This window comes from Silene latifolia, chromosome 1 (assembly GCF_048544455.1).
Source record: "Silene latifolia isolate original U9 population chromosome 1, ASM4854445v1, whole genome shotgun sequence".
NCBI classification, from domain to species: domain Eukaryota; kingdom Viridiplantae; phylum Streptophyta; class Magnoliopsida; order Caryophyllales; family Caryophyllaceae; genus Silene; species Silene latifolia.
Window position 1 is genome coordinate 170,011,620 of NC_133526.1, and position 72,089 is coordinate 170,083,708.

The 72,089-nt window shown below is 39.6% G+C and overlaps 1 protein-coding gene and 1 long non-coding RNA gene across 2 annotated transcripts; both read left to right on the plus strand.

Moving 5' to 3' along the window:
- The first annotated feature begins 8,566 nt into the window (after window positions 1-8,566).
- On the plus strand, window positions 8,567-11,676 carry LOC141610266 (putative disease resistance protein At1g52660). Its single transcript, XM_074428609.1, has 2 exons — window positions 8,567-9,750; window positions 10,918-11,676. The coding sequence occupies exons 1-2, from the start codon at window positions 8,601-8,603 to the stop codon at window positions 11,640-11,642; spliced, it is 1,875 nt and encodes a 624-aa protein (XP_074284710.1). The 5' UTR covers window positions 8,567-8,600; the 3' UTR covers window positions 11,643-11,676.
- Window positions 11,677-19,475: 7,799 nt separating this feature from the next.
- LOC141610423 (uncharacterized) lies at window positions 19,476-50,206 on the plus strand. Its single transcript, XR_012528342.1, has 2 exons — window positions 19,476-19,579; window positions 49,964-50,206. It is a non-coding gene; the product is annotated as an uncharacterized LOC141610423 (long non-coding RNA).
- The last annotated feature ends 21,883 nt before the right edge of the window (window positions 50,207-72,089 follow it).

The following is a 72,089-nucleotide window of genomic DNA, read 5'->3' on the forward strand; positions in this document are numbered from 1 at the left end:
TTAAACAACTCCATTTCAAACTTTGTACCAAAACTTTTCTCCATCGAGTCGTAGCTCTGATACCACTTGTTGGAGTTTTTGGTACAAATGATATAAAATGCAAAGACACACAATATTTTGTTATGGGATTAACCCACAACTCCACCTTGTATTATTATTCTTCAAACACTAACAATAATACAATCTCAAATCTTCTAACACTTAGCAACTAGCTAAGATTTCAATCTATGCTTAACTCGGGATATTAAGCACACACTCTTTTTTTCAACATAACTAGTGATGACCTTTATATACAAGGTCCAAGTCCTAACTCCAATATAGCCACATTAAGAGCCTTAATGTCTTACTAATCTAACTCCTAACATTTACACTTAGTAATATATAGTATTACTTAAGAATAACATTAGTAACCTATCTACAAACTAGTAACCATTAAAGACTCTAAATGCTATATTCAAAACCTTAACTTTAACTTATGCCTTAAATTAATGTTGGAATTACTTTCCCAACATTGTTAGATGTAAGGGTCATATATCTTTGTTAAATTCATCTCTGGCTACAAGACTCAAACTAAAGTGTACGTATTGTTTTAAGGTAGGTCATCGACTCATTGTTTATTCATCTTCTCCCTGAACTAGAGTTTCATCTCGCCACATTGTCCGTTTGTTATTTAGCTTTTACGTATGATTAAGAAATTAGTGAAAAATTAAAATGTTAGATTTTTCTCATTTTACTGATACGAATATCTAGTGATGAAGTTGTGCATATAAGCGTATCGTGTTAATAGTTTTCATTAAATTTACAGCAATTTAATTAATTGGGTTGGTTAATCAGTGCTTGCTAGTTGTATTGTGATAAGTTCCGTTATCGGGCCTAGGCTGCACTTGCATGGAAGAGAGAGAGTCCGACTTATAAGTCCGAGGAAGTTCCATTCCAAAACCAATTGGCGATGGGAGGAGTAACCCTTAGATTAATGGTTATATCACTCTTCTCTATTTCTCCGATGTGGGAGACCTACATGTGATTCTTCACACGCCCCCTCACATGTAAGGTCTCTTTTTAGATCGTTCGAATCACACGCCCCCTCACATGTAAGTCTCCTTTTCGATCGATCGACAAGAACGTCGTCGTTTTTGAGACCCTCTAAATAATGGCCCAGTTTTTCGTCGGACGGGAACGTCGTCGTTTTTCGGACCCGTCTTCGCCTCACAACCCAGGACTAAACCTTGGGCTCCGATACCATAATAAGTTCCGTTATTGGGCCTGGGTCGCACCCGCATTGAGGAGAGAGAGTCTGACTTATAAATCCGAGCAGGTTCCATCCCTAAACCAATTGACGATGGGAGGAGTAGCCCCTTAGATTATAAACTAGATCACTCTTCACTATTTCTCCGATTTGGGAAACCTACATGTAATTCTTCACATATTACTTAGCTTAAAGAGCAACCTACCTGGGAATAATCTCACCTTTAGATCATCTTCCAGGAATAATATCACCTTTCAATAATCCGAAAACAATCCCACCTTTTAACTTCGTCTTCTTTAAACAATCCCTTTTACTTATTAGCTGCTAAAACGGTTTCTATCCTCTTAAGTCATTGTCTTTTCAAGATTTTCAGGTTTATTATTCTATTTTTTTTCCATATATATTTTCATCTTCCAATTTCTTCATCCCTAAAATAGATGGCATAATAACACAAACCCACTTTATAAAATTAAGAATGCATATTCTTGACCAAAAAAAAATTAAGAATGCATATAAATTAATTTATATAAATTTCCAAAAAAACTCAAAAGAGATTTTATTTTTGTTTAAAAATCACAGGCACATAGGCCTTAATCAAAATCACATGCACGAGTTGGGGTTAGATTGCGAATTGGGTTTGAAGTAATTATATATTGGGATATTCTCTCGTGTACCCCTGAACTTTTTCGTTTTCTAAGATGTACCCCTCTTTTCTTGCAAAAAAAATTTGACCGTCAATAACTCTTGGCTACAAGTTCAGAATACGATAAACTTTTTTTTCAAAGTGACCGTCTTTTAGAGGTCTTCAGTTTGGAAAAGAATTCACCGACGTCTCAACTCGTAGTCGGGAATTATGGCCGGTCAAAGTTTATTCGTTAAAAAAGCTTTGACCAACCATAACTACCGGCTACGAGTTCAAAAATCGGTGAATTTTTTTTTCAAATTCAAGGCCTTGACGAGATAATTGGTTTGAAAAAAAAAATTACCGCTTTCTGAACTCGCAACAGAGAATTATTGTCGGTCAAAATTTTTATGTGAAAAACGAGGGTTACACCTTAGAAAACAAAAAAGTTCAAGGGTACACGAGAGAATATCCCTTATATATTTATATGTGAAGGTCAATTACCAAGTCAAACTTCATCATCCATCAACAAGTAGATAAATTGGATGAATAATGTACTTCTTTTACTCTACTATGAAGATGTAAAAATCTACTCGTACAATATTTGTGTTCATTTAAAAAAAAAAAAAAAAGTAGCAAAGTTAGAGAAAGGGGTATAAAAGGAGGCAGAGAGTTTTGAATGCGGGAGAAAAGTTAGTAATAAACTAATAATTCAAATATTTAAGTGAAAAAGTGAATTAAAAGAGAAATTTCAAGTGTAAGGTGTAACTAACATTACCTATTAATGAGTCATTTTTCTGGAGGGTTTGTTTAAAGAAGATAGGGTTAAAAGGTGGGATTACATAAAAATTGGATTATTCTTGGAAGACTGACTAAAGATCAGATTAATCCCGTCAATTTTTCCTTATATTAATGTGTTTACCTATTAATTCTCATTGCAGACGGATGACTAGTTCTTGTCTTGTGTAGTTCTTGTCTTGTGCACCTTGACTAGGATACCGGGGTGGAGGGAGCAAGTAACATGGGGTTGCCCATGTTTACCCCAACTCCAAAAAATTTAAGCATGCGATTTTTTTTTGTTACTCTGTTAATAAGTTTGACGGGTTAAATAAAATTTACTATGGGTAAAAAAAAGACAAGTTATTTATAATTCTTTACATAGTTTGATTTTTGTCTTAGTTGCCCATACAAGTGATATTTTTTTATCCGTCAGAAACAAACAAACTTGTAACGGATATACCGTCGCAAGGAAGACTTAGTGAAAAATATAGGGCTTAACTAAAGAATCAAAACACGAAAAGTAATAATTTTTTTTTTGGGTCTAAACCGGGGTGTCCACCGTCGACAACAGTGTATAATCCCCTCGCCGCGCGTGCTCTCACGAAGAGGTAAACGGCTGGCCAAAGAGCTTGCTCCATTCCCATTGGCAGGGATCGAACCCCTAACCTCATGGTTAAGGGATGAGGTGAGCAACCACCACACCAAACACATTTGGTTACGAAAAGTAATAATTAGTGTTGCAAATTTGACGTTTTCTATTGTTTTCTGCGCGCTTCCTAGAAAAAGTCAAGAATTTGTGATTATTCAATTGTTTTTACCTTCTCAATTCTCAATTATTCGTATGTGAAAATTTAAATTTCCCATTTCATACCTCTTATTCTTGCACATTAGTTACCATCATTCTTCTTTGCTATTTTGGTGCCTACTATATTTTGAGGTAATCATGTATTTATTTTATGCATTACTTATTAGTTTGCTTTTAATTTTTGTGCCAACCCATTAATCATAACTTCTGGTTCTTATGCTTTAATCTTTCATTCAATTTGTACAATTTATGCTTTATGTTTAAGTTAATTAGTAACTAGTATTAATGGTTTAGGATTTAGTCATGACGATTTTTGAAAATTAAGTTGTTTTAATGTGGTTCTTTGTCTATTTAATTATGTTTTCGGAATATTAAATCGAAATCAACTTATCTCCTTCTAATGTACCATTAAATAATTATTTATTTTCGCAGTACATATTTTACTCATCGTAGTATACCATTGACAATTATACCCCTTTCATTTTTCCTCCTATTTTCACTCTCTAACTTCTCTCTAATATATTCTCTCTAATTTCATACTTCCATTGCCTTCTAATTTCAAAAACCCACTACTGAGACGGTTGTCGTTGACTTTGTCGCCGCCATTGGGGATGCAGCGGTGGTGTTGCACTGGTGGGTCATGGTGGTTGTGTGGGATGGTGTCGGTTGCACTGGCCACGGTTCTACGTACTCCATTGAAAAAAAAATATTGACATATTTACTCGTTCTTCGCTCATCTGCAACTTTTCGATATTAATAAAATCATATTGATGCACTACATTGAAAAAGCTTTGATGCATTACGTACTGAATTCATTCTTGGTTGAGAAAGCTTTAGCATACCAATTACTAAATAGAAAACAAAAAAAAAATTAAGAAAAATCCAACCATGTACTACGCTGACAACCAACAAATTAAACCCCGGCCCGTCATATCACACTAATTAGCCCTTAATTAATTTAGACATGAACCCTAATTAAAAAGGAATAAAACTGTAAGAAAAAGCAAATTAATTAATTAATATGAGATTAATGAATTAAATACATGATATTCATTCGAATAATCGTTCGTAATTGGAAATTTTTAAGGAGATTGAAGAAGCTTAAAGTTCAATAATAGAGAGAAGGTAGAGAAAATTAGGCTTGATGTTTTTTTTGTTAAGGGTAGACAAATGGAAAATTTGGTGCAAAGAGTACTATAATGAGTAAAAATCGTACTGCGAAAATAAATTGCGTTAAATTTATTATGATTAAATTAGTGTTGCGTGTCAAGTTTGTAATTTGAAATTCTACGACTTATATTATTATCTTGGAAAATGAAATGGCGCCACCGGGTGACACCCAATTTGGGCGCCACCCTCTCACATGGGGTGAGTGGGGACCCCTTCAATAAACAATTGTTGTGAGAGGGTGGCACCCAATTTGGGCGTCACCCGGTGGCGCCCTATCACTATCCAATGTTATACCGCATTCGGCTACCCCATTTTTGAAATTTTGGCTCCACCCTTGCATGGAAGTAATGTTTTTTTCAACTCTCCGTACCAAACCTTTGAAGAGTGACACACTTTTAAACCCTTAACCTATGGGATTGCACAACAATTTCCTCTCTAATACTCAATATACTATTGTAATATTTTAATATCACAAATTCTTATTTCAAACAAGTTGTTTTTCTTTCTGAAATAAGACCGACAAAATATGATCATTTTTTAAGAGAATGAAATCATTTAATCCACAAAATGTTATCACTAGAGGTGTCAATTTTTACCCAAAAAATGACTATGAAATATAATGGTAACATGTTATCAGAAAATAACAACATTTTATTGTAAAATGACAACATGTTGCCCGTCTTATTTCAGACGAGAAACAGTCATCTGAAATAAGATGCGCTGTTTTAATATAGTTATCTCCTCATTCACTAAAACATAACTTTTATGAAGCGTTCACAATCATTTGATAGTCACAAGATTTTAATATGGACCATTTAAAAAAAAAAGGCTCATTTTTTTTTAAGAAAATTGAGAGAATCTGACCGGTCTATTTGCCTATAGCATAAAGGCAATATTGCCAATATATATTGTTTATTAACACATACTCCGTTGTTATTTATGTGGCCATTTTTTTATTGTAATTTGAATGTTACAATCCTCTGTATATATAAAGGGAAATGATAAATGGGTTGTATTTAAATAACCAAAAAAGGAAATAAATACTTAATATATGCATTAATTGCATTTATTTATGTATAATTTATTCTTTAATTTCTAAATTAATACCAAATTTAGAAGGGTATTAAATGCTTAAATACAACCCATTGGGTTGTATTTATCATTTCCCATATATAAAAGCCGGAGAATTTTATTAATTATAGTGATTGGTTTCTTGAATTCATGAATAAAGAGATTTTTCTAAAGTGTTAGCTCCTTGATTTGAAGAATAAAAAACCGATATCCGCTATGTAGGGTTGTAAACGAGCTAGTCTAGGCTCGACCTCGGGTGGGCTTGGGCTCGGCTCGAAATTTTTAGCTCAAGCTCGGGCTCAGCTCGAAGCTCGTCGAGCCTAAACAAATTGAAGCTAAAACTCGGCTTCGGTTCGAGTGGAGCTCGTTTTGTCTTTATACTATTTTCACTGTCTCGCCTTTTTAATCTAACTAAATATAAATATTTTTAAATAACAAATAAGATTATAAAATACTAAAAAATACCATATTATAATATGCTTATAAATTTCTAAATAGCATATAATTTAAAATAAATTTATATTTAAGTATAAAAATTGTACAAAAAAACTACAAACGAGCCTAAACGAGCTTCCAAGCCAAGTCTTATGATAAGGCTAAAGTCATATCACCTATATCAAAATAAACCTAACTCAATACTAACTAATAGCTAGTGGTAAGACAAGTATCGCCTCCACACGGAGGCGGTAATAATCAATTTGCTAAAGTAATAATTCATCTTAAGGTAACAGTTTCTTGAAGGTTGGTTTGGTTTAGCTAGAACTAATTGCAAATAATAAATAATAAACCTACTCCGGTTGCTATTTGCTTAAACCTACTCCGCAATAAGATTTCTGCTCAAAGTTATTCCGCTTCAAGACTTATGCTTTGGGCTACTCCGTCAAAAGACTCTGATGCTTAAAGCTAATATGCAATAAAACTTTGATTTGCTTAGAATAACTCTATCCTAAAACTTTGATTTGGTTCTATCTCGGTTTGTTACAAGACTCACGAATCTCATATATGTTCACACTTTAAACGAAGGAGATAACGTTTAACTACTAACACGGGATTATCGAACAAGATAAATGTCTTAGCGCAACGAACTAGCTCTTTTCAAAAGACTCGACACAATTTTGCAAAACACGACTTAAAGTATTAAAAGCGATAAACGATTCTGCAAGTTACTCGATTAAATTCTGCTAAAATCTTCTTCTTTTTGTTGTTACACACTTGTCCAAATGAAATAAGTACGATATTTGTTATAAAATACATGTATTATGGATGTCCATAAATATATGATGCATGATTCTAGACTTGTCCCTTTAAATTCCAATGGCATAACTCTCATTAGTAATAATGTATATATACTCCTTTATACGAACAAGAAACCTCTCTACCATCACTCACTCTCATTATCAACATTTTATAAGAGTATTTATAATGGCAAAGTAATGTATATTTCACACATTAAAATATCACACACCATCAAGTCCAAGTGATTAAAGAATTGTAAATATTATTGAAGCTTGAGTAACACTACCAAACTAGTTGATTATTGTCCAAGTCTAAACCGAGATCCTTATGCAATAAATCGGTTTACTTGCATAAGTAATCTAGTTTACTTATTCAAGTAATCTTGTTGGCCATACACTGTAATGCCCCGAAATTTTTTATCATGAATATTTTAATGATTATTCATAATATTTTCTAAAATTGTTTTTGCTACTTAATGATGGGTGGTTAAAGAATCTGTCTTTATCCTCCAATGTGGATTTTATTTGACCCGTCATAAATTTGTGACGGATATCAGCAGTCATAAATAAGAATTTGTGATCGAAACCAGGGGCGGCCGATAGAATTTGAGGGCCCTGTTCCAAACTTTATTTTGAGGCCTCAAGTATCATCGTCGTGATTTTTGAAAAATAAAATAAACTATTTACACTTTGTATTAATTGTACTTATTTCATTCCATCTTTATTCGAAATAATCATACTTACCTTAATATAATGTGAAATGTAACCGTAGTTATTGCATGAGACGGTCTTACACTGAATACTTGATAGAAACGGTCGCATTATGTAAAAGACCACTTATTTATTAGCATTAAATGAATATTTTTTATATATAAAAATGGACTGTCTCACTATAAAACCGTCTTATTTTATAACTTGCGGAAATATGTAATTTAAAGTTTAAGACAAAGTACAAAAGTTAGATAAGTACCAAACTAATTGGAAAAAATAAGAAGTTAGAATAATTGGAAAAAATGTCATAAGTAAAAGTCGAACCTGTGACCTTTTGGAGAGGAAAATAGGAATTTTACCACCATGGCAACTAGTACAACATGAGGTATAGTTACAGACTTTACAGAAGTATTGAGGCCCTTTTCTCTGTTAGGCCCCGGTTCCAAGAACCGAATTGCACGCCCAACGGGCCGCCCCTGATCGAAACTAGGCCAAATCTCAGACACCCATATTAAAAATTTCCGTTCATTAAAATACGCCCACATGTAATCAACCAATGTTACAATCTTGTAATGATTGTTTATGCATTCTTGTTCTTGTGGTTTTCAAAACACAAAGCAAGTTGTCTGCACTCTGCAGAAGTTATGAGAAGTTGGTGACCAACACAACTGAGCCTAAATAATTTCCACAATTAGTCTCATTATAGACGGGTATATCCGTCTAAAGATGTAGACGGGTCAAATAATCTCATTTTTGCATGAATAGTAACCCCACCATTCCACTTTGTTTGTCTTATTAAGTGGTCACATATTTGACTCATCTACAACTTTAGACGGATAGTGTCCGTGAGATTTTGTTTTGAGTATCATCCAAGTTGTCTGTTGCTGTCTACTAATTTGTAGTCATTTATCATTGCAACTATTTTCAATTGTTTGCTTCTTGCTTTTGTGAAGCTTTTATATGGGCAATATCTTCCAAACACAGTTTTCATGCGGCGATGCCGTAATTACTCGCTGCCTGGATTGCATTGGTGGAAAATGGGAGTACGTGAGTGACCTAGAACATAATCTTAAACGCTTGGAGACGTTAGCTCATGAATTAAGAAGTTTAGAGAACGACATGATAACATGCATTAACATTGAAGAGAGACAAGGAAAAAAGTGTTTGGATCAAGTACAACTGTGGCTTTCAAGGGTGGATCTTAAGATAGACAGAATTAAAGGGCTCTTGGAAAATCGTCAACAAGAAACAGCGAAGCTCTGCATTGCATGTTGTTCGACAAATTATGTTTCCAGTTACAAGTTCGGGAAAAAGGTGGTGAGAAGATTGAAGGAAGTAAATGATTTAATACAACAAGGGAAAGAGTTCAAGGTAGTAGCTACTATAGCACTTCCAGAAGCTTTGGTTGAGATCCCTTGTGAACCGACCGTGGGTTTGGAACTGAAATTAGACAGCATTTATAGCTACCTGTTGGATGAGGAGGTTGGTATTGTGGGCTTATTTGGCGAGAGTGGAGTTGGTAAAACTGCTCTCTTGATGCAGATCAACAACAAGATCTGCAATGAAATCAGTTTTGATTTGGTGATTTGGGTCTCTGTTTCAAAACAATTGAAGCTTGAAAACATCCAGAATCATATTGGAAAAAAGATTGGGTTTTCTGGGGACGTCTGGATGAGCAAAAGCCTTTCTGAGAAAGCAGTAGACATTTTGAATGTGCTAAAGACGAAGAAGTTTGTGCTTTTATTAGATGATATTTTTGAGTCAATTAACCTCACGGAAATAGGGGTTCCTCTGAGAAACTCAAACATGTCTAAGGTAGTATTTACGACAAACTTGGAGAAAATATGTACCCAAATGCGTGCTCAAAAAATTATTAAAGTTGAACCTCTGGGGCTTAAGGATTCTTGGAGACTATTCTCTGATATAACTGGCGAAGACACCTTGAATTCAAATCCTAAAATTTACCATCTTGCAAAAGAACTTGTTGCGGAATGTCGTGGTGTACCTTCTGTCCTTATCAAAATGGCTCATGACATGGCTGGCAAAATGACAGCTCTTGACTGGACTAATGCTGTTAAATCTTTGAGGGGGCCTATGTCCAATTCACAAGGTATATATCTGCAGTTTGGAGTTATGTACTTTCAGTATGATCAGTTTGGAATAAAGAAAATGACTCGCTAAATTTGTTTCTGTTTTCTACAATGAAGTATTCCCTCCAATTTCATATTTTCTTCCCCTTGTTTGTGGGCACGGGAATTAAGGAGAGAAATAAAATAAGAGTAAAAAGTTGGGTGGGGTTTAGTTGTTGGAGAGAGGGATGAATAATTATGAGTTAAATAAGGAATTGTGGGGTCAAAACATTAAGGAAAGTAATAAAATATGGGTAAAAGAGTTGAGTGGGGTTTGGTGATAGGAGAGAGGGATGAATAAAATAAGAGTAAAAGTTTCCAGAATAAGAAAGGGGAAGAAAACCTAAATAATCCGTTTTAGGAAATAAGGAAGAAAATATAGAATAGGAGGGAGTAACATTTGTTCCTCGATGCTATTTTCGACACAATTTTCAATGTGGAGAATACAAAAAAAATCTCTCTTTATCAAAACCGGATTAAGGTTGTTTAGAATGAATAATAATTCCGTGTTTTTATTAATATATTATCAAAACTGGATTAAGGTTGTTTAGAATGAATAATAATTCCGTGTTTTTATTAGGGGTAATGATAAATACAGCCCTAAGGGCTGTATTTAAGAATTAAATTACTTTCCAAAATGAATTAAATTAGGGATTTATAACACAATTACGCGTAAATTGATGTCATTAATGCTTAATTTAAGTTTTTCTTTCCTTTTTGGTACCTTAAGAGCAATAGCAATAGAAGAACTCTACATAAAGTTCTTATCTTGGCATGTCACATTTCATTAATTCCAGTTTTTAAGAACTTTTATTTATAATAGATAACATTTTTATAAAGTTCTTAAATGGAAAATAGTAAATATGTAATTGGTATTCACAATTTTCAAAGTCATGTTTATTGGTCCTCAAATTCTCATGTATAAACAACCAAGTTCTTATTTTAGAACTTAATTCTTATAATTAAGAACAACCTTGTAGTTGCAATAGAATAACTTTTTATTTTGGGTTCTTATTGATAACCCCAAGATTAAGAACCACTATTGCTATTGCTCTAAATACAGCCCTTGTATTTATCATTAATATATTGTTTCTTCTGAGGTTATATCTAAAATCTGTGTGCATCTTCATTACTGTTGTTGTGCACAGAAGAAATAATAGAAAACCAGATATCAATGGAAGACGAGGAGGAGGAATGTACAACCACTCTAAGAACTAAATTAGGTGATACAGATCTTGTATTTGGGAGTCCAATCACTGAAAAGACAGTAAGGAGATTGCCACAGTATGTGAGTAGAACACGAATAACAGTCAGAGATTTAGCAGTTGCAGCATTCGATAGAGAAACGGAAGGTGGCAAGGATGTTGAGGCTCGTGAATATGTAAACTGGCTAAAGACGAAACATGGAAATGGAGTTGTCACAATCTGTCTCTTTTACAATGCCACCGGATCAACCCTCCATTTTTCGGGGCAAAAGGATTGGAATGGGCACCTCAGTGAAGAGTTACATCCTAAGACGGTTGAGAATGGGCAGTGGGGTGTGTTTGTTCACGTGCATGACAACTTTAATGTTGGTCGCGGTGGTTCAAGAGGAGCTATCGTTTACACTGGCAAAAATGCTTATGACAATGATTGTGACTGGATGCTTGCTTGGGACAATACATCAAACGACAATCAAGTACACGACAAGGTTTTTACAGAAGTTAGATGGAAAGACCATTTCTTCATACAGATGCCGTATATCTTCCACTTATTATCAGGCTCCGGTGCGCATCGTGAAGACACTCATGGTGGATGTGTCTCAAGTATTACCTTGGAGAATACCAGTGGACCCTTTTTCATAGCAAAACTCTCCTTGGATTTGGCTTATTGATCGCGGCCATGATACGAATTTTGTTTTGCGTGTTTTGTAACAATTGGATATGATTTCTAAATGGTTAATACAAGTTAAATCAAAAAACTGTTTGTCATTTTTAGTGCATCAACTTTGACGAGAAATAGGTCTTGCACAGTTACGCCAGCCATTACGAATTTGTGAGGGAGATCCGATGGAAATAGGAGTTCAGGCTTTAAGCTATCCAACAATGATTCCGTATTTAATTGGTTTGAGGAAGAATGTGAGAAATGCGCATCTGAAATTCAATCGTTAGATTGACATTTGGTGGATTGTACTTTGGTTTTCTATCCATGCTCTGCAAATGCAAAGGGTGATAGGAGTATGTTGGAACGTTTTTATTATTTGTGATGAATGTGTCTACATAATACTAGTATCTAAGAGCAATGTCGTTGTTTCATGTAGCGGCTTTGCTGAGTTTGCAAGAGTCCATCTTTTGTTTGGTCCAGAACTCCAGACCGACCATCCGTATTCGCAACCAATCGGTTGACCTGGTTTAAAACTCGTCTGATTATCAAAAGTATTGAACTCGGGTATTGAAAATATAGAATTATCAAATAACAAGAGTTAGTTCTCCGAGTGAGGATAAAAGTTCTCTCACCCCAGCTGTGAAATTAGGGATTCGATTCTTATCCACAACATAATGCGCTCATTTAAAAAAAAAAAAAAAAAAAATTATCAAACGTCATGAGATTTAATTCCTTAGGCAGCAAAAAGGTGTGATGGGCGTATATTCGTTATGACAACTTGCTGACGGGTCAAGTACTAACCATGTGGGTAAATAAGACAAAACAGATTGGTATTCCCTAGACATTTTGCTTTTGTCTTATCTACCCCATGTGGGTATACCTGATCCGTTGCAAGCTTGCGACGGATATGTCCATCACAAATGAGAATTTGTATTTTCCTTAGATTACTTTCATTTTGGACAAATTGTCATCTCGCTTTCGTGATCATTGAAGTTTCTTGCAAATAGTAAATTCCACCCTACACGTGAGGATGTGGTACTACACGACTATGTGACTACATGAGGCAATGAGTGTACTATGAATTGTTTCAATAATTCTCAAGGCAATGCGGTTGAGGACTCGTATTTGAAGTTCTAGAAACTTAAATAATGTGTATTAGGGAGATGAAATTATAGGCCTATTTAATTCACAATAATATTCATTTTAGGGTAAACGGAAAGCGGCTCTATGAATATTAAGTTAACTTGCACGAGTCACTTACGTTAAGTTGCATTTACGTATACCCACCCCGTCTAATTTACAAGTGTAAAATCACCTATAGTGTTCCATCATTTTGTAATTGAAAACTAAAAGAGAGAAATGAAACTCAAAGTACTCGTACAATGTACAATAATCATACTTTGAATGATATCTAAATTAAGTACCACCGGTACCATCCAACAAGAGTTGACATGATTTCATTTTCCAAATCAATTGGCATCGTTGAGTCTCTCCCTTATGACAAGATTATCCGTTTTAAATCAAATTGGCCAAATGATCAAATATGCTTCAATTTGCATTGCGTGTGTATTTGAAAAACGTTTTTATCAATGCATATCCTCTTTTTATCTCATCTACTACACTTAACCCATTTTAAATTTAAAACAAATATTATCGTCTTAAATAAGAATTCGTACAAGTAATAAGTACTCGTTATAGAGAATATATCTTATTCCTAATTCTAGTTATTGTAATATATTTAGCTAGGTCGTTTATGGTAAATATTTCCTAGTTCTAGCGTCATATATTTTCCGTATCTTGTGTATATTTCGATTTCCATATTCTCTAATTATGTAACCCTAGAATCGTAGCCCTGTACTCTAGTATATAAGTTGTATTCATGAATCGTAAACAATGAAATGCAATTCAATAATATTCAACCGTTCATAATTCTATCACTCGTAAGTCGTTATACATACTCAACTTAACCCTACCTGCTGGAGCTTGTAGAGTATATGAGTTATAAGTGTAACAAACTAACAAACTGTAACCGACATAGAACATGATTAGTTAGGCAGTTAGGTTTGTTACACATGATGTATATATATACCAACTATCCCTGATGTAAAGATTGATTGCTCAAATAATAGAATCATATTACTCTCTTACATGATCTCTCTCTAACTACTTCTTCTTCTTCCTCTATTCTACAACTGTATCATTCATCACCATTAATGAATATCTTGGTGTTTATATGGTATCAGCCTAAATAAAAGATCCTTTTCAATCAATTTTATCAATTGCTTCCGCACAATAAACTCTAATTTCTAATCATGCTTGAAGAAACGTTGTATTCCCCTTTAGACGATCCTCTCTTTCTCTCTCAGACAGATCAACCAAGCTTAACTCTGTCTTCTTTTCTCTTTGATGGCTCAAACTTTGTTCAATGGTAGCGAGAGATAATCTGGGCACTTCTCTCTAAGAACAAGGTCGGGTTTATTAATGGCGAGTGTCCCTGTCCTCCTGCTACCGACAAGAAACACAATTCCTGGGTAAGGTGCGACATTCTCGTCTCTCGTTGGATTAAGAATTCCATTGCAAAGCCTGTAGTTAATAATCTGCAATATGCTGCATCTGCTAAGTATTTGTGGTCTGACATCCTTGAGCGATATGGTCAATTGAATGTATTGGATTTATATGCTCTTAAAAAGGATTTAAGTAATGTTTCACAAGACACATCCTCCATTCTTGATTACTATGGAAAGATCAAGAATTTGTGGGAAAATATCGACACCATGGATCCAATCCCACAGTGTACCTGTGGAGCTATGAATAATTGTACTCGTCAGTTGCTTAAGAGGTTCTTTGGATAGGAGACACAGCAAAGCGTCTGACTCTTAATGGGATTGAACTCTGGTTTTGAGCAGTTGCAGACACACATACTGACCTTAGATCCTTTGCCTCCCATTAACAAAGCTTTGGGGATGTTGCAAAAGGTTGAACGTCAGAAGTTAATTAATGATGTAACTTCTGATGTTGCTGTGGAGTCAGTTGCTTATGCAGCCAAGAAGCGTAATCAGTCTTATTCTTCTAAAGATGAAACTAGCAAGAAACGTCTTAAGGATAGTGATGTTGGTGATCCTGAAGATGAGAAGTCTTGTGAATTCTGTGGAAGGACTGGGCATACAATTGATGAGTGTTGGAGACGCAAGACTTGTACTTTTTGCAATGTCAAAGGACATATCAAGGAAAGGTGCTACAAGTTTAAGGCCTTTAATGCTAAGAAGGGCAAGAACAATGGGGATGCAGGGTCATCTAAAGCTGTTAATAATGCTGAGGTTTTTTATTCAGATCAAGATTCTCAGTATCAAGATATAGCTCCATTCTCTGTGAATCATACCCAAATGTCTGACTCTTCTGCTGGCAATCGTTCCATGGGGTTTTCTGGAAATAACCAGATATCAACTAATGCTCATGTCTCTCCTGATTTTGTTCAGGGCATTGTTAATTCTGTCATGAATAAGGTTTTACAAGCCCTGAATGAAAAGCCTGAGCCATCACATTCCACACTTCAGTCGTCTGTCAATTTTGCTGGTATGTATCAGTCTTCTCAAGCCGGTGCAGTTAATAATTCTAGCTCAAATATAGACTGGATTGTGGACACAGGAGCGTCTGATCATATGACCTCCAATTTGTCTTTGCTTCATAATATAGTATGTTTGCCTAAGCCTGTTTATGTGGGGTTGTCTGATGGGAGTATAAAGGTAGTATATCAGTCAGGGCATGCTAGAATCACTGATAAGATAACATTGCAGAATGTGTTATTTATTCCAGATTTTAAACAGAACTTATTATCTGTAAGAAAACTAATCACCACTGCTGGCTTACTTGTGTTGTTTTTGGATTCTAATTGTGTGTTTCAGGACCCTACAAGTAAGGAAATAGTTGCATTGGCTAAGAGGAATGGGGATTTATACAAGCTAAGAACTAGTAGTACTTGTTTTTCAGCAGCTAGCTGTAATTTGGCTAATAATAGAGCTTTTGTAAGTAGTGCTAATGCATTAAATAAGAATAAGGATGTAAGTTTGTTACATGCTAGATTGGGGCATTCATCATTAGACAAAATGAAGCATGTAAGTCATGACTCTTTTAAAGGAATAAAGAAATTCAATTGTGATACTTGTGTCCTTGCTAAGCATCACACTTTGCCTTTTCCTAAAAGTTTGTCTTATGCTAGTCATTGTTTTCAGTTGGTGCACATGGATGTGTGGGGACCTTACAGGATTCCTACTTTGACTGGTGCTAGGTCATTTTTTACCATCTTAGATGACCACTCTAGGTTAACCTGGACTTTTTTAATGCATAACAAGACTCAGGTACCTGTTTTGGTGAAGGGGTTTGTATCTTATGTTGCTACTCAGTTTGGTAAACAAATTCAGGTCATTAGATCAGACAATGGCACAGAGTTTTTGCAGACTTATTGTAGAGAGTTTTTTAATGAAAAAGGCATAGTACATCAAAAATCTATAGTAGGGAGGCCTCAACAAAATGGCAGAGTGGAGAGAAAACACAGACATTTACTAGACACTGCTAGGGCACTTCAAATACAGTCTAATGTCCCTATTAAATTTTGGAGTGAGTGCTTGCTAACAGCAACCTATCTCATTAATAAAATGCCAACTGCTGTGTTGAAATGGAAAACTCCTTATGAGTTATTATTCAAGACTAAACCAAGCTATGATGAATTGAGAATATTTGGTAGTTTGTGTTTTGCATCAATGCCTCCTACTGCTACAGATAAATTTCAGAAGAGGGCAAGAAAATGTTTATTCATTGGGTATCCTTATAACCAAAAGGGTTATAAATTGTATGACTTGGACAGTCATACAATCTTTTCTAGCAGAGATGTTATCTTCAGAGAAGGGGTTTATCCTTTCAGAAATAAGGTTCAAGAAAGTGTCCTTGACAGTCCAGCTGTTGAGTAAGAATTCTCTGATTTTCTGCAGTCCATTAACACTGGCAGTTCATCACCTATTAACTGTTCTGAACAAGTGCAGAATGGAGTTACTACACCAGCAGATGAGGCCATACATAACATGGACCTCATGACTGGTGCAACTAGTGATACTGTTGTGACTGCTGACATAAGCACTGAGGATGTGCCAAATAATACAGTCACAGTCCAGTAGGGTCAGGTTGTAAGAAGATCAGGTAGACCCAGGATACCATCTGTCTTACTGTCAGATTATCATTGTCCTCCTCAAAAGGCCAAGAAGTCTGCTGCCTTGCATACTCATGTCCTAAATGAGCTGCAAGCTTTTGACAAGGATTATGTGCTTTCCTTATGTAATGTGGTTGAGGCAAATGAGCCAAGTTATTACTCACAAGCATGTACAGATGATAAGTGGGTGACTGCAATGAATCAGGAGCTGCAAGCACTTGAGACAAATCATACATGGCAGTTAACAGCCTTGCCTGCCAATAAGAAGGCCATAGGTTGTAAATGGATATATAAAATCAAATACAAGCCAGATGGCTCCATTGAGAGATACAAGGCATGTCTGGTGGCCAAAGGTTACAATCAAATAAAAGATAGGGATTACAAGCTGACTTTTTCTCCCGCGACAAAATTTTCTACTGTGAGAATTCTTTTAGCAATAGCTGCAGTCAAGCACTGGCCTTTGCATCAGTTGGATATCAACAATGCTTTTCTTCATGGATACTTGGATGAAGAAGTTTACATGAAGCCACCTTTGGGGTATACCCTTGCAAAGAAAGGGCAAGTTTGTAAACTCAAGAGATCCCTCTATGGCCTCAAGCAAGCCTCAAGGCAATGGAATTTTTGAGTTAACAAAGTATCTCTTGGAGTTAGGGTTCATACAGTCTAAGTTGGACTATTCCTTATTTACCAGGGCAGATGGTGCCCGTCAAAAGTTTTTGGTTGTTCTGGTATATGTAGATGATGTTTTGGTAACTGGTGATGATGGTGTGGCAATTCAGAAATTAAAAGATCAGCTGCATGCTAAGTTCACCATCAAAGATCTGGGTTTGATGAGATATTTTTTGGGATTAGAGGTGGCTAGGAATAAAAGTGGCATTCTTCTTAACCAAAGGAAGTACATAATTGACATTGTTAAAGATGCTGGATTTGAGGAGTCAAAGGCAGTGAGCTTTCTCATGCAAAAAGGACTCAAACTGTCAACTGATAAAGGACAGTTGCTAGCAGAGCCAGAAAAATATAGAAGACTTATTGGGAGGATGCTCTATCTCAGTTTGACTAGGCCTGACATCTCTTTTACAGTTCAGCACTTAAGTCAGTTTTTAAGTGCTCCACGAGATGCACACTATGCAGCTGCCCAACATTTGGTCAAATATCTAAAGGGGACTATTAATGCTGGCCTGTTCTATTCAGCCTCTGCATCCTTAGAATTGAGGGCTTATACTGATGCTGACTGGGCAACTTGTGCCTTCAGTAGCAGGTCCTTGAGTGGGTATTGCATATTTTTGGGTAGCTCCCTCATTTCATGGAAGACTAAAAAACAGAAGACCGTGAGTAAGAGCTCTGCTGAAGCAGAATACAGGAGCATGAGTTATACAACCAGTGAACTGGTTTGGACTGCAGGTGCATTACAGGAGCTCAAAGTGCCAGTCAGGTTGCCTATTCCTTTATATTGCGACAACAAGGCTGCACAACATATAGCCCAACACCCTGTATTTCATGAGAGGACCAAACACATAAATGTGGACTGCCACTTTGTTCGAGATAAGCAAATGGAGGGCTTTCTGCAGACACAACATGTGGGTACCAAGTTGCAACTGGCAGATGTTATGACAAAGCCACTGGGTACAGCAGAACATCAGTTTTTGGTTGCCAAGCTTGGACTCCAGCTAAATCCTTGTAGTCCATCTTGAGGGGGGGATGTAGAGTATATGAGTTATAAGTGTAACAAACTAACAAACTGTAACCGACTTAGAACATGATTAGTTAGGCAGTTAGGTTTGTTACACATGATGTATATATATACCAACTATCCCTGATGTAAAGATTGATTGCTCAAATAATAGAATCATATTACTCTCTTACATGATCTCTCTAACTACTTCTTCTTCTTCCTCTATTCTACAACTGTATCATTCATCACCATTAATGAATATCTTGGTGTTTATAGAGCTAAATAGGAGTATATGCCTATATGGCTATATCAATCGTCATTTTAACTAGCTCCTATATCGTGAGAAATAAATGTACCATTTACAAGGAATAACCTGCATTTAGTCTAATTCACTCCCCTTTTCAATTTAGTTTAATTTGTGTCCTAATTATGAGTATAACAAGAAAGCGATATATCATGCAATATTCCTTAGGTAAGAACTTTTAATGGGACTCTTTTGTCTCTAATAATTACTCGTACGTACTACGTATAATGTACATTCATCACTAAGTAAAATCCTATTTTTTTCGACTGAACTAGAATAAGTTAAAATTAAGTCAGAAAGAACATGACTTAAAACTTCCCATATCAATATTATTCTCGCTATAAATACTTCTGTGATCCTCTCCATCATTCAACACACAATTAAATTTTTCACAATAATATAATCTCAAGAAATAATATACAATAATCATGGCTATTAACAACAAAATGACAATTGTTATGTTCCTAGCCATATTAATGGTGGTTGCACCTCATGTGACCCAAGCCTTGACATGTGGTGATGTGGTAAACTCATTGGTTCCATGCCTAGGCTACTTGAAGAATGGAATAGGGCCGTCCGTGGCTTGTTGCAATGGAGGTAGGAGCCTATACAACGCGGCTAACACGACACCAAATCCGTCGTGTGGCGTGTGCGTGCATCAAGCAAAGCGGCTCAAACCTATCGTGTCAACTATGGCTATGCCAATGCTCTCCCTTCTAAGTGTGGTGTCCATGTCAATTATAAACTCAGTCCTAGCTTGGACTGTTCCAAGTATGTTATCTGCTTCTCTATAGAGCTCTTGCACATTTTGGAGGGAAATAAAACTAACTCATGCATAAATGCATTGATAATCTTAAAATGAATATGTCAGTCTCACAGTCTGACTCAATAAAAATCATATGCTAATATTAAAGAAAAAAAATTATTTAATCAATAAATCGAGGATTTGAAGTTTAAGGTTATAAAAATAAATGTTAGATTGGGTGAGCTAATAATATAAAATAGATTCGGGTATAATAGAGTAACTTTGGTTACATATTATCCTAAATTTTGAAAGAAAAAAAAATTCGGAAATTCATATTTGGTGATAAACCTGTTATAGACCACACACTTAAGCACAATTAAACTTGTATTTGTACGTAAAACTCATGGTCGCCCTATGTGACAGAGTAGAACGAGTTTATAGACATCCTTAAATTCCTTACGCGTTGCATACATAGGTACCGAAGAATGTTGTACTAGGAGCATCAAATTAGAGAGACTGTTTGGGCTAAAAATAGCGTAATAAAGAAAGCCCACTTAGTAAAATAAAGATTATAAAGAAGAGGGAAGGAGGAAGGGAGCCCGCGGTCAGGAAAAGGGGAGATGGGCTTGAGAAGGATCAAGAGCCCACCGTGGAAGGTGCCCGCGTTAAAGAAAAGGGTGTCAGGGAGAAGTTAGGGAGAAGTCAGGGAGAAGTTAGGGAGATCGGGGAGAATTGGTAAGGGAATTCGGATTTGGAAAGAAGTCCTTATGGAAGTAATATTCCCTTTCCATATTCAAGGTAGGACATATCTAGGGTTCTCACCCTATAAATAGCAAAGGAAGGAAATCAAGAAGGGTATTCATTCACTCATCCATATATTCATTCAAGATTATATTCAAGACAATCACATCACGACATACCATTCACAAATATACTCCATACGTGATCTTGCAGGCCTGATACCTAACGCCAGCAAGATTAGCATAAACGTTATCATTGTAATCATCCTCCTATTCATATAGTGCAACACTTGGCAGGGTACCGTCCCTCCCGCGGTTGTTCCCACATTGGGTTTTCCGCGTCACCAAAATCTTACGTGTCAATTTACATTGCGCACTTTATTTCCCGTTTACTTATTGACATATAAATCATCATACAATCAACCAACGAATATAGACTACATTGACCCTAAATCGACTTAGGTAAAAAAGACCTAAACAGTTTGGCGCCCACCGTGGGGCATTGTGGTCGTCAATCGTTGATATTCTGAATATACAATGGAATGGAAAAGCAAGTATCGAAGCCATGTCGGAGCAGGCGACCATCGCCACCACCATCGTCTACCCAAAGTCCAACATCGACGGTGGCCACGCAGCTCCGGACATACCCCAAGAATCATACCGACAACAAAAGCCTCTCTACCTCCCAGACCCATGTTGTCTCAAATTTGCACAGATCGACAAAGGAACATCAAGCTCGGGCGTCACTCCGCCGCCTGGGATCCCACGCAGATTCTCGCCGGCGTGGAAAATCTTCAGAAAGCTATGGAAAACATGAGAGAAGATCAAAGGAGAGCAGATGCTGAGGTAAGAAGGAGAGACAGAGAGCTCTGGGCACAAATTGATCTCCTGAAGCAGCAGTCCAGCACTCCAGCAAACAAGACAGGTGAAGGAAGATTTCCTTTGGTAGATCTGACGCAAGGAGTGGCAGGCGGCAGGCAGATACCAGCTGAAATAATTACAAGATTGGATTTGGCTACGACACCATCAGATGGAAGGATAACCCCACGAGGGTTAGGATACCTCACGCCAGATAGCTGGCAGCCAGCCAGCTGCGTAGGGATACAAACAGGTGGCCTCCCCGTTAGCAGTCCTGCAGCAATCGATCAGACACCTGTAGCAGGATCCGAGTCAAACCAGCAAGTGAACTGGCAGCAGGGGACAATCGTTACCGCAACCCCCCTGGCTGCCGGAGCTTATCAGAACCTTCAAGAAACCGGATCAGGAGGAAATATGCAGACAGCTGACAGGAGGACCCCAGATTCAGCCAATATAACTAATCAGCAGTACTTGGAACTAAAGGAGATGCTAAGTAGGGTTCCAGGGCTACCACCCCCACTCGAGAAAGCAGCTCTAGACAGTTATGCCGACTCGCCATTCGTGGACACCATATCCGTCACAGCCATGCCAAAGGGGTTCACAAACCCAAATATGCCTCTCTTCGACGGCACATCAGACCCCTTTGATCATATCAGCCAGTATAAACAGAAAATGATGACGGTAACAGCCATAGGACAAGTTAAGGAAGCCTGCATGTGCAAAGGATTCGGGTCCACCCTAACAGGACCAGCACTTCGATGGTTTGTAAGCCTGCCAAACAGGTCGATATCTACATTTGCTGAATTGGTAAACGCATTTACTCAACAGTTCGCAAGCAGCAGAAAGCCACAGAAGCACGCAGGGGACCTTTACAGAATCGTCCAGGGGGCAGGAGAGAGCATTGGAGAATACAATACCAGATTTAACAATGAGAAGGTAGCAGTACGAGAGTGTGATATCTCAACAGCAGTAGAAGCCTTCAGAAGAGGCCTCCACCATGACTCTGATCTATACAAGCAGCTGACTATGCATCTTTGCCATAGTTTTGAAGCAGTGCAGGAGAAGGCAGCTGCCGCGATCAGACTGGAGGAAGATATCCTAGCCAGCAGCTTACAGAGCACGCCAAGTATTTCTAGTACTTCAGCCGTGGAGAAATCAGGAAGAAAGCAAACCACCAACAAGAAGGACGAGAGATACAGGCCATATGGGAGGGGAGTCAACAGAATCGAGGAAAACCAACTACTCCCCACCTTGGCAGAATATGGGTTCACTACAGGTATCGGAGGAATCTTGAAGGCACTTAGAGAGATGGGAGACGGAGTCAGGTGGCCTAACCCACCAGTAGGAGAGCAAGCCTGGAGAAAACATAGCAAGAAGAAGTGCGAATTTCATCGTGATATTGGGCACAATACTGAAGACTGCTATACATTGAGAAGAGAGATCAAGCACCTATACGAATAAGGAAAAGCCGAGCCACCTGTTACCACGTGGGGCAAGCGGCAGATAAGGTAGGCTCCGCCAAGCCGGCAGACCCACCCACATGCACTAAAATTATAAACGTGATAACAGGCGGCTCAAACTTAAGCGGCCTGACATACTCAGCAGCTAAAAGGCATGCCACCGAGACCAAAGGAGACAGACCAACCAATTCTTGCAGAATATCTCACAGTGATCTGCCAGCAGTCAGCTTCGATGAGGGAGATACATACGATGAAAGAGAACACCATGATGCACTTATTATCACCTTGTCAATGGCCAACTGCACAGTAAGAAAGGTCTTGGTAGATACTGAAGCTCGTCAACTTAATCATGCTGAAAACCATAGAAAACATGGGATTCAGCGAGAAGGATTTCTGAGAAGAAGACTATTCCGCTAGTAGGCTTCGGCGGGGAAACACCGGCTCGCTAGGTGAGATAGTCATCCCAACTTATGTGGGAGGAGTCAACAAGCAAGTCAGGTACCTGGTTATAGATGGCCCCTCTACTTACAACGTCATCCTAGGAAGACCATGGCCGCACCGGATGAAAGCGTCTCTTCAACATATCACCGGTGCATAAAGTTCCCCACCCCATGGGGAGTAGAAACGATAAGAGGAGATCGGGAGGAAGCTAGAGGTCGCTACATGAAGGCACTCAAGGGCACCGCCGGCCCTCCCGCATAACAATTACATGAAACGGACCTATCCAGGATGAATACACCGAGCCCCTGCCAGAGAAGAGCTGGACCAGATTAACCCGGATAAGTTGCACCCAGAGAGAACCGTGCTCATTGGAGCGGGATGTACAGTGGAGCTTACGACGGCCAGCTAGTCAAATTCTTACAAGATAACATGGATTGCTTTGCATGGTCACACGATGATATGGCAGGCATAGATCCATCCATCATAACACACAAGCTCGGCGCCAGAGACCCAAAGTGTAAACCCATCCAGCAGAGAAGGAGAAAGTTTGCAAGCGAGAGAGAAATAAGGTAATTAACCAGGAAGTAGACGGCCTTCTGTCGGGCAAAGAAAGAAGATAAGAGAAGTGAAATACCCAGAATGCTTGTCTAATGTAGTGGTGGTGCCTAAAAAGAATGGGAAGTGGAGAGTATGTGTGGACTTCACAGATCTCAACAAAGCGTGTCCCAAAGATCCATTCCCGCTGCCTCATATTGATGCAATGGTAGACGCAACAGCTGGACACGAGATGCTAACATTTCTGGACGCATGGAGTAGATACAATCAGATCAAGATGGATCCTGCAGATCAGGAGAAGACAACATTTATGTCCGAGAGAGGAATATATTGCTACAACGTCATGCCATTCGGCCTAAAGAACGCAGGCTCCACGTATAAAAGGCTGGTTAACCGCATGTTCAAAGAGCAAATAGGAAGAACCATGGAGGTGTACATTGATGACATGGTGGTGAAGTCAGAAAAAGCCAAAGATCATATGCGGCATCTAGCGTAAACATTCAAAGACCCTCAAGGAATACAAGATGAAACTAAACCAATCTAAATGCACCTTCGGGGTATCTTCTGGCAAGTTCTTGGGCTATATTGTGACTCAAAGAGGAATAGAAGCCAGCATCGAGCAGATCAAAGTTGTCTTACAGCTGGAATCACCCGAGAAGCCTAAAGATGTTCAGAGATTAGCTGGAAAGGTAGCAGCCCTGAACAGGTTCATTTCAAGATCTTCAGACAAATGCAGGCTATTTTACGACGTGCTAAGGAAAAGCCAGAAGTTTGAGTGGACCGCTGAACACGAGCAAGCCTTCAGAGACCTGAAGCACTATCTCAGCAGCCCGCCACTGCTGTCAAAACCAAAGCCAGGAGAACCATTATTCCTATACCTAGCCGTCACAGAAGTAGCAGTGAGTGCTGTCCTGGTCAGAGAGCAAGAAAAGGAACAGAAGCCAGTATACTACGTGAGCAAGTCTCTGCTGCCGGCAGAGACCAGGTACACATCCCTTGAAAAGTTAGTACTAGCATTGGTAGTAGCATCTCACAAACTGCGTCCCTATTTTGAGTCACACATCATACATGTTGTGACAAACTACCCGCTAAAAGCTATCATGAGGAAGCCGAATCGTCGGGAAGAATGTCTAAATGGTCAAGTACACCTCGTGGATACGACATCCAATACGACCCTAGAACAAAGACAATTAAATCACGAGATGGCCGACTTCGTGTCGACTTCATCCGGCCATCCGTAACTGGCGATACCGAGATCCTCACTTTAGAAGAAAGTAAGCAGACAGAGGTCTGGCAGATGCATATAGACGGAGCCTCCAACCAAAGGCGGGCAGGTGTAGGATTAATTCTGCGATCACCACAGGGAGTTCTGATAGCACAAGCTGTAAGATGTGAATTCAAGGCAACCAACAATGAAACGGAATACGAAGCCTTGATATTGGGAATGAAGCTAGCTCTGGAGCTAGGGGTCAGACACCTGCTCATATCCAGTGACTCTTTGTTAATAGTCAACCACGTGAATGATGAGTTTATAGCCAGAGATTCGAAGATGATTGCATACCTGAAAGTAGCAAAGGAATTAAAACAAAATTTCGAAACTTGCAAGCTTAAACAGGTTCCGAGAGACCGAGAACGTGGAAGCGGACGCCCTAGCAACCCCGGGAGCAACATTCAAACCAACGAGAGATATCCAAAGATTCCAATAGCACATATGCTGGAACCTTCTATCCAGAAGGCAGACGAAATAGACAGAGGTGAACTGGAGGATCCACAAAGCAAAAAGGAAATCCAAGCAGTTACAGAGGAAGGTGAGAGCTCTCGGCCAAACAGGCAGGCGCCTGACCAAGTAGCCGACCCAGCAGACGACTGGCGCACACTTTACCTAGACTGGCTGCGCCATAACAAGCTACCAGACGATAAGAAGGAAGTGAGAGCTTTTAAAATAAAGGCTTCCAGGTTCATACTCATTGATGATACACTATACAGAAAATCGCTAGCAGGTCCCTACCTACGGTGCCTGGACAAGGAAGAAGCACAGACTGTGTTGCATGCTCTCCACAGTGGCGAATGTGGAAACCATGCAGGGGGCAGGAGTCTGGCAAATAAAGCCCTCAGACAGGGATACTATTGGCCTACAATGAAGGCAGATGCAGCAGAGTACGCACGAAAATGTGACGCCTGCCAGCGCTCAGCACCAATGATTCACCAGCCAGCAGAACCTCTGCACCCTATTATTTCTCCCTGGCCATTCATGGCATGGGGCATGGACATAGTAGGCCCTCTACCACGGGCCACAGGAAACAGAACCTGGATGCTAACAATGACAGATTATTTCTCCAAGTGGATAGAGGCAGAAGCATTCACGGAAGTAAAGGACAAACAGGTCATCTCATTCATAAAACGAAACATCATCTGCAGATTTGGTATCCCATCAGAAATCATATGTGACAATGGCTCACAATTCATCTCAAACGATACTGAAGGATACTGTGCCAGGTGGAACATCACCTTAAAAAAGTCAGCACCCAGGACTCCAAAGTCCAATGGACAAGTGAATCCAAAGAATAAAATCATTATGGACAATTTGAGAAGGAGGTTACGGGAGTTAGGAGGAAAGTGGGCAGATGAATTGCCACTAGTATTGTGGTCGATTTAACAACACCAAAGATAACAACAGGTCAAACACCCTTCAGCCTGGTGTTTGGCGCGGAAGCGGTCATTCCATCGGAAGTTCTAGTTCCCACCACTGGTATGAAAATATGACGAGGGAACCGAACAACGAGAGATGACCGAAGCCCGGACACACTGATTGACGAGTTGCGAGCAAGCGCAAAAATCCGTCTGGCTGCCTACAAACAGTCAGTGGCCAGGAGTTATAACAAGAACGTAAAAATCAGGCTCCTGGAGGTAGGAGACCTGGTTCTCCGAGAGGTGTTCCGGAACACCAAGAATCGAAAAGGGCAAATTCCGCCTACAAATGGGAAGGACCATACCGAGGTAGAAGGAGTTGTTGGCCATGGTGCATCAGATCGCGACTATGGACGGTCAAATCATTCAACGCCCATGGAACATACTTCACCCGAAGAGATATTACTTTTAATAATAAGTAGACTCTAGTTTTCAGAATAATGTACTATGAGAAACCAAATCATTTTTAAAGATAAAAAAAAAAAAAAAAAAAAAATCGGTAGTAGGCATACCGCGTTTCACTCTTATTTCGGTGTCTTTAGTTTTTTTTTTAAACTTTAAATTACTATTGGATGGTGTGGTCTCGACGGCGTCCTGGGACCACAATTGCTCGGTACCCATGAGATGGCGACAGTACTTCACACCATTCTCGATAGATTTTTTTCTATTTTCGGGCTTCTCTAAGTACATCACTTTGAATTCTCGGTATCTATGGTACTTTGAAAGGATGTCTAACAGATCGTCAATCGCAACGCTGGGTGACAAGGCACATGGCACTCCAACATGCCTAACCTACTTTCTCCACAAGGAGCACCCTCACCAAAGTGATTTGTGGAACATACGAAAGGGAGCCTGGCCGACAAATTGAATACGCTTATCCAGCTACCCCCGATACCACCCCGGACGTAGCTCGCACTAATCGCACTTAATCGGGGCCCCAAAGATACATGCAAAACGAACATGGAACGTAGGGATATCTGCGCTACCAGAATCCTGCAACGTCTCCATTTGGTCCTAGAATGACGATAAACTTGCCTCAATGACGCCACCTGCTGGCATAAAACGAGACGAACTCATCTTGCGTCATGAACAAGGTTAAGTAGTCCACAAACTGCGGCATACGCCTAAATGGCCACCGGCCGACACGGCAATGACTAGCTTGGTCCGGATCGTCTCTTCAGTGGCAGTGGTCTAAATCGCCCCCGGGTTGACACGACCACTCCTCCTTACATTGCGGCATACGCCTAAATCACCCATCATCAGTGACACGGCAACAGCCGAGTCGAATGTTAGCCTTCTCAAGGTGACAAGACTCGCCTAAATCAGTCAAGCAGACTGACACGGCACAGACTTCCTAAAAACAGGGAGAATAAACAAACAAACACACGATATGTAAACTAAAACCTTGCCAAACTATGACAAGGGGCATTTCAAAATATGGCCAAAATACGCCCTAAGTTTAAACCGCCACGGCGGAGCAAGCACAAAAACAAGTTTAAAAACTTACAAAGTCTGCCACCTCCGGGGCGATCGCCAAAAAGTTTATCAAAACATAAAAACTTAATTGTCGGTCACATTAATGACCTCCACCTCGGTACCTCCTCCCTCGCCGACCACTCATTTCAGTGTATCGCACGGCTTGCATATCCTCGGCCGCCATAGCTCCCCTCGAGCTCCGTCGCCGACATCCTGGGACATTCCAAAGATCACCCCCAAGCGAGTCCGCTCGCCCAACGCAGAGAATTCACCTCACCAACCTCAGGCATCAAAGCACGCTTAAATCGGGTTGGGTGGGGTAAAGCATCTCCACTGCTTCTCCTCTTCCTCTATGGCCTCTTTGGGTAGGAGCCTCCTCGAGTGCAAAGACGCATTCCGCCGATCTTTCCCCGCTGTGTGGCATATGCAACAACGTTGGTGGCCGGGGAGATCGGCTCGGTGATCTTCTCCTCGATCGCTTCGCGGAGAGTCGGAAAAGTCTGCACACCGCCTTTGGGTTCGAGCCAGTGATCGCCTCCCTCCTTCAACTTCTTCTTGGTGACAAAGAAGCTCGGTCTTGAGTCCACCACACGCTCCTTCGAATCAACCCGCTCTTTGTGCAGATCTGCAACTGTTTCCTTCAGCTCCTGGTTCTTGGCGCTGGTAGCACGACTGGTGGTCTGCACTATATTGATCATCTTCCTGTTGTAGAGTGCAGAGTGAAGAGTCTGGGGCATAGGTGATCAGAAGTCAGCAAAAGAGTTGGGAGGCAGAATTTAAGCAAGAAACAGGCAGACAAACAGGTAGAAAATGAAGAATATTTACCATGAAGGCGTTGTGCACGTCATTTTCAGCCATCTCCTCTGGGAGAACTCCGAAAACGTTTCCTCAACAGGAGGGAAGAGCAGCTGATCGATCTCCGGCCAGTACGGCACCTTGTCCACATTCCCAAAGCCTTCTGGGAAATGAGCAATGATGCCCCCACTAGTAGAAGCACGGGGACTGGCAGGAGGAGTAGGCGGATGGCGAGATAACGGATCGACCTCCAGGGGCACGCGAGCGAGAACTAGAAAGCTGCAGGAGGAGTCCGAAAAGAGGCGGCAGAGCGCTCCTCTTGGAGGCGAGAGGCCACATCAGGGTGGCGAAGGTCTCTTTCTTTTAGCACTTTGGAGGATGAGTTCCAGTTGATCGACTTTTGAACCTGAAAGCATACACAGTCTCGGACGGCAGAATGCTTAAAACATCGCAAAGACAACGACATGCAAAGCGAAGTGGTTACGAAACCTTACCGAGGAAGACATCTTTGTGGGTGATTGAGGAGGATTGGAGGAAGAAGCAGGTTAAAAACCAGGAAGCAGGTGCGGGAATTTTCTTTCAGACTCAGAAATACTGAATAGCTTGCCGCAAGCAGGGATCTTGGCGCCGATACGGGTGAGGTCGCAGGGGCCTGCACGAAGATGACGAAGTAAGCTAGTAAGCAGCGAGATAAAACAAATCAGGTAGCAGGAAAGCTACTTACTTGAAGTCAGAACCCATTTCTCGAAAATATAATCGGCAGGAGGCTGGATGGAGTCCTTCCACACATAGAAGAAGTCCTCGAACCATTTCTCATCGCGAGATTTTGACACATGTTTGAAGGGAGCCTCTCCACGGCCCCGGAAGGAGAATTGACCCCTGCCCAGGGACCTGATGTTGTACATATAGGCCAGATCACCCAGAGTGACAGCTTTGCCAGTATTCTGACCAGCGGCCAGAGAGTAGAGAAGAACTCTCCAAATGGCGGCAGAGATTTGTGCCATGGCGAAATTGTTGGTAAAAATGAAATCTTGGACGAGTTTAGGGAAAGGAAAACGAAGGCCATATCTAAACGGGTACAAGTAGAAGCAAACCCACCCCGGACGGAGGGCGTCAGCTTTCTGTCCCGGTTCAGGGACAGCGATCTCAACCCCATCGCCAAGACCAAGCAAGTTCTTGATCGTCGGAATGTCGGCCGGAGTTAGGGCAGAGTCACAATCGTGTGGGTGTTTGAAAAATCCCCGAGAAGGGAAAGTAGGGTCGAGATTACGGTCGGAGGGCGTCGAGGTTGACGAAGACTGTCGAGTTTTGCCCATAATGGAGAGAGAAAATGAAGATTAAAAGGAGGGAAGGAGATAGATTACCTGGTGATGAAGACGGGAAAGGGAACAGTGAAGCCGATGAAGATTAAAGGGAAGAAGATTGAGGGTTTGAGAGAAGAGAGTTTTTTGAAATGATTTGGAGTGATTAATGAGAGTGGAAGAGAGACGTTGGGGTTATAAAGAGGAGAGAGGGAGTTGGGTGCGGAGAAAGAGGAGAAAGGCGGCTTGCATGGGAAGGAGTAAAATGGCGGCGTAGGGTTTTAAACATTTAGTTACGTAAATTCTTTGTTCGATACTAGAAAGCGTACTTCACAAGAAATTTGGGGCAAACTGTTTGGGCTAAAAATAGCGTAATAAAGAAAGCCCACTTAGTAAAATAAAGATTATAAAGAAGAGGGAAGGAGGAAGGGAGCCCGCGGTCAGGAAAAGGGGATATGGGCTTGAGAAGGATCAAGAGCCCACCGTGGAAGGTGCCCGCGTTAAAGAAAAGGGTGTCAGGGAGAAGTTAGGGAGAAGTCAGGGAGAAGTTAGGGAGATCGGGGAGAATTGGTAAGGGAATTCGGATTTGGAAAGAAGTCCTTATGGAAGTAATATTCCCTTTCCATATTCAAGGTAGGACATATCTAGGGTTCTCACCCTATAAATAGCAAAGGAAGGAAATCAAGAAGGGTATTCATTCACTCATCCATATATTCATTCAAGATTATATTCAAGACAATCACATCACGACATACCATTCACAAATATACTCCATACGTGATCTTGCAGGCCTGATACCTAACGCCAGCAAGATTAGCATAAACGTTATCATTGTAATCATCCTCCTATTCATATAGTGCAACACTTGGCGAGGGTCCGTCCCTCCATGTTGTTCCCACATTGGGTTTTCGCGTCACCAAAATCTTACGTGTCAATTTACATTGCGCACTTTATTTCCCGTTTACTTATTGACATATAAATCATCATACAATCAACCAACGAATATAGACTACATTGACCCTAAATCGACTTAGGTAAAAAAGACCTAAACAGAGACTGTTTTGGTAAATTTCTACCAATTTAGGGTTAAAGCGGTCTTAGAGTTAGGTCTATGTTATGATTTGAATGATGGTCATGCGTTATCCTGTATGAGCAATATAAACAAAGAACACAAACAATTTTGGTGACGCGGAAAACCCGATGTGGGAAACAACCGCGGGGGGAGACGGAATCCCACCAATATTTTCACTATAATTCGAGAGGAAAATACAGTTCGTATGCTTGCTATGAATGCTAGGGTGTAGTTCTTGTATTTTCTGATGATCTTTCTTCTTTGCATTGAGACTCTTTATATAGGGGAGCTCGTTGGGCTAGGGTTTCTTGCTTTCCCTCCAAGTTATCCCTAATTTGACATTGAGTAGGACTTTTCTTCCTCGGATCTCGCAAGATGTTGGACTCTCTCAAGCTTCTTCCGTGTGGACCAAAGCCCATATCCCGTGCTGCTTGCTGACGCTGGTACCCTGGTTCCCTGATATCCTGCATCCCGTAACGCTTCCAGGCATGCTGCCCCAAGTCAGCCCATATCCAGATTTTGGGCCTAACAGTTTGCCCCCAATTTTCTGCGAAAAGGGCAACCCTAATTATTTGAGCGGGAAATTGCAGTGTATCGTTGAGTGACTTCTCGCATACTCCATTTCAATTTACATTTCTGAAAACCCCAACTACCCTCTCCTATTTATTCTCACCCGTCCACCTTTTTATCTTTCATCATCATTTCGCCTCCTCAAAACCTTCAACTTTCCGTCTCCCCAAATCCCTTCTTCGTCAACGTCCTTTCACTGTCAGCGCCGCCTTCATCCGCCCTCTCAGGTACTTTCACTTCTCTCTCTCCTCGTTTACTATGGCTAAGACTCGATTAACATCATCCTCTTCCACCGCTATCGACCTCGAAAACGATGACTTCCCTTCACAGGGAGTCCTCAAAAGACCACATTCTGGCGACTCCCACCTAACCCAGGAGGATATACCTAGGATCAAAGCTCTGCTGGGGCTGGGTGATGACGTGGTGATCCTCATCCCCAAACCTGGTCAGAAAGCAGATGCCTTCCGCGCTGGGTGGATCTGTCTGTACACTTATCCCTTCGCCCTTGGCCTTAGATTCCCTTTTCCCCCGATGATTCAGGAGTTCATTCACTTGAACTCCCTACCCATGGCCCAAATCGCCCCTTATGCATGGAGGATCCTTTTGTCTACCGTGGCCCTGAACAACAGCCTGGGCACTGAGATAGGGTTATCAGATCTGGCCCATAGGTTTGAGTGTCGGTCACTGGGGCACGGCCAATACACTTTCAGGGCCGTGGAGAAGACCGAAAACTTCCTCCAATCGGCTGCTAAAGGGAAGGACGACGGGTGGTACGAGGACTTTTTCTATGTCAAGCTTGATTCTCTCCCCATTCATGCTGATTATTTGTTCGAGCGCTGGATTTTTGCCAAGAGTAAGTATACTTTGCATATCCATTTTTGATTGCCCTTGTCACTTACTGTTCTTACTCTTTGATCTGATGCAGAACTCACGAACCCCGAGAAATCCGAGGACGAGGATATTTCTGTTGCCAAGCTCTTTTCCATCCCCGAGGACCGCAGGCTGTTTCCCCTTTTTCTCTCTGGCCTAGCCGACTCTGCTACCGAGGAAACTATGTCTTCTGGTAAACACCCTTCAATCTCTTGGAATTTCCTGCCCCCACTGATTCTCTATTCTGACCCCCTGCGTTCTTGTGCCCCTACAGGAAGTGCCAGACCGTCTGCCTCCGAGATCTTAATGCGCCATGCCAGGAAGAGAACTGCTGATTCCTCTCACTCCCCTGCCTCCTCAAGAAGAAGGTCCTCCTCTAGGCCTGCTCCAGAACCCATTGAAGTCACCCCAATATCACGCGCACCTGGGTCCCCCGTTCATACTGACGAGCTGCTTCTACGCCTCCCTGCTGAGTTTGGGGACGCTGACCGTGCCAATTACTGGCCTGCACTGGAAAGGCTTCTGATCCCAGCTTGCTCAAAGGCATTTGACTCGACTGCCCCCCAGGAAATGACCGACCTGGCTGCAGAACACTGCTTCCTGGTGAGCCTCCTTTCACTACTTTTCTTCTTCCTTTGCCCCTGTGCTTTCATGACTAACGTGCTTTTTACTCCAGGCTCTCCAATCTTCCCTCTACCTTCGTAAGATGCTGCAGAGAGCCAAGGTTGAATGTCTGGTCTCCGTGGGGAAGAACAAGGAGCTCACAGCTACATGTGCTAAGTTGAAGGAGCAGCTCCAGGCGGCTCTAAAAGAGAAGGAGGTAGCTAAAGATCAGCTGGCGAGGACCCAGGAGGCCAACTGTGTTCTGACTGCTGGGTTGACTAAGGCAGAGGCCCGTGCTGAAGAGATGGCTGAGCTAGCCAAAAATGTGGGTGCCTACACTGCTTTTGAGAGGCGGATCGACTGCATCTGTGCTTATACTGAGGGGAGGCACACGTCCTGGAACCTGGAGGAGGAGCTGGCAGAGTTTGCTCGTGCATTTCCCAATGGCATGGACCTGAGCGCCCTGTTCCCTCCTGAAGCTGAAGCTGCCAATCCGGAGCCTGATTACACAGCCATGGATATTTCTGGAGCCATATCTGGGACTGTCGAGGAGATCCTGGCTGGGGAGGCTGGTGATGGCGCCTCTGCAACTCCTGAGGCTGTTCAGGCACCTGCAACGGAGAAGCAAACAGAGCATGGGGAGCAGAGCAATGGTCAGGAAGCAGTTATCGAGAGGATTGACCTCTCTTAAATTTTATTTCAAATTATCTGGGGACTTGGCCCTGTGTGGCGCAAGTTTTGTAAAAAACTATTTTCTTTCTTGTTTTGGTCCGTTTTGTGCCTGCCGGTGTGCAGGTTTTGAACTTTTGATGGCGCCTGCTAATGGTAGCAGGTGCCCTAACTTAAAGTAGCTCCGGGCCCTTGTTTCTAGGCCCTACGTTTGTTACACTTGCGTTTTTGCCACTGATTTCTGGAGTTTTGATTCCACATAGACATACCCAGGAAGCTGACCTGGCTCCAGGTGCACAGCTCTTGTTTCTGGCGACAGATTTTTGATAACATATTTTACCCATGACGTAAAATATCTTATCACTAGGGTTGGCTGACTTAGAGCTTACCTCCATTGAATGTTTCTGACTAACAAGGAATGTTGCGTTCCTTGTGGTTCCAGACGTTTGAAATCCGTGCGTGCACCCATTGATCTACGACATAGCTAGCTAAGGAATTACTGAGTTAACGTTAAGGTATGGGTGGTCTTAGTATGCCGAACCCTGCGCGCTACCTCGGCGTATGCTCTCCATGTGGCTTGACTTAAGATAAACGTCTTCGTAGCCTCACATGGCAGGGGCTGGACCCTCAAAGTGTGCCTCATCTGATAAGTAACCAACATTAGTACCAAAGCCTTTCTTCGTAGAAGCGTTATAAAGTCCAAACTAGTGCAAATTACCTGGTGCTGTCTCTGTAGGGTAATATCCGTATAAAACCCTTAAAATTTAGGACTATAACGTAAATTTAACATGCGATATATGGTCATAAACGAAAAACAATAGAGAAACGATAAAGAACAAGAATCAACCTCGGGTCCTTTGAAATGCGGCCTAAGAACAGAAATCAAAGTAGATTTCCTCCTAATCGTTGCACCCAAGACCGTCTGAGACTATGCCCCTTGTGCTAGAAATACTCTCCAATTGACTTGCAATATTGAGAGAGTTGTTGTGAGGTTTTTCGATGTGAGATCTAGAAATTTCAGAGAAAATTGCCCCGAAACCCTAATTGTTTTGCAAATGAGATGATTAGGTCACAAAAGGAGAGTCCCCTTCCTTTTGTTCCATTCGGCCGTGGGTTATAGAAGGAGAGAGTGGGCTTTCCACTTTCTCCTTATTTTTAACTCGTGGTCCGACTCGATTATCGCTAAATGCATATGACGGGATTTTATTATAAATCGTCATCGGTTATCGGTTATTAAAATATCAACTAGTAACATGACTCAGTCGATATATTAATACATGTCCGACAGTGACAATATTGTATAATTAATTAATTCAATATACATTAATTAAATATAATCGTTTATATTTAATTTACGAATTAACCGCTTAATTCGTCTTAGCCATTATTATTTAATCCGTATTAAATAATTATCTCAACATCGCGTTTGACTAATTATTAGTCAATAACTCCGACTAACTGTTTAGTCAAATTAGGCATCAACATGACTGTATTTTCATACCGTCACATCTCTCAAACGTATCCTATAGGTGTGACTTTTAGGGACCAGTTGATCACCGCCATCAGTATGACAATAACGTCAAACTTATCTAGCAAGCCAACCGTTATTGATAAACGTGGACCAACTGATAATAATACAAAAATATACCCTTTGATCCTTTTAGAGATTTAAATGTTATTGCACTAACTGTAGAGGACACCAGCCCCAACAAGCTCCCACTTGTCCGTACAAGTGTATGTGTAATAACGTTATCCGCACTAACCTGGAGGACACGGCTCAACAAACTCCCACTTGTCCGTACAAGTGTATGTGCGATAACCGATTCTCATATTCATTTAAAATTTCTCCCACTCAATGTAAAACAATTTGCAGATCCGGATCCGCAAAGGTCGTATTTTACAATCGATCTGTATCAAGAGTGGTTTCCCCGACTAGAGAGTAACTTAACCGATAAAACGAATTCGTATTCGAGCATGGCCATGCATTTCGATTCTGACTCCTCGAGTGGCCCCGAGAAATATCGAGTACACGATAAAGGCTGAATATTTCCTTCAACTCGACTCCTTCCGATCTAAGCACGGCATGAAATGACCCAGAAAAAATCTACTTGGCCCCTGTTACGGATGACCGTGAGAAAGAAACCAAAGTCACCCAAAATCGCCTTTAGTCTCAAGAGACGGTCGATAGTCAAAAGAATCGACTCTTAGGATCACCATGGAGGTCCTATCCACGACCGGGCACCGAATGTTATAAAACATTTAGGACTCCACGTTGATGTCACAATTGTGTCCTACGAGATATCCGTATAACTCGCCCTCCGTGATTGGTCGATCAACCGTTTGACTTATGGCTCGTTGAACCCACCATCAACCAACGTCACAAAATAATTGCCAGAGTTATCAGCTCATGTGGGCAATTAAGGACCAAAATATAATGTTTGTTCAGTTCACTTTGTGGTGTTCAAAAATTGTCGTACAATTCCACATGAAAAACAAAATATATAAATATCAAAACGATGATGTCGTATAGAGTACAAAAGAGAATGAATCTAATCCATAAAAGAGTACTACAACTCAGGAACACGTTTAATTCCCATGGAATTAACATGCCCTTCATGCTTATCTTGTCGTAATGGTTTAGTGAGAGGATCTGCTATATTATCATCTGTAGCAATCTTTTCTATCACTACTTCCTTTTGCTCCACGTAATCTCGGATTAGATGAGCTTTCCGTTGTACATGTCTAGACTTGTTGCTAGACTTAGGCTCCTTAGCTTGGAAGATGGCACCTCTATTGTCGCAATAGATGGTGATCGGGTCATTCGAACTAGGTACTACAGATAGTCCTTGTAAGAATTGACGCATCCATATCGCTTCCTTTGCAGCTTCAGACGCGGCATAGTACTCGGACTCAGTCGTAGAATCTGTTGTAACACTTTGTTTGGAACTCTTCCAGTTGACTGCAGCGCCATTAAGAGTAAAAACGAATCCAGACTGAGATTTCGAGTCATCTCGATCCGTTTGGAAGCTAGCATCTGCGTAACCGGTTGCGCATAGCTTTTGATCGCCTCCATAAGTCAATGCCCAATCTTTAGTCCTCTGTAGGTACTTAAGAATGTTCTTGACAGCCATCCAATGTGATTCACCTGGATGCTGTTGGAATCGACTCGTCATACTCAATGTATATGCCACGTCCGGACGTGTGCATATCATGGCATACATGATTGATCCTATTTCCGAGGCATAAGGAATCCGTGTCATGCGCTCTTTCTCTTCCGGTGTCTCTGGTGCCTGAGACTTGCTCAAATGCACCCCTGGAGCCATAGGAAGAAACCCCTTTTTGGAGTTAGTCATGCTGAATCTCTCTAGGATTTTGTCTATGTAAGACTCCTGACTGAGAGATAACATCCGACGTGATCTATCTCGATGGATACGGATGCCCAAAATTCTTTGTGCCTCTCCCAGATCTTTCATCTGGAAATGGTTCTTCAACCATACTTTTACCGAAGTTAAGAGAGGTATGTCATTCCCAATCAGGAGTATGTCATCAACATACAATATTAGGAAGACAATCTTGCTCCCACTCGACTTGATATATAGACATGGTTCCTCGACCGATCGAGTAAATCCATTTTCTTTTATCACTTGGTCGAATCGATGATTCCAACTCCGAGAAGCTTGCTTAAGTCCATAAATGGAACGCTTAAGCTTGCATACTTTCTTAGGATGTATAGGATTGATGAAACCTTCGGGTTGTACCATGTACAACTCTTCCTCCAAAAAACCGTTTAAGAAGGCGGTTTTCACATCCATCTGCCAAATTTCATAGTCATGAAAAGCGGCAATCGCTAAGATAATCCGAATGGAACGCAGCATGACTACGGGTGCAAAAATTTCATCGTAGTGCAAACCTGGCACTTGGGTGAAACCTTTAGCCACTAGTCGTGCTTTATAGATATCTTGTTGACCTTCCACAGAATGCTTTATCTTGTAAAGCCATTTGCATTGAAGGGGACGAACCTTAGCAGGTAAGTCAACAAGGTCCCATACGTTGTTCTCATACATAGAGTCCATCTCGGATTGCATGGCCTCAAGCCATAGCTTTGAGTCGGAACTAGTCATGGCACCTTTATAGGTTGCGGGTTCACTACTCGTTAAGAGCAGAATGTCATCTATGTCATGTTCCTCGACCATACCAATGTATCTGTCCGGAGGAATAGAGACTCTACCCGACCTTCTAGGTTCCTCAGGAATATTGACCGCAGCCGGGATTGAAGGAACTGGTTCCTCCAATGGTTGCTCGGTATTTGGTTCTGGAATCTCCGATAACTCGAAGGTTCTATCACTCTTTGCATTCTCAAGAAACTCCTTCTCTAAGAATGTCGCACTAGCCGCAACAAATACACGTTGTTCGGTTGGCGAATAAAAGTAATGACCAAGTGTTCCTTTAGGATAACCTATAAAGTATGTCTTGACCGATCGCGGGCCGAGCTTATCCTCGTGTCTCCACTTGACATAAGCCTCGCAGCCCCAAACCCGTATAAAGGACAAGTTAGGGACCGTTCCCTTCCATAGTTCATATGGAGTCTTGTCAACAGCTTTAGACGGACTTCGGTTAAGTATTAGAGCGGTGACGAGAAGAGCATAACCCCACAATGAGTCGGGCAACACGGTGTGACTCATCATAGATCGAACCATATCAAGTAGTGTTCGATTTCTCCGTTCGGACACACCATTCAACTGAGGTGTTCCAGGTGGAGTTAACTGCAAGGCAATCCCACAGTCTTTGAGGTGTTGATCAAACTCGTGAGATAGATACTCGCCACCACGGTCTGATCGTAGTGTTTTAATCTTTCTTCCCAGTAGGTTCTGTACCCGATTCTGGTATTCCTTGAATTTCTCAAAGGATTCACTTTTGTGCTTCATTAAGTAGACATAGCCATATCTACTTAAATCGTCCGTGAAAGTGATGAAATACCTATAGCCTTCTCGTGCGGTGATTGACATAGGTCCACACACATCCGTATGTATGAGTCCTAATAGGTCAGCAGCGCGCATTCCAACACCTTTGAAGGAAATTCGAGTCATCTTACCAATGAGACATGATTCACATGTGCCAAATGATTGAAAATCAAAGGCCGAGATAGCTCCATTCTTTATGAGCTGTTTTACGCGTTTCTCATTAATGTGTCCCATACGGCAGTGCCATAGATACGTTTGATCTTTGTCACCAACCTTTAACTTCTTATTCATTACGTATAATATTTCGGTGGTCTGATCTAAAACATAAATTCCATTCATGGAGACTGCCTTGCCATAAATCATATCGTGTAATGAGAAAATGCAAGTATTATTCTCTATTACAAATGAAAAACCAAGTTTGTCAAGTGCAGAAACTGAAATAATGTTTTTAGAAAGACTGGGTACATAATAGCAGTTATATAAAAATAACTCAAATCCGCTAGGAAGCTGGATCACGTATGTTCCCCTCGAGACGGCAGCCACTCGTGCTCCATTCCCGACACGCAGGTCCACCTCACCCTTTACGAGGGGTTCGATGTTTCGGAGCCCCTGCACATGATTACACAGATGAGAACCACAACCAGTATCTAGTACCCAAGTTCCGTAACTTGCGTGGTTAATCTCAATCATATGAATAAAAGTAGAAGAGGAAGAAGACATACCAACAGGTTTAACGCGACCTGCTTTTATGTCCTCATGGTAAACAGGACATGTACGCCTCCAATGCCCAGTCTTGTGGCAGTGATGGCATTCCATGTTTTCGGTCTTGCTCTTTGTCGCGCCTGATGAGTTGCTCGACTCACCAGGCCCACTCTTACCTGATCCCGACTTCTTAAACTTCGGTTTACCTACTGCTACGTCTGCCTGAGCTTTGCCCTTACCCTTGCCCTTGTTTGACACAACGAGAACGTCCTGTTTCATGCTCCCACTAAACTTCATGTCCTTCTCGGTCTGTACGAGAAGGGAGTGTAGTGCATGAGGACTTTTCTTCAAATCATTCATATAGTAATTGGCTCTAAAGAGCGCAAAACCATCGTGGAGTGAGTGAAGCATGCGGTCAATCACGATGTTCTCGCTGATTTTACAATCAAGCGCCTCCAGTTTCTCGACATTCTCAATCATGCTGAGAATGTGTGGGCTAACCGGTTGGCCCTTCTGGAGTTTCGCATCAAAGAAGCGAGTGGTATGCTCATAGGTCACGATTCTCGGTGCTTTCGAGAATTCCTTAGTGAGCGTGGTGAAAATCTTGTTTGCACCTTGGGCTATGAAGCGTTTCTGCAAATTGGATTCCATTGAAAAAATGAGTACGTTTTTAATCGCACCCGCTTCCATGGCGAAATCGCTATACTTGGCGATCTCGTTAGCGTCAGCAGTGGGGCCTGGGCTTGGCGGGATGGGCTCAGTCAGATATTTGAGCTTCCCGTCAGCAATGGCAGCATTCCGTAATGTCGCCTCCCATTCCGCGAAGTTTGATCCATCATTCTTCAGTCGAGTAGATTGATTCATCTGATTCATGAAGATCCGAAGCCAGGACTCACGGTCCAATGTGGCACTTGGCATTGGGTCGTCAAGCACGCCGACCATTTTGTTATTAGCAGTTTAAGTGATCGTGATCTACACTGAAAAAGAAAGGAAAAACAAAACGAAATAAGCAACTCATCGAGGTGATTTAAGTCTATTTAAAATTCATTTTAATCGTGTAGACTCATTGCACTTGCATAATTGATCTCCCTCAAGAATAATACAAGTGATCCCAAGACTCAATTTCCGTAAATTGATAAGCCAACTGTTTAGCTAGTTCTACCGTTAGAACTCTCGGTCGATAGATTTCCGTAAATCCTATCTATAGTCCACCATAATCACAGGATCGTACGAGTGACCATAGTGTTGAGATAAAATAGGTCAATCAGTTCCAACTTACCCGACGTAGAAGGGGTCATATTATGCCTACCGACGAAGAAGGGATTCATTGGAGTTTGACCTATAAAGACTATTCTCAATTTTTGGTTGTACGAGGAAGATCCCATCAACTTAGTTTTAATTCATTTTAAGTGAACGAAAAACTAGCATTGCGTGAATGAATTAATTTAGGTGATGGCTTAAAAACGTGTGATATCTGTATATCATAGAAAACTAACGCGTGACCTCTATATGAGTCAGTTTTCATGCAATTATTAGGTGGTTTGGTTTTAGGCGGAATATGATGCAAATTATCGTTATAATAAAAATAAAAGAATGCAAAACGTAAATAAAAATTCCTAGTGTGGCCTATCCTAGTAAAAAGAACATAATACAACTTTGGAATCCACCGTTAGACCCGAGAAGCTTGTCTTGATGTTCCATCTTTGTCCATGCAGCGGGAGTGAGCATCCGATCTCCATCTTTGGTCTTCTCAAAATTACAATTTAAAATTACAAAAATAAACCTATTTACATTCTAAATAAAAACTGTAATTGCAAGCAAAAACCAAAACGGAGATTCAAGATCTCAAAATACAACCAAGACCGTGTTCCATCATTACGGTAACACGTTCTACTAAGGCCACACTAAGTTACAACCGTTTGTAAAAATTAAATACGTAATAAAACATTCAAGGCATTCAAAATAACGATAAATAAAAATGCATCAACTAAAAAAAAATTATTCGTGACATAATTCCGTAATTATGTTAAATTTATCCAAACCACCTTTAATGATTAAAATTATGTGACAAAACCGCTTTAATCAACTTAATTTTAATCCATGATAATCCGTTACTTTAAATCGCTTTAAAATAACTAAATGGTACGTGAGTGAACCGTTTCACTATCAAGCGAATGCATAAAATCCGTATTATGCACAAAACATGGCCGAGAAAAAAAAATTGAAACATGAAATTTTTTTTTTTTTTCTTTTTCACGGTTAAACCGTGACAAACAGCCACTTTTTTTTTTTTTTTTTTTTTAAAAATTCCAGCAGCAATGCCGAGACCAAAAAAGGAAAAAAAAAATTTCAGCAGCTAAACCGTGAGCCACAACAGTCCCAAACAAAAAAAAAACGATTTGATAAAATCAATTGCAAATTAAACCTAATCCGTATAGAAATGAATTTACAATTGATAAAACATAAACATATTGCAATAATAATCGTTTAAAATAACAATATGCAAAGAACAAGTCGAAAACAAAAGACCGTCTGAACAGACGTAAACCGTAGGGCACGGTTTCCAAAGCAAAAAACGCAACAGCCAAAAAAAAATTTCTGCCGTGACAAAATTGCTGCTGCCGCACGGTTTTTTATGCAAAAAAAAAATTATCGATTCAATTCGTTTGATGAAAATAACAAAGAAAAATTTACGTGGCCTCGCTCTGATACCACTTGTAGGGTAATATCCGTATAAAACCCTTAAAATTTAGGACTATAACGTAAATTTAACATGCGATATATGGTCATAAACGAAAAACAATAGAGAAATGATAAAGAACAAGAATCAACCTCGGGTCCTTTGAAATGCGGCCTAAGAACAGAAATCAAAGTAGATTTCCTCCTAATCGTTGCACCCAAGACCGTCTGAGACTATGCCCCTTGTGCTAGAAATACTCTCTAATTGACTTGCAATATTGAGAGAGTTGTTGTGAGGTTTTTCGATGTGAGATCTAGAAATTTCAGAGAAAATTGCGCCGAAACCCTAATTGTTTTGCAAATGAGATGATTAGGTCACAAAAGGAGAGTCCCCTTCCTTTTGTTCCATTCGGCCGTGGGTTATAGAAGGAGAGAGTGGGCTTTCCACTTTCTCCTTATTTTTAACTCGTGGTCCGACTCGATTATCGCTAAATGCATATGACGGGATTTTATTATAAATCGTCATCGGTTATCGGTTATTAAAATATCAACTAGTAACATGACTCAGTCGATATATTAATACATGTCCGACAGTGACAATATTGTATAATTAATTAATTCAATATACATTAATTAAATATAATCGTTTATATTTAATTTACGAATTAACCGCTTAATTCGTCTTAGCCATTATTATTTAATCCGTATTAAATAATTATCTCAACATCGCGTTTGACTAATTATTAGTCAATAACTCCAACTAACTGTTTAGTCAAATTAGGCATCAACATGACTGTATTTTCATACCGTCACATCTCTCAAACGTATCCTATAGGTGTGACTTTTAGGGACCAGTTGATCACCGCCATCAGTATGACAATAACGTCAAACTTATCTAGCAAGCCAACCGTTATTGATAAACGTGGACCAACTGATAATAATACAAAAGTATACCCTTTGATCCTTTTAGAGATTTAAATGTTATTGCACTAACTGTAGAGGACACCAGCCCCAACAGTCTCATGGTGTTCCAGGGCAACACCTGAATCCAGGAAGCCACAGCCTGTACTACTTGGTTTAAAAACGACTCTTTCTGACTAAAAAAAGAAAAACTAAAAGGAAACCAAGTTTGTGTAAAATACTAACACCTAAAGCATATACTAACCTCCACCCTTTTTTTTTTTTTTTTTTTTGAAAACTCTTTTTTTTTTTTTTTTTTTTTTTTTTGTTTCACGGACTTTCGAAAGGTCCTTTGTACACTAAAGTTTTGGCACTTTGTCAGACAAAGTACCGTTTCAAGTGACGGATGTTCCAGGGTTTATCCAGGATTTGACCGTTCATGGTCATCAACATGTATGCCCCATTCTTGACAACACTTTCGACCTGATATGGCCCTTCCCATTTGTAGGCAAATTTGCCTGCTTTGTGGTTCTTGGTATTTTCGAATACCCTTCTGAGTACAAGGTCCCCCACTTCAAGGGTCCTTATCTTGACATTTTTGTTGTACGTCCTTGCGACAGATTGCTTATACGATGCCATACGTATATAGGCACTTTCTCGTAGCTCATCAACTGTATCCAGACTTCTGGCCATTTCGACTTTGTTCTTCTCGTAATCGTCGACGGCCCGTATCTATGCGTGGGTACCCAGAACACGAGGTATTTCGCCTCTGCTCCTTATACAAGGCTAAACGGAGTCTGACCTGTTGCCATCTTAGGTGTTGTTCTATCCGACCATAGTACCAGTGGTAGTTCATCTCCCCACTTTCCCCCCAACTCCTCCAGCCGTTTTCTGAGGTTCTCCACAATGATTTTATTGCTGGACTCGGCTTGGCCGTTGGTTTGTGGATATCTGGGGGCTGATTTTCTCAGTGTTATGTTCCATCTTGCACATAAGCCCTCGGTATTGTCTGGTATGAACTGGGACCCATTATCGCATATGATCTCGGATGGTATCCCAAATCTGCTTATGATGTTGCGTTTGATGAAAGAGATCACCTGTTGCTCCTTTACCTCTGTCATTGCTTCTGCTTCAATCCATTTTGAGAAGTAATCGGTCATAGCTAGCATATACACTCTGTTTCTGGAGCCCAGGCGCAGCTTACCCACTATGTCCATGCCCCACATCATAAATGGCCATGGAGAGATAATCGGATGCATTGGTTTATTGGTTTGGTGGATTCTTTGGAGCCGCCTTTTGACACGACTCGCAGCGTTTAGCATGATTCACTGCGTCTGCGCGCATGGTGGGCCAGAAATACCCTTGTCTTAAAATTTTGTTTGACAGACTTCGTCCTCCAGCGTGATTCCGTACTCTCCGTGCTGTGCATCTTTCGATACCGTTTCAGACTTCCTCTTTGCCTAAGCACCGAGGCATGGTCCGCCAATGATTTCTGAAGAGAATATTATCAATCATGATGTATCTGGAAGCTTTTATCCTGAAACTTTGCGCTTCCTTTACATCTTCGGGGAGTGTCCCATCCCTTAGCCAATTTAGGTATGGAACCCTCCAATCGCATCCTGATCCTCTGCGGAAACCGGCGTCCTGGCTCCTTGTGCACACTTTGCATGTGTACATCCTCTTTCGTTGGTTTCGATCGGCTCTCCCTGGATGGTGGGGTCAACACATGAGTAATCGGTATGTTTGACAATTCTGCGGGCTGGAAGGTGGATCCCAATGTGGCTAGAGCGTCTGCCTCCACGTTCTGGTCCCGCGGCACCTGAGTTATCTTGAAGGTTCTGAATTTTGACTTTCGTTCTGTGGCTATTTTCAAGTAAGCTATCATCTTTGGATCACGCGCTACATACTCGTTGTTTACATGATTTACCACAAGTAAGGAGTCACTATATACCCTCAGGTTTCTCACCTTGAGCCCTGACGCCATCTGCATCCCAAGTATAAGAGCTTCATACTCGGCTTCGTTGTTGGTTGCCTTGAACTCACACCTAATGGCTTGCACTATCATGTCTCCTTTAGGAGATCGAAGGACAGGACCTACGCCGCCCCTCTTGCATTTGAGGCTCCATCAATGTATAAGGTCCAGATTTCACCATCCGATTTCTGTTATTGCCAAAGCATTCCTTCTTACGCCTCCCTACGGGTGGCGGGGCAGAAGTCAGAGACGAAATCTGCCAGGGCTTGGGATTTTATCGCCGTTCTGGGTTCAAATTGCAAGTCATAGCCACTAAGATGTACTGACCACTTAGTCATTCTACCTGAAAGTTCAGGCTTCCTCATAATAGTCTTTAGCGGGTAATTGGTTATGACATGGATGGTGTGAGATTCAAAGTACGGTCGCAGTTTATAAGAAGCGGTAACCAAAGCCAATGCTAGTTTTTCAAAGGAAGTGTACCTGGTCTCTGCAGGGAGCAGAGACTTGCTAATGTAATACACAGGATGCTGCACTCCTTCCTGTTCTTTGACGAGGACTGCGCTTTTACGCTTAGTGATCGATGAGATACAAAAATAGCGGTTCCCTTGCTCGGGTTTCGCGAGTAGTGGTGGCGTGCTTAGGTAGTTTTGAGTTCTGCGAATGCTTTTTCATGCTCTTCAGTCCATTCGAATTTCTGACTCTTCCTCAATATATCATAGAACAGTTTGCACCTATCCGAGGCCCTTGATATGAACCTATTTAGGGCCGCCACCTTCCCTGCTAGCCTCTGCACATCTTTTGGCTTCTGGGGTGATTCCAGCTGGAGTATTGCTCTTATCTGCTCCTTGCTTGCCTCAATTCCCCTCTGGGTCACCATATACCCTAGGAATTTTCCTGAAGATACCCCAAATGAGCACTTGGATGGATTAAGTTTCATTTTAAATTCCCTTAACGTCTGGAAGGTATCTGCCAAGTGCTCCATGTGCATTTCTGCTTTTTTAGATTTCACCACCATGTCGTCAATGTATACTTCCATGGTCTTTCCTATTTGTTGTTTGAACATTTTATTTACCAACCGTTGATAAGTGGACCCGGCGTTCTTTAGGCCAAAGGGCATGACCTTGTAACAATATATGCCTCTTTCCGACATGAATGCTGTTTTCTCTTGATCTTGTGGATGCATCTTGATTTGATTGTAACCGCTCCAGGCATCGAGGAAAGTGAGTACCTCGTGTCCTGCAGTAGCGTCCACCATTGCATCGATATGTGGTAGTGGGAAGGGATCTTTGGGACAAGCTTTGTTTAGATCTGTGAAGTCTACGCACACCCTCCATTTGTCGTTCTTCTTGGGCACCACTACTACGTTAGAGAGCCACTCAGGGTAACTGACTTCTCTAATTTTATCTGCTGCCAGGAGACTGTCTACTTCTTTGTTAATGACCTCATTTCTTTCTGCCGCGAATTTTCTTCTCTTCTGCTGTACTGGGGTGCAGCTTGGGTTCACGCTTAATTTATGCGAAATAACGGATGGGTCTATGCCTACCATATCATTGTGGGACCAGGCGAAGCAGTCCATGTTGTTCTTGAGAAATTGAATCAGCCGATTGCGCAGCTCCTCATTGCAAGTTGCCCCAATCAACACTTTGTCCTATCCGGTGTTCCTCGTCCAGTGTATCTGGTCCGGCTCCTCCAGGGAGGTCGCTTGTATTCTGTCGAGGTGCCCCGGTCCTGTAATTGCTATGAGGGGAGCTTGGTTGTAGCCTTGAGGGCTTGGGTATAGCAGTTTCTGGACTCCTCTTGATCTCCTTTTACCGTAACCGTGCCCCATGGTGTTGGGAACTTGAGACACTGATGATATGTTGAAGGCACTGCCTTCATCTGATGCAGCCACGGTCTTCCTAGTATCACGTTGTAGGTGGTTGGTCCTTTGATGACTAGGTATCTCACTAGTTTATTAACTCCTTCAATATACGTTGGGATGGTTATCTCGCCCACCGAATGCGCGGTCTCCCCACTGAATCCCACCAGGGGCACAGATTTCTTTATCAGGTGTTCTTTGTCAAAACCCATGGTCTTGAAGGTTTCGAGCATGATAAGGTTCACAGAGCTCCCTGTATCTACCAATGTTTTCCGCACGGTGCAATTGCCAATGGATAACGTTATAGTTAGGGCATCGTCGTGCTGCTCTGCGCCGCTTTCTATGTCAGTCTCATCGAAAGTTACCGGGGGTAAATTGCTCTGGCTTACTCTGTACAAAGTTTCTGGATGATCCCCTTTACTTCCGGTGGCTTTCCTTTTGGCAGCGGAATATGTCAGACCTGATAGCTCGGATCCGCCTGTTATCACGTTAATAATTTTCGTGCATATGGGTGGAGCAGCAGGAAGCACCTGATTTGCTGCTTCTATTCTATCCTGCTTGCCCCCACGTGATAACAGGTGGTCCAAGTTTCCCTTGCGTACCTGGAACCTCACCTCCCTCCGCAACTTGTAGCAATCTTCTGTTCTGTGACCTATATCCTGGTGCCATTCGCATCTTTTTCTTTCTTTGTCTCGTCGTCGTTGGGTCGGTCTGAGTGGGGGTTTTGGCCACCTTACACGATCACAGGTTCCTCGGTGCTTTCGTCGATCCTTTCATTCCGGTGTTGAATCCGTATTCTGATAGCTTAGGAGGATGCGAAGAATCGTCAATTTGCTGAGTTTTTTCTGCTATTCTGCTGACATTGGGTCTGCTGTACGGCTTAGCTCTGTCGTCTTTCTTTTCTGGTGCGAATTTCCTGCTTGTCTTGTCGAAGTTTGTTATACCCTTTCTAGCCAGTATATCTTCTTCCAACCTTAACGCCGCAGTAGCTCTCTGCTGGACTTCCTCAAATCTCTCACAAGGATACATCGTTAATTCTTTGTAAAGGTTTGACTCCTTATCAAGCCCCTGCTGAAGGCGTTGATGGCGTGGACATATCACGACCTTGTATTGAGACTTTTCCGCATTGAACCTAGTGACGTAGTCCTTGATTGACTCACCTATCTCCTGGACGATTCTGTATAGATCACTTGGCTGCTTGGGTGTTCTCCGACTTCTGGAGAACTGTTGGTTGAAAGCGTTGACCAAATCGGCGAATGAACTTATGGTCCCGTTAGGCAGGCCAACGAACCATTGTAACGCTGCTCCGGTTAAGGTTGAACCGAATCCTTTACACATACATGCCTCCTTTGAGGCTCGTGGCGTAGTAACCATCATCTTCTGCTTGAATTGACTGATATGATCACAGGGGTCTGTGGTTCCATCGAAGAGGGTCATCGTTGGGACGCTAAATCCTTTTGGTAAGGCCACCATAGCTATATCGTCAGTGAATGGTGAGTCAGCATAGCTTTCTGGTGCAGCCATCTCCATAGGCAGAGGCATTCCTGAGACCCTCCGGAGGAGGCTCCGTAGTTCCTGGTACTGCTGTTCTATGTATGTCTCTCTCCCGGTGGGTCGCAGATGCCCCTGTGACTGACGTTCTGCTCCTCGTGCGAAGTTCTGCTGTTCCAGGGCTTCTGTTTGACGTGTCGGCGATGTCGTTGCCGCCGGAGTGCCTTCCCAGGTATATTCAACTTGATTCGTAACTGGCATCCTGGTTATTGGGACCGCAACTGTGGCCCTGCTTCTCTGCTGTCCCATCGCGCCTGATGTGGGTGTAGGCTCTTGGCGTGCTGGTTCCTCGTCTGGCGTTAATGCCCCCAATCCTGTTGGGATCAGGCCTCCTCTTGGTTGTGGTGTTCCATCCATGTCTAGCCTGAGTGCTACTTCGCGTGGTAATACCCGTGTCTGCCTTCGATCCCTGCTTTCTTCTGGCGGCTCTCCGGATCTATCTTCTTGCATCCAAGGGGTTGAACTAGCGGCCTGGTTCTTTAACTCGTTGATCTGAGCTCGGAGGAGATTGTTGTCCTCTTCCATCTGGGATCTCATGCTTCTATTTTCGCTCTGCATAGTCCTGATGGTCCTGGCTAACGTGTCCAACCCGCTTATCATGATCTTTGGTGGGACTCGGAGGAGCTCGAATCATTGCACAGGCTATGCTCCTCTTTCCGACTGAATGACTCCCTGCTGTCCCTGAGCGACCCCTGGATCTCTAGTCTGAGCCCTTCCCGAAGATGGGCTTGCTGCTACCTGGGAACTCTGACTTTGCTTGGCTGCTGGTATCTGAGCAGCAGTGGTGATTTTACCCGAAGTTGTACGTCTTTGCTGGCGCTGCCGAGGGAGATGGTATACGTGTTCTTCTTGAAGGGCGGCTTTGTGTTCTTTGGTGAAGGGCGGCTTTGTGTTCTTCAGTGCACGTGGCGTTACTGAGGTTGTTTCTTTGTGTCCAGGACATGTTTTGATTGTTGAGTAGGGACGACTAACGAAGACGACCACTATGCCCCACGGTGGGCGCCAAACTATTTTGGTAAATTTCTACCAATTTAGGGTTAAAGCGGTCTTAGAGTTAGGTCTATGTTATGATTTGAATGATGGTCGTGCGTTATCCTGTATGAGCAATATAAACAAAGAACACAAACAATTTTGGTGACGCGGAAAACCCGATGTGGGAAACAACCGCGGGGGGAGACGGAATCCCACCAATATTTTCACTATAATTCGAGAGGAAAATACAGTTCGTATGCTTGCTATGAATGCTAGGGTGTAGTTCTTGTATTTTCTGATGATCTTTCTTCTTTGCATTGAGACTCTTTATATAGGGGAGCTCGTTGGGCTAGGGTTTCTTGCTTTCCCTCCAAGTTATCCCTAATTTGACATTGAGTAGGACTTTCCTTCCTCGGATCTCGCAAGATGTTGGACTCTCTCAAGCTTCTTCCGTGTGGACCAAAGCCCATATCCCGTGCTGCTTGCTGACGCTGGTACCCTGGTTCCCTGATATCCTGCATCCCGTAACGCTTCCAGGCCTGCTGCCCTAAGTCAGCCCATATCCAGATTTTGGGCCTAACAGAGACCCTTCTTAAAATTTAAGAAGGGTGCTCAGTCTTAAGTAGGACTTACTGTTACATAATTTACATGCATGATGCATGCATGCATAAAATGTACTTAGTATGCATTTGGTGATTAAATTTGTTGTTGGTACAGGATAAACTGAAGTTGGTGTACGTGAAGAGATGCATATCACAGTGATGATTATCGTTCATCTTGTCAATATTATCAAGAAATTATAAGTGGACGTACGACATGTCATTTCATAAATTACAATAATGTTGAATCATATCTATGTTCTATTTTCTTGGTGTGTGTGTGTTATAGGTGTGTATATTAAGTTCCTCGAGTAAGGAAGTCGCATTTGATGAATAAGATGTTATGAGTGTGTAATTGTGTGCGTAGTGTGCTTCTAGAAACTCAGTGTTCTAAAAATACTGTAAAAGATTTCGTTTCGTACCAGTATGTTGTAATAACAATAGTGACGCGTTATAATAAAGCTTGTATTTATAATCGGTTAAAACTAAAGAAGAGGTACTTGTGAGATATCACAAATCATTTTTCGTCATAAACAAGAGAATAGTTGTATGAATTAAGTTATTACACACTTCAATCCAGTCAATCTACAACGATTTCCAATTTTCAGTCAATATCGAAATTTCTAAATGAATAAAACCCGAGCTTAAAAAAATTAATTATTTAGATTATTAGAGTATTCACATACTAGTTTAGATCCCGCGCAATAAATACGCGGTATTTATAGAGTTTTTACTTTTATATTACTTAATAATGCTAAATTAATGCCTCACTAATTTTTCATATTTCATGTCATTATATTTTAATATGAGAAAAAAAAATTGAACTGTAAAATTATTCAAGAAAACCGAGTGAAATTGAACTGCAAAATAATAGTGGTATCTAATTAATTGTTCATTTTTTTCGTTATTGAATATTTTTTCGAGAAAAAAAACTGAAATCTATTTTTAAAAACTATTTTTTATACCACAAAGCTAATGATTTCAATTTATTAATTCTCTCATTTGTTTTTGTCATGAAAGTAATCAAAACGATTTATAATTTTGTTTATACATAGTATGAGTCAAGTCATTCTCAAATAATAGCATCAATAAAAGATTTAATAGTTTATAGTTTTATATTATTTATATTTTTATTAAAATACTATAGTTTAGTGTTTAGTGAAAATTATAAAATTTGATGAAAAAGTTAATATTTAATGAAAAACATTATATAATGAAAAACATTATAATTATTAATTACCTTATTTAGTGAATACAATTAAATTATCAATAGTTTCCTTATTTATAAAGATGCTTTTTGGAGGGAAAATTTTGGAGTTCACCTATTCATTTAGTAAATAGGAGATGCAATTGTGATTAGAAATAATCTCAACTTCAATCATTTTTTCTTTGTATGAAAATATAAAAAATAGCGATTAATACATCAAACAAAATGAAAAATTGAAAATACTATAAATTTGAAGACTTTTAGTAAATATCGAAATGCAATGAAGTTTTGACCTTAAAAACTAGCTAATTATATAGGATGGCGATAGGGCGCCACCCGGTAGCGCTAAATCTCGGCGCCACCTTAATTAAATAAAAAAATATATGTTTATGGTCTCCGTTGGAGGTTGTTGTTCCAAAAATAGCGAAATTGTGCAATGGAGGTTGTTGTTCCATAAATTGTATCTCTAGTTACAAGTTTGGGAAAAAGGTGGATCGAAAGTTGAAGCAGGTAAATGATCTTGTAAACCAAGCAAAAGAGTTCAAGGAAATAGCGGCAGTAGCACCTCCGGAACCAATGTTTTATGGTCCCTGTTGAGCCAACAGTGGGTTTGATATCGAAATTAGACAGCATTAATAGCTATCTGTTGGATAAGGATGTTTATATTGTGGGCATACTTGGAGAGGGGGAAGTCGGTAAAACTACACTTTTGATAGAAGTCAACAACATTATATGCACTAAAACTAGTAGTTTTGAACTGGTGATTTTGGTTGATGTGGCAGAGCAATCTATGCTTGAAAGCATTCAAAATCATATTGGAGAAAAAGTCGGATATTCTGGGGAATGGACGAGAAAAAGCATTGATGATAAAGCCGGTGATATTTTAAATGCGCTAAAGGGGAAAAAGTTTGTGCTTTTATTAGATACTCCCTCTATTTTTCTATATATGACTTTCTCACATTTTGAGACACACACTTCTCTCTTGAATATCTTTCAAATTATATGTTTAAATATAGTGATATGTATACTCATATGAAAGAGTTTTTCATAAGGAATTTAATAGTATAATTTTTATAATTTTTTACCAAATATATTTTTGTAAATATTAAAGTCAAAGGCTCACCTCGAAAAAGCAAAACGTCATATATTAAAAAATGGAAGGAGTAATATTTTTGAGAAAGTTAAACTCACAAAAATAGGGATTCCTCCAAGAAAGGTAAACATGGATTATAAAGTAGTATTTGTTTTGGTAAAAATTTACCGATTAATTGATTTGAATTGTGGGTTAAAGCGATCGATCTAGGGCCAATGAACTAAATAAATTCAACGATATGAACGAATAAAAAAGCAACGAAATAAGAAATTGACACGAGGAATTTTGGTGACGCGGAAAACCCGATGTGGGAACAACCGCGGGGGGAGTCGGAATCCCACCAATTTGGCACTATAATCGAGACGGTATTATGCAAGTAAGGAAATACAAGGATTAATTTGCTAGCGGGATATTGCTAAATGAAGACGGATGTTGAGTATGAGAGTGTTTGTGTGTGGAATGAGATGAGATGCCTTTGATTTGCTCCTCCTTTGCTTTATATAGTTGTCGAAGTCATGCCTAGAGTCAAGAACTTCCTCCCTGCTTTTACTCCTAGAATATCTGGTCAACCCATGAGAATAGGAGTTAGTTGTTGACTTGGTTAATAGCCCCTCTCTTTTGCACGTGTGTTTTCTTATTTGCCAAGTTGTGTTTGTTTACTTTTGATCTTGTGGCTCTCCTTGCGCCATGTCACCGGTCCTTTCCCCTTTTCATTTACCAATGATCCATTGCCACGTCACCCATAAAAATAGGTGGTATTTTTATCCCTAACAGTATTCACGACACACTTGGAGAGAATATGCAGTCAAATGCGTGCACAAAAAATTGTTAAAGTGGAACCTCTGGGGTTAGTGGATTCTTGGGAACTATTCTCTGATAGAATTGGCGAGGGATTCCCGAATGGTAATCTTGAAATTCAGGATCTTGCAAAAAAACTTGTAGGGGAATGTGGCGGTCTACCCAAAATTCTGATCAAATGGGCTGACGAAATGGCTTCCAAGACTACAACTCAAGAGTGGACTAATGCCTTGGTATCTTTGAGGAGCCCTCTGATCGATTTGCAAGGTATGTGAGGTTAGGACTTGGAGTCTATGTTTTCTAAGTTTGTTTAATCAAAACTATTAATAGTACATAGTGTTTTTCAATTTGAATGATTGTACAACACTGTTTTTATGAAATCATATATATCATCGTTGTTCTTGTTGCTATGCAAAGAAGGAATAATAGACAACAAGCCTGCAATTGAAAAAAGAGGTAAAGTAGTACCTACGAATGTATTTGGGAATCCCATAACCGACAAGACTGTAAGAGAACTACCACAATACGTTGGTAGAAGATGGATAACAAGCAAAGATAGAGCAGTTGCAGCATTTGACAGGGAAGCAGCAGATGGTAAAGATATCAAGGCTCGTGAATATGTAAATTGGCTAAAGACCAAATATGGGGATGAACATTCCACAATCGGTCTCTTTTACAATGCGACTGGGTGTACCCTCAAGTTTTCGGTGTACAAGGATTGGCATGGGTACTTTAATGAAGGACTATATCCTAAGACAGTTGAGAATGGACAATGGGGTGTGTTTGTTCACCTGCATGAAGAGACTACAGTTGGTCGTGGTGGTTCAAGTGGAGCTATCGTTTACAATGGTAAAAACGCCTTTGGAGATGAATGTGATTGGATGCTTGCTTGGGACAACTCATCAGTCGGTAATCAGGCACGCACCAAGGTAATGAATTTGTTTATGATTTAGTCTTTTTACTAAGCTAAATGTGGAGTTCTTTTCCATACATAACCAGAAAACAAAGTGCACTTTTTTTATATGAGTAATACTTTCAATCACTTTAAACACTAGTCAGATTTTAAGCCTATCAATATACCTCTTCAAAGGGATACAACACCCGAATAACGTCTTCGGTTGGAGTATTACAGGGCGAGTCGTGTAGGGTGGCGCGCTGGGGCGGGCTGGCCCGTGCTGTTGGCCCGTTCTATGTAACCATAGCGTAATCATGATGACCATTTTCTGGAGTAATGGGAGTCAATATGAAATTTTGTGAATGTTGAAATAGGAGTACTATGAGGTGATCCTAGGGGGTGTTTGGTTCACTCAATATAGATATGAGGTATGAGTTTGGAATGAACTAAACTCATACATGTGTTTGTTTGACAAAAATGAAGGTTTAATACTCATACCTCAAACCCATGAGGTATGAGTTTCTCATACCCAGGGAGGGGGTGGGTATGAGATTCATAAATCATACCCATGGTATCAAATTAGAATTATTAAAAAGTGATAAAAACAATTGTAAAAAAATCTTTTTATATATTTATTTGATTAAATTTTCTCTACATGATTTAATAATATAAAAATTATTATTAAAAATATTGTATTTTGAAGATTTTTTAGCTTTGATTGATTTCTAACCTCATACCCTTCAAAATTGAACCAAACACAAGGTATGAGGTATCAAGTTCTAACCCGATACCACCCAAGTATGATTCCCGATTCCAAACTCATACCCACGCGTGAACCAAACACCCCCTAAATGGCGTAAAAATGGTCGTGAATAGGGCTTGGTCCTGCACTCTGTTTTCGTGGAAAAAAAAACATGGGCAGTTTCGTGGTGTTTTGCGGGTCTAATTTGGACATGATTTCCTAAGGTTTAGGTTAATATTTCAGGTTAGTATGAAATTTGCAGTCTCAGAATTCCAAAACATCCAAGAACTCGTATTTTAGTTATCGTTTGACCATACAACTACATCGGCAAACACCGTCGTAAACAAACATCTTTTTCTCGAAAAATGGATAACTGGGAATGGATTTTTGTAGCAAGTTTTAATTAAAGTAAATATTAAGGTAATATTTTTTAAAGTTTGTTTTAAATAGGAAGCAATTAAAAAAAAAAATAGATGGGAGTACTTACCAAAAAAAAGTCCTTGATACTATGAAAAGTCAAAGTAATTGAAGAATCAAAATCAAACCCTTTACCCAGCCCAACTCAACCCAACAAACCCCATTACCTAACCCAGCAATAGCCCACTTTAATTAGTCGGCTGTGCTCACCTCTTCATCAACATATTATCATCACCTCTGCAAATCTACATCTCCATTTTTGTCTAGTTAAAGCTCTATTGAAGTCTATGGTAGATTTATGGCGAAATGATCCATTTAAAATTTAATTACTTTCTCATAACTTCGAATGTACAATAACATTAATAATGAATTTCATTAATCAAACAGAGTACAAATTTCTGTATGACCCAAAAGTAAATTATGCAAAGATTCAACAAATTAATAAAAAGTTTCAACTAATTTTAATACAAAATTAATAAAGTAGCTTTTTTTTAACTAAAATAAATATAGATTAGACATAACATTACCTGCAATTATTATTAATCCTAGAATTCTCAACTTTCGATCAACAAAGAATTGAAAATAAAAGCTTCACAATTTTTTTCATTACGGTTCTTGTTTTTTACTTAATTTTCGAGTAAAACGTAAACTACCCATAGTCTGACTGACAGTTGGACATTTTGTGTTAGGTTTTCACAGAAATTCGGGAAAAGGACCACTTTCAACAATGGTGGCTCCTCATATATGACCTTTTGTCAAAATCAGGACGACAATGTCGGGATCCTTGGGGTGGCAGTCTCTCAGATATTTCCGTAGAGGATACCGATGGACCCTTTTTCAAAGCAGCATTATCCTTGGATTTTGCTAATTGAGTCCTGGTATGCAAATGAGCCAGGATCCTATTTTTAGGGCTAATCCTAGAAAGTCTCTTGTAAAAGGAAAATGAGATATTATGGCCGAATTGTGACCCGTTGGCCTTTTAGAAAAACCAAAATCTCGAATAAGACTTTTATACAGTGTACAATGGTCTCATCACTTTGTATACACCTCATTTATAAGTAATCTTAGATATTCCCTCTCATCCACTCCAAAGATAATATGAACCCATTTTTAACCTTTAGGGTGGATGGAAGGCAGTATGTTGTATTGTACTATGGTCTTATACAAAACTACCGCATCCTTGTACAATATCTATATTCGAAAATGTTCTATGATTGGATTGTTCATTGTTGAATTACTTTATATAGGGCACCTGACTACATTTTACCCTCTCCGTTTCGTGCCACTCTGACAGAAAATGGAGCCACGACAAACCAATTTTTGACCATCTAGCCCATTTGCAAGCAACTCTTCTTTTTCACAATACTATGGAATCATACTCTCAATTTTTTGCAAGTATTTTTAGGTTTAAGCCAAGATAGAGTTAGGTTGTTGATGGAGGCTATGCTAGTGAGTAGTGACGGAAAGAGAAGAAGGTAAAGAGTATGATGAGTGAGGTCAGCAAATGAATAATTATGGGAGAGAGATGAAGGGTATAACCGACTTTTTGACGAAAAAAAGTCATTAAGGTCATGTTTCGGACTAGTAAGATAATAGAAGGGTATTGCTGGGAATAAAGAAAACGGGAGGGTTCAAGTGAGCAAACGTAATAACTTAAGGATACAAACGAGAAAAACTCAAATTATAAGGTGATATTTTTAATGTATTCTTACGAATCAAACAAGATTTCACATGGATATATTTTCTCTTATAAATTGTCGAGAATATTGCAGATTGTGCTCATCTATGAATAGTGTCCAAAAGAGGAAGGGGAAACTGGTAGGGGTGTTCATTCGACGACGGTCCGGACCAAAGACCAGACCGGACCATACTTTATTTGGTCCGGTCCACCTATCTACATTAGTTTGGTCTTTGGTCCGGTCCTGGACCAAACCGAATGGACCGTGGACCAAACTTATGTAACGAAAATCATTAAAAATGTATGATTAACAAATATTTATCTTAATATGACAATAGTATTTTGTTATCTATTTTATTGACATATTCTATTATCATGTGGATTAACAAACTAAACTCTAACTTCTTAATATAAATTAAGTTCATCGTAGAAATAATAAAAAAAAAAAAAAAGAACTCAATCCATTGTTTGGTCCATATAGTCCGGTCCATGCATTTATTTGATCCTGACCGGATCAGACAAATAAAAGTATGGTCCGGTCCACGGTCCAACATTTTACCCTTGTTTGGTCTTCGGTCCACAAACCGTGGTCCGGTCCGGTCCGGTCCCGGACCGATAAACACCCCTAGAAACTGGATTTGAATAGAGAAAGTATGATACTTGACTAGACCTGTCAAAACCAACCCGACCTGATTGACCCGACCGAAAAAGCTAACTCGAGACCCGAAATTGACTTGGACTACAACTCTGAACTGTGACCCGAAACCCGAATTGACCCGACCTGACCCGAACATGACCGGAACTTTGTTGGCCCGGAACAGACCCCGCCCGAAATGGCCCGATCTGAAACCACCTGACTCGAAAACGACCTAACAAAACACAACACTAATTGAATAAAAAAAAACACTTAAAATGCTTAATTTAAAAGCACACTTAATATTGTTAATGTTAAAAATAAAGAATCAATTATCAAAACTAAACTAAAAAATAGATAATAATATTAACGTACTTTTTTCGGTCTTAATCGTTGACCCGAAAATGACCGAACTTGAAATAACCCGCCCCGCTTTTACCCGAAAATAACCCGACCAGCATACTCGAAAATACCGAAACCCGAAAATACCTGACCCGAGCCAAAATAACCCGACATTATGAGAGACCCGAACTGACCTGACCCAAACCCGACCCGTTAGCCCGTTTTGCCAGGCCCATACTTGACTTATCTTACTTAGACGAAAATTTGTGATTACTGAAATACAATTATGCAAAGTTCACTAGGCAAGAATGGCACAAATAGGATTATACATCCAGTTGTATATAGAGCATCGTATAACCAAGGTATAAGAATCTGAGCTTATATGTATTTTTTTTAGCTAATTCAAAGTTCATATTTTTAATGTGTGAATGGATGATTTCCGATACTTTCTAATAAAGCTCATATTCTTTAACATAAAGCTCGAATATTTTATTACAAAGCTCAGATTCTATACTGTACAACGGGTACAACTGGTTGTATAATCCATGAATTGAATGGCACCAAAGTCGGAATCCACATTTATTTGGTGGTTGGCCCATAACTATCGAATTAATTACGTATTTATTAGACATATTGCCTTTGCTATGGAAAATAATACTACAATTTTTTCTCGTGTCAACTTGGAAAATAATACAGAGTATTGTTAGATTGGATTGCCGTGTAAGGATCATAAGTCTTTGTTAAATTCATTTTTTGCTACAAGACTCGAACTAAAGTCTATTGTTTTAAGGTATGTCATCGACTCATTGTTTATTCATCTTCTCCACGAACTAGAGTTTCATCTCGCCACATTGTCCGTTTGTTATTTAGCTTTTACGTATTTTAAAGAAATTAGTGAAAAATTAAAATTTTATATTTTTCTCGCTATACTGGTACGAATACTTAGTGATGAAGTTGGATATAAGCGTATCGTGTTAATAGTTTTCATTAAATTTACAGCAATTTAATTAATTGGGTTGTTAAAAAACATAAATGAGCTGAAGAAGGCATTGGTTAATCACTGCTTGCTAGTTGTATTGTTTAGCTTAAAGAGCAAACTAGTTCGCGAAGGATTCACCCATTGTGTTAATGTGTTTACCTATTAATTCTCATTGCAGACGGATAACTAGTTCTTGTCTTGTGCAACTTGACTAAGAAGTCGGGGCTAGGGGTGTTAATGAGTCGAGCCCAGCCCGATCTTGACCTTGCTCGGTTTGTGCTCATAAAGTAAAACTCGAGCTCGAGCCAATCTCCAGCTTACACGAGCTTGAAAAAATTGTGCTCGTTATCAAGCTTACGAGATTTAACACGAGCTCGAGCCTATATATAATTGTTGAATTTTCGTTTTTTCTCTCTCAATATTTTTAATAATAAGGCTTGAAAGTTTTATATACAAATATTGGAAAATCAATGAGATATCTTTGATATGTGTGATACAAACATATAATCATGACAAAATGAGTAATATCTTATTTAATTACACAAGTTCGAGCCGCTCATGAGCTTTCGAGTCAAGCCAACATTAGCTCGGCTTGACTCGTTAAACTCTCGAGCCGAGTCCGAGCTCGAGCTCGAGCTTTAGCTTTAACCGAACTCGAGTTGCTCTTGGTGTATCCTCTCATTAACAGCCCTTAGCCGGGCGGAGGGAGCTAGTAACATGGGGTTGCACATGTCACCCAACTCCAAAAATTTTAAACATGCGAATATTTTTTTTTGTTACTCTGTTAATAAGTTTGTGACGAGTTAAATAAAATTCATTATTGATAAAAAAAAAAAAACAAGTTATTTGTGATTATTTAGACAGTATGATTTTTGTCTTATCTATTCAAATAAGTGATATTTTACCCGTCAGAAATAAGTTTAATACGGATATACCCTGACAAAGAACACTTACGGTAAAAATATAGGCCTACTAAAGAATCAAAACACGAAAAGTAATAAGGGACAAAATGCTCACTTATAGACATACTGATCAGCTTGAGATTATTGGATATGCTGACTGATAAGTTGTATTTTAGTCGCGTTTTAGCCCTCATTTATACCTTATTCCGATTCGATTTTGCGTGCTTAAATAATTAAATAGCTCATTTAATTACTAATTTATAATAATTAGTCGTTTTAGCTAGAATTAATAATTAGTCGGATTCTTGTTTAATATTAGTATTACTATTACTTTATTATAATAATGTGCAGGTAACGAGACGGAAATAAAACGGGTTAAGACGAAGTCAAATGGTGAATTTGTGTAAGAAAGTCAAAGCTTGCCTTTTACTATTCCAAAATCACAAACCACCTTTTTGTTCCTGGTATTTCGATTGGATTCATCACCAACCACCATATTCTTTAATTCATCAGACCATTTCATCATCATCTTTATTAACCAATTCCCACCATTAACCAATATTCTTCTATTCACCACAATCCATCACTTGACCTCGTCTCAACACTAACCATGGCTGCTCGGGACCGAAACCGAGTGCAAAACCAAACCCAAAACCCGAGTCCAACCCATTTCACCATTACCTCCATCATTGCCATCCTCTTCGTCTGAAAACCCGACATCGGAACCGGGTCAACAATCAAGCCACCAAGACATCGAGCCCATCAACAAGCACCGGCAATCACTTGGTTCGTCAACCCAAAAACCCGAATCGGAGCTCCTCAATGTCGCAGCCACAACCATCAATCGACCCCACTAATGTCGAGTCACCAATTGAACCCGACAGCAGCAGCCGAGCATCACACGAGCTCACATCAACAGCCACGAAGTCAGCTCTTATTATTGTAGCAATCGGGTGAATCGTGCAGCCGAGGGGCGAAATGATGCCCGGTCGGGTGTTGGGATGTTTTGACCGAGTGAAATTCTAATGGCTTGCGTTGAAGCTTGAATTTGGTCATTAGTTTGACCATTTGTTTGTCACGTGAAGCTGCTGAAGAAAAGCTTTGTTTTGCCTTTTGTATTATATTTCCTTTATTTTGTCTTATTAGTTGTTTTATAATTTGGACCCCAAAATTTACATTATGGCCATTACATATACTCTCTCTCATATAAATAGAGAAAATCCCAAAAAATAAAAGGAGAGCCCAATTTTTCAGAAATTAATTAGGGTTCTAGTCTTATTTTTCTCCCAAATTTCTTCCCTAAAATTAGTTTAGATTAGATTAGTTATACTCCAAGATTCAATCTTTTGGGTTTGTAAGACAATTTTCTAGCTTTCTTATGCAATTTCCTTCAAGTTGGTATGAATTATTTCCCCCCCTTCTCTTTTTCATTGTCATTTCTATTATTATTGTGTTTTAATTAATTTAGTCACTTTAATTAGTCAAGTTGTAGTCTTTATTACTCTTACCATGATTAGTGTTAATTTATTCATGTTTAGTCTTGAGATTAGTTGTTAAAGTTTCAATCTTTATCACTTTACTTTGTTTAATATCATGTTTAAAGTAATTGGCCAATTGGTCTCCCTTGTGACGGGTTACCATTTGTGACGGATATTTTGTGAGATAAAATGGTAACAAAATGGGTTAGTGGAGAAAGGGGACCACATGAATAGTGTTGCAGAGAGGGAAAAAGTGGGTACATTGTGAGGTAAAATGGTATCCGTCTTCAGCTTGTGACGGATATGTCATGTCTTCAATGAGAATTTGTGTTATAAATATGTCTTATGTTAGTTTAAGTATGTTTAGTGAGTAGTATTTTCAGTAGGGTTGATTAATCCCTAACATGCCAAGTTTACATAATTAAATCCCATTTTGATTAGTTGTTGGGTAATTAGTTTGGGTTAATTAAAGGATTTGACTTGTAATGTTTTATTTGGGATTGTTGTTGACTTTTGACCGTTGACCGTCAACGGGAGTTGGCTAGGTTGGGAGTCGGCTCACCTCACTTAAACTAGTTGCCAACTCGAGTTGAACCCGGGAGGGAGAACTTGAGGAGGGTCCCTTTAATTTTCGGTTTGAAATCGACCCTTGGGAGAGGGAGTGGGATGACCGGGAATCTATCGTAGTCTTAATGACCTTGACCAACATTTGAGTTGGGGAAATCGAGTCATGAGTCCGGAAGGGAGTTGAGTCGATCCTACTAGTGTTCTATTATGAGCCCGGGAGGGAGTTAATAGGAGAATTAGAGGCGTTTTCCCCTTGACTATTACCCTAACGATTAATTAACGGGATTTATGATGGTAGATGAGCATGTTAGTGGATAAATCGGACCCTAGGCTTTCCTTATTGCTTAAATCTTTATTTCATTACTTGTTTATTTAGTTTAGTAGTCTTAGTTAGTTTAATTTAGTTAATTAGTTTAATATCAATCAATTTCATGATCCGCGTAGCTAGCTTGTAATCTAAGACAAAACTAGTACTCAAACTTGATCTCCCTGTGGTTCGACCTCGACTACTGTGAAGATGAACTTATCCGCCATTAATGGAGTAGAGCTTGAGCTTGAGGAAGATAGAGTATTAGAGAGAGAGTGTAAATAGAAAGATATTTTGTATTAACTTAATGAGTTAGTTACAAGTAGTTTCTTTATATACATCAGTTAGTTAGTGACTAACAATACAGCTTATGGACAGCTGGCTAACTATGGTTAGTGCTAACTATGGTTAGTTAACTATCTACACTAACTACATATTCTCACATCCCCCCCTCAAGCTGGAATGGATGGAAGCAACTGTAATCCAAGATTGGTAGACAAAAAATGATGTTGTTGTGCACCAAGGGGTTTAGTCATTAAGTCTGCTAATTGCATTCCTGTTCTGACATGTCTGGGTGTGAGAAGCCCTTCCTGGAATTTATCACGCACAAAATGACAATCAACATTGAGGTGTTTGGTTCGTTCGTGAAAAACAGGGTTTTCAGCAATGTGCACAGATGCCTTGTTATCACAGAAGAGAGGAATGGGCAAAGGATGCGTGACATGCAATTCTGTCAATAGAGCATGTAACCAAACAATTTCAGCTGTCACATATGACATGCTACGATATTCAGCCTCGGCACTACTCTTGCTAACAGTTTTTTGTTTCTTCGTTTTCCATGAGATCAAAGATTTCCCTAAAAACACCCCATAACCACTTAAGGATCTGCTACTGTATGCGCAAGTGGCCCAGTCTGCATCACAATATGCAGTGACATTCAGATCAGGTGCAGCAGGGTAGAATAATCCAGTATTGACTGTCCCCTTCAAATACTTAACCACATGTATTGCAGCCTGATAGTGGGGAACCCTTGGTTGGCTTAAGAACTGGCTAAGATGCTGGACAGAGTAAGAGAGATCAGGCCTGGTGAGATTAAGATATAACAGTCTCCCTATCAATCTCCTAAAAGTTTCAGGTTTCTCCAATAGTTCACCTGAGTCTGTGGACAACTTCAGTCCTTTTGGCAAGGGGAATGCAGCAGGTATACAATTCTCCATTCGCAAGTCTTTGAGTATGTCAAGTATATACTTTCGTTGATTTAGCATTAGCCCTGTGTCATTCCTTGCCACTTCCAAGCCCAAAAAATAGCGCATTAAACCCAGATCTTTGATTGTGAATTTGCTGTCCAGACTAGCCTTAGTAGCTGTTATACCAGCAACATCATCTCCAGTCAAGAGAATATCATCTACATATACTAGAGCCATTAAGCAAGTAGTGTTTGTCTTCTTTATGAACAAAGAATAATCAGCTCTAGACTGTGTAAAACCCAGACCAAGCAGATGCTTAGTTAACTCAAGATTCCACTGTCGTGATGCCTGTTTTAAGCCATAAATGGATCTGTGTAGCTTGCACACCACGTCCTTATTAGCCTTAATATATCCAGGAGGTGGCCTCATATAAACTTCCTCTTCCAGATAACCATGCAAGAAGGCATTATTTATGTCTAATTGATGAAGAGGCCACCCTTTGGCAGAAGCAACAGCTAGCAGTGTTCTAACTGTTGTGAACTTAGCAACAGGAGAAAAAGTTGCCTTATAATCCTTGTCTTTAACCTGGTTGTACCCCTTGGCAACCAATCGAGCCTTGTACCTTTCAATAGTACCATCAGTCCTGTGTTTGATCTTGTACACCCATTTAGAACCAATTGCTCGATGTCCAGAAGGTAAGGGCATCAATTCCCAAGTTTTGTTGCACTCTAATGCAGCAATCTCCTTGTCCATGGCCTCAACCCATTTAGGATCATCCTTGGCTTGCTCATAGCATGAAGGTTCAGTTACAGTAAACACATTTGCTAGAGAAGCAAGGTATGAATCATCATAATCAACAATATCTTTGAGAATCTTACAATGAAAAGCAGAAGAGTCAGTGCTATCAGCAGGGGGTGAATGATGCTTAGGAGGTCTCAAAGCACATTGAAAATCTTTGTATCTGTCTGGAAATTGTCGTGGTCTAGTAGATTTTCTGACAGTGTCAACATGAGCAAATCCTTGGTCATTTTGGATAAAACTAGAAGAGGTAGCATCAGATGTTGTTTGATGTGGTGTTGTATGGTGTGAATTAATTATGGAAGCAGGGACTATATTGTTGTGGTTAGTATTTGGAGTAGGAGTGGGTGAACTATGGACAGGATTTGGAGTATTAACAGAAAAATTATCATTAAAATGAGAAGAATGTTGGGAAAAATTGTGAAATTGATCAGTGAGCATAGATGTGGTGGAAGTAGCAGGATTGACCAAAGGATGTTGCTCAGTTTGATCCTTATCAAGAGGATCTGTAGTGCCTTTTTGAAAAGGAAAAGTATATTCCCTGAACACCACATCTCTATTAACAAACACCTTGTGTGTCTCAAGATCATACAGCTTATACCCTTTTTCTCCATAGGGATACCCTATGAAAATGCATTTCCTTGCTTTTGACCCAAACTTATCTCTATGAGTGATGGGCATGGAAGCATAACATAAAGATCCAAACACTCTAAGCTCATCATAAGAGGGCTTCTCCTTAAAAAGAACCTCAAATGGAGTCTTCCAACCAAGAATGGGTGTTGGCATTTTATTGATGAGATAGGTAGAAGTAAGAATACATTCTCCCCAAAATTTAATAGGTAAATGAGCATGAAATCTCAAGGATCTTGCTGTTTCAACAAGATGGCGATGCTTTCTCTCTACTCTACCATTTTGCTGAGGTCTACCAACAATGCTCTTTTGGTGCAAGATACCTATATCCCTAAACATTGTACCACAGGTGTGTTGGACAAACTCAGTGCCATGGTCAGTTCTAACAACCTTGACAGTAACCCCAAACTGAGTTTGAACCATATTCAAAAAATCTTTTATAAGACCAGGAACCTGATACTTAGTATTGATCAGGTATGTCCAAGTACACCTTGAGCAATCATCAACAATGGTTAAAAAAGATTGAGCACCATTTAAACTAGCAATCTTGTATGGACCCCAAAGATCCAAATGAATAAGATCAAAGCATTTTGAAGCATGTGAAGAACTTCTATTAAAAGGTAAATTGTGATGTTTGGACAACACACAAGTTTCACAAAAAAAATCCTTACAACCAGTTACATTCAATCCTGGTATATGGCCTAACTTTTCTAAAGAAGAATGACCAAATCTGTCATGGAAAAGTCTAAGACTATCCTTATTGAACTTAGTATTCTCAACAACATTACAAGCTTTAGAAAAAGAAGAGCAACCATCTCTAGAGGAGATATTATTTTGTACTTGTAATCTATATAAGCCTCCAATCTTCTCTGCCTTTGCCCAGATGACCTTACTTGAAAGGTCCTGGAAAAAGCAAAGAGTCTTAGTAAAAGTAACAAGCAAGGGTGACTTGTCAACTAATTTTCCAACAGACAACAAATTTTGTTTAAAATCTGGAACAATCAAAACAGGGGTGAGGGAAATATATTCATTGATCCTCATGGTCCCTGCCTTATGAACAACCTTGACTGTACCATCAGGTAAAGAAATATGGATGGGCCTAAACAAGCTATGCACATGCACAAGTAAGTGCTCAAAGGGAGTCATGTGATCAGATGCTCCACTGTCTACTATCCAACTATTCATGCAGGTAAGATTATTAACTGCAAAGGCATGAGAGTGAGGTAATATACCTGCAAAATTCACAGCTGAAGCAGAAGACTGATCATTAAACCTTCCCAAGATTCTTTGGTAAATAGAATCTGCCAGTCCATCAAGCATCTGATCATCAAACTGGCTGGTACTAGTATTTTGTGACACACTAGCAGAAACATTAGGTGCAATAGTAGAAGAAGTTGAGGGCACATCTTCATAATCCAGTGGAGAAAAATCGTCTGCAGCATGAGAATTACCAGAAGTACTAGGTACATTAGTCATTTCTGCATTATTAGCAGTCCTCCTATAAACATTCCGTCCATTCATAAAATGAGAATCAACTGTCCTAGGAGCATAACCCCCCTAGGAGCATAACCACCTCTTCTGGTCCCATAAGATCCACTGGACTTGGATTGTTGCAAACCTCTTAAATCAAAACAGTAGTCCACTGTATGTCCTTTCTTGCCACAATGAGTACAAGTTTTCCTCTTATTGCAGCTCTCAAATAGATGACCTTCAGCTTTACAATAAGAACAAATTTTGATCTCAACTTCAACTTCTGACTCAAGTTTTGGCTTCTTCCATTGAGAATGCCTGCCATCCACAGTCCTTGTGCTAACATAAGCATTGGCCTCAGCAATAGTGTCCACATTCTCAGAAATTTGCCTTTGTTTTTCAATCCTTTGTAGTAAAGCAAAAGCTTTATTAAGAGGTGGAGAAGGTTCCATGGTTAAAACATTAGTTCTGACACTTTCAAAACCTTGATTAAGTCCCATGAGAAACTGAATCAGCTTGGTATGTGTCTCCCTGCCTAACATCCTTTTCAACAATTGACAGGTACATTGATCCATAGCACCACAGGTGCAAAGAGGTAGAGGATCTAAACTGTCGAGATTCTCCCAAGATCTCTTCAACTTGCTATAATACTCTATAAGAGGAGCATTTTCTTGAGTAATGCGTGCCATTCAATTCCCTACGCATCTGATAAATTTCTATGCTATTTGTTTGACCATAACGCTCAATCAACTCAGACCATAATTCCTGAGCAGTGCTAGCAAACTTCACAGTCTCTTTGATTTCAGGTATCAAAGAATTAGCAATCCAACGCCTAACTAACACATCACATCTCACCCATTGATGATGCTTAGAATCATTAGAAGACGGAATTTTGCAAGTTCCATCAAGAAAACCTTCCTTGTTCTTAGAAACTAAAGCAAGATAAGCTTCATGTTTCCAAGACACAAAATTAACGCCAGAAAAAGGCTTTTCAGTTAATTTCTGACTCGGTTGATCGTAGAGACAAGATATAACGGATCATCAAACAGTGCATACGGATTCGAAGTAGCAGTAGAATCAATAGTCATTTCGATAAAAGTTTGAGAGAATAACAAGGAGATTGAATTAGGTATTGCAACAAAACAAGGAAAAAATCGAAAGAATTTTAGGTATTTTTGTGTTTTTGTGAATTTGGCGAAAACAAAAACAGATTAATCAAGAAGAACAGAGACCGAAGCGAAAAAACATAGCGGAAGCGAGAAAACAATCTGGACAAATTGAATTCAGAGAAAAAAAATGAGGTGATACCGAACCAAAGAGAAGAGAAACTCCAGAGATACAGACGGAAAAGAAAGAATGCGCCAGAATCGATGAGAAGAATCAGCCTCGCGACTGATACCATGTGAAGATGAACTTATCCGCCATTAATGGAGTAGAGCTTGAGCTTGAGGAAGATAGAGTATTAGAGAGAGAGTGTAAATAGAAAGATATTTTGTATTAACTTAATGAGTTAGTTACAAGTAGTTTCTTTATATACATCAGTTAGTTAGTGACTAACAATACAGCTTATGAACAGCTGGCTAACTATGGTTAGTGCTAACTATGGTTAGTTAACTATCTACACTAACTACATATTCTCACAACTACCCTACTACACTAGTTGAGAATTTGTTTGATCGGGGGAGTGCCACAAAACCCGTTATCACTGACTCAGATTTTGGAGGATGTGTGGACTCAAGGAAAAGCACCTTTGGTTATGTGTTTGCTTTAGCTGGGGGGCAATCTCCTGGAAGAGTGCTAAACAGACAATTATTGCCTCATCCACTATGGAAGCTGAATTTGTAGCGTGCTTTGAGGCTACTATTCAAGCTTTATGGTTGCGGAACTTTCTTTCAGGGATTAGCATTATGAATTCTGTTGCAAGGCCATTTGAAAATTTTTGTGATAATGCGAAATTTGTCTTCTTTTCGAAGAATGATAGGTATTCTAAAGGTATAAAACACATGGAAATGAAATACCTATCAGTTAAGGAGGAAGTTCGGAAAAACACTGTGTCAATTGAGCACATCACGACTAGTGCCAATATAGCAGATCCTTTAACTAAGGGGTTACCTCCATTAGTGTTGCAAATTTGACGTTTTCTAATGTTTTCTGCGTGCTTCCTAGAAAAAGTCAAGAATTTGTGATTATTCAATTGTTTTTTTTTTTAGACAACGATTATTCAATTGTTTTTACCTTCTCAATTCTCAATTATTCATATGTGAAAGTTTAAATTTCCCATTTCATCCCTCTTAATTCTTGCACATTAGTTTACCATCATTCTTCTTTGCTATTGGTGCCCACTATATTTTGAGGTAATCATGTATTTATTTTATGCATTACTTATTAGTTTGCTTTTAATTTTTTTTGCCAACCCATTAATCATAACTTCTGGTTCTTATGCTTTAATCCTTCATTCAATTTGTACAATTTATGCTTTATGTTTAAGTTAATTGGTAACTAGTATTAATGGTTTAGGATTTAGTCATGACGATTTTTGAAAATTAAGTTGTTTTAATGTGGTTCTTTGTCTATTTAATTATGTTTTCAGAATATTAAATCGAAATCAACTAGTATTAATGGTTCAAGAGAACAGCATACCCACATTTGACCAATATTTTGTCGAAGTTGATCAAATGTATAAGTTTTGTTTGATGTGATTGAACAAACATGGTGACCTTTTTCCACTTGGGTGAAAAGAGATGAGACATGGTGTTAATCGTTATAGGTTAGGGGTGGCAGTATGCGAGTCCACCGGTAGAAGGACAGTTGTGGGTGGACCGATGGTGGTGCTGATGGTTTGGAGTGGTGGTTATAGTGGATGTTTGGTTAATGGTTTAATGGAGGTGAGGAAAGAGTGGTCATGTTTAATTAGTAAGGGTAAAACTGTCATTTTTTGTCTTTTTTGAGATTTTGGTATTAAGTTTGGAAGAAAATACTCCCTCCGTACCACACCAAAGGTAACGTAGGGAAAAACGGAGTATTTAAGAAAAGGTGGAAAAAGTAAGGGTAAAAAGGGAAAAAATAGGTGGGGTATGTAATTGTGGGTTTAATTGTGGGTTGATAGGTGGGGTATGTAATGGCATTTTGTGTAAATATCAAAAAGGTATAAGGATAAGTTGGTAATATTGTGGGCCAAATAAGGAATGTTACCTTTGGTGTGGTACGTCCGTTTATAGTAAGTGTTACCTTATTGGTCTGGTACGGAGGGAGTAGTATTTTTGGTATAAGTTTTGAAAAAAAGTTATCTTAGATATAAGATTTGAAAAAATGACTTATTCAAGGTATAAGTTATCAATTTACCCTTAAATTTATTACGATTAAATTAGTGTTGCGTGTCAAGTTTGTAATTTGAAATTCTACGACTTATATTATTATCTTTTTTTGTTTTTTGACAATGATATATTATTATCTTATGTTATACGGCATTCGGCTACCCCATTTTTGAAATTTTGGCTCCACCCTTGCATTGAAGTAATGTTTTTTTTAACTCTCCGTACCAAACCTTTGAAGAGTGACACACTTTTAAACCCTTAACCTATGGGATTGCACAACAATTTCCTCTCTAATACTCAATATACTATTCTAATATTTTAATATCACAAATTCTTATTTCAAACAAGTTGTTTTTCCTTCTGAAATATGACCGACAAAATGTGATCATTTTTTAAGAAAATGAAACCATTTAATCCACAAAATGTTATCACTAGAGGTGTCAATTTTTACCCAAAAAATGACTATGAAAAATAATGGTAACGTGTTATCAGAAAATAACAACATTTTATTATAAAATGACAACATGTTGCCCGTCTTATTTCAGATGAGAAACAATCGTCTGAAGTAAGATGCGCTGTTTTAATATAGTTATCTCCTCATTCACTAAAACATAACTTTTATGAAGCGTTCACAATCATTTGATAGTCACAAGATTTTAATATGGACCATTAAAAAAAAAGCTCATTTCTTTTAAGAAAATTGAGAGAATCTGACCGGTCTATTTGCCTATAGCATAAAGGCAATATTGCCAATATATATTGTTTATTAACACCTACTCCGTTGTTATTTATGTGGCCATTTTTTATTGTAATTTGAATGTTACAATCCTCTGTATATATAAAAGGAAATGATAAATAGGTTGTATTTAAATAACTAAAAAAGGAAATAAATACTTAATACATGCATTAATTGCATTTATTTATGTATAATTTATTTTTTAATTTCTAAATTAATATCAAATTTAGAAGGGTATTAAATGCTTAAATACAACTCATTGGGTTGTATTTATCATTTCCCGTATATAAAAGCCGGAGAATTTTATTAATTATAGTGATTGGTTTCTTGAATTCATGAATAAAGAGATTTTTCTAAAGTGTTAGCTCCTTGATTTGAAGAATAAAAAACCGATATCCGCTATGTAGGGTTGTAAACGAGCTAGTCTAGGCTCGACCTCGGGTGGGCTTGGGCTCGGCTCGAAATTTTTAGCTCAAGCTCGGGCTCAACTCGAAGCTCGTCGAGCCTAAACAAATTGAAGCTCAAATTCGGCTTCGGTTCGAATGGAGCTCGTTTTGTCTTTATACTATTTTCATTGTCTCGCCTTTTTAATCTAACTAAATATAAATATTTTTAAATAACAAATAAGATTATAAAATACTAAAAAATACCATATTATAATATGCTTATAAATTTCTAAATAGCATATAATTTAAAATAAATTTATATTTAAGTATAAAAATTGTACAAAAAAACTACAAACGAGCCTAAACGAGCTTCCAAGCCAAGTCTTATGATAAGGCTAAAGTCATATCACCTATATCAAAATAAACCTAACTCAATACTAACTAATAGCTAGTGGTAAGACAAGTATCGCCTCCACATGGAGGCGGTAATAATCAATTTGCTAAAGTAATAATTCATCTTAAGGTAACAGTTTCTTGAAGGTTGGTTTGGTTTAGCTAGAACTAATTGCAAATAATAAATAATAAACCTATTCCGGTTGCTATTTGCTTAAACCTACTCCGCAATAAGATTTTTGCTCAAAGTTATTCCGCTTCAAGGCTTATGCTTTGGGCTACTCCGTCAAAAGACTATGATGCTTAAAGCTAATATGCAATAAAACTTTGATTTGCTTAGAATAACTGTATCCTAAAACTTTGATTTGGTTCTATCTCGGTTTGTTACAAGACTCACGAATCTCATATATGTTCACACCTTAAACGAAGGAGATAACGTTTAACTACTAACACGGGATTATCGAACAAGATAAATGTCTTAGCGCAATGAACTAGCTCTTTTCAAAAGACTCGACACAATTTTGCAAAACACGACTTAAAGTATTAAAAGTGATAAACGCTTCTGCAAGTTACTCGATTAAATTCTGCTAAAATCTTCTTCTTTTTGTTGTTACACACTTGTCCAAATGAAATAAGTACGATATTTGTTATAAAATACATGTATTATGGATGTCCATAAATGTATGATGATTCTAGACTTGTCCCTTCAAATTCCAATGGCATAACTCTCATTAGTAATAATGTATATATACTCCTTTATACGAACAAGAAACCTCTCTACCATCACTCACTCTCATTATCAACATTTTATAAGAGTATTTATAATGGCAAAGTAATGTATATTTCACACATTAAAATATCACACACCATCAAGTCCAAGTGATTAAAGAATTGTAAATATTATTGAAGCTTGAGTAACACTACCAAACTAGTTGATTATTGTCCAAGTCTAAACCGAGATCCTTATGCAATAAATCGGTTTACTTGTATAAGTAATCTAGTTTACTTATCCAAGTAATCTTGTTGCCCACACACTGTAATGCTCCGAAATTTTTTATCATGAATATTTTAATGATTATTCATGATATTTTCTAAAATTGTTTTTGCTACTTAGTGATGGGTGGTGGTGGTAGACTTGTAGTGATGGTGGTGGTGGTGGTGGTTGTAGTGGTGGTGGTGGTTATAGTAGTAGTGGTAGGGGTGATAGTAGTTGCACCCAAACGAATACGGACACGAACACGTAATACAACATCTCATGAAATTTAGGATAAAGGACACATTATTTAAATTT

Bases quoted from the DNA above. Each gene is read 5' to 3' on its own strand.
- LOC141610266 (XM_074428609.1), top strand. From the start codon at position 8,601: ATGGGCAATATCTTCCAAACACAGTTTTCATGCGGCGATGCCGTAATT. The intron at 9,751-10,917 runs GTATATATCTGC...TGTTGTGCACAG, and splicing joins GCCTATGTCCAATTCACAAG to AAGAAATAATAGAAAACCAG.